Genomic DNA, 72,089 nt, shown 5'->3' with positions numbered 1-72,089 from the left:
TCCAGAGGATTTCCCTCTCAAGTCCGAAGCATGTGGGGACTGCCACGTGGAGGAGTGTTGTTTTCTCTAAGCCAGCTGACCCACCCCAAGACTGCCTGGACAGGGCCATGTGCCACCTGAGCTGGATGGCTTTGATGCCACGGAGCTGCACCCAGTCGGGAGCGGGCCGTGTCATCTCTGGAAAAACTTGCAAGTGATTTCTAGTGTTTCCAATGTACCGTGAAGCAGTGTCGGTCTTAGGCAGGTCAGCCTCGGTTTTCCAAGAGGGGTTCTCAGCCCTGCCTGTGCCAAGCTGTTCCATTCAGATAGCTCGTTGTCGCCTCCTGTGAGATTCATAGAATGGACCTCTGTCTCTTTCCCTGCTCTGTCAATCATATGAAGATGATCCTCTAATACTTGTAACGTCACCCACTGGGTGTCTAGAAGCTGAAACTCCCAAGTCCCTCCCCTCAGGTTTCACGGGAGAGATTTCTCATCTGGTCACTCAGGCTGGTGAAGCTTCCTCTCCAGCCACCTCAGGATTTATTCAAACTCAGAAGGGGAGTGAAGGGAATGGGTGTTTGTATTGCAGACCCCTGAGGAAAGGCATGTGTAGAAAGTGGACCATGGGCCAGCCTCTGACCCAGCGGGTGAGCTCACATTGTGTAAGATTTACAGTTTAAATAAGAGCCAGAGGTCTGAGAGCCCTTGAGGTTAGGTGTGATAAAGATGAGAACTCTGGTTTACAACTGATGGGGTAGAAACAATACCAAAGAACTCTGAATATCCACTCCCAAATCCTCAGCTCATTCAAATCGCTTCCCACCATCTGAGACATCTTTATTCATATTTCCTACTTCAAGTCCAATTAATCAGAGTAGCAGATCTGTCCATTTGATCCCAAACTGATTTAACACCAGACTACTGTTGTTTTCGTTTGTTTTATTTATTTCATTTTTAAGTGTAATATTTATACATAAAAATAAACAGATCATAGGTGGTCAGCTTTATACCCAGCCAGGTCCAGGAATGGAAGCCAGCCCGTACCCAGAAGCCTCGTCAAGTCCCTTTCAGCAGCTGCCTCCTCAGGATAACTCTGCTCCCAGCTGCCTTCTGACCCGAGAATCTGTTTCTCCTGTTTCTGAACCTAGAGTCATGCACTGCATCGTCTTCTGTGTCTTTTTTGTTGCTCAAATTTATGTTTGTGAGATTCGACCGCATTATGTGTAGCTCTAGTTTGTTGATTCTTGCGATGCTTGTTTAAGTATTTGGCTGCTTAAATGTACAGGATGTGTAAGCCCACGGACACTTGGCTTTGTCTGGTTTGCCATGATGTGCAGGGTGCCGCCATGAACGTCCTGCAAACGCCAGGTATTGTTCTAATAGTTTGATGCGGTGCTGCCTGTTGTTGCTCTGATCCGCTCTACCAGGAAGACAGTTCACTTGCAAGATTCACAACATTTTTGGAGTTATGATACCCTATTTTTATTTCATTAGGGCACCTACGACCTCTCTCGCCCAAAGGTATATTGCATAGACTTCTGGTTTTTTTTTTTTTTTTTTGCATAGTCTTTTTTAAAATAAAAATTAACCTAGTTTAAGGACATGGAAATACCATCAGCATTCACTCACTTCTGTGGGCCCAGTGCACCTTGTCCTGTGCAGAGCAAGTGATTAGAACATTTGTTCGATTGCACTGAATTGTTTGAGCACAATCTCCACACACACCAGCAGGAAGTCTCACCTCTCTTCATCTTCTCTAAATAAAATCTCATTGCTCCCTTAACAATTTTCTTCACCAATTGTATTCTCCTCTTTGGCTCTGATATCCCCAGGGTGAAATATTTTTGGAAAACTATACCCATTAACACATTTTTAAGCTGGCATCGAAAAATTTTATCATCAGTGTAAATAAATCCAAAGAGTGGAATTTCCACTGTGTTTTAAATCAACACAGTACTTTAATTTTTTTTAACTTGAAAACTACAAACTTGGCTCATACAATTTATAAAAAATGGTCCACCATGTTACATAATTGTCAAAACTGTTCTCACTGAAAATTAATCAGCAAAGTCAGACTTACTGTCATTCAGATATGGCTTTCTGTTTTCTTATTTTTATCACTTCAAATAAATATGTTAATACACATCCCTTGGCAAAAATTACATCTAAACTTTAATTCCAAGCTACATATATGGATGGACGGTAGAAGAGATGGAGAGAGGGTTGGAGGAAGGGATGGAGGCCTGGGTGGAGGCTTGGAAACTCACCATGACCTTTTCCCCTGAAGGAAACAAAGCGCCACACCTTCAGTGTTTCCTCCCAACGCTTCCTTTGCTTTGCTTTCATGTGACTCTCTCAGAAGGGATGCATTCCTGGACTGTTTATTTGTTTGGTGCTCAGAAGTCTTTTACACTCCAGGGTAATAAGGCTCCACAGGAAGACTGGGGTGGGGGTGGGGGGGTGGCAGGGATGAGAAGTCTATTTTTCTCCATTTTAAAGTGGGGCAAGGGAGAAAGGGGAAAGCTGTACTCTGAACCAGTTTATTTCATATTTTCTCTCTGTAACCATACAGAGGAGAAAGTGGTGTTTTAAACATGTTGGGTCACTTTACTTTCTCCTGTTATTAGGCCAATGTGATCTCTGTTTCCAGCTTTACCTAAAAGGTAAAAGACCCATGGGACTCCAGAAACTAGACAAAGAATAGGTTTCCCAGTCTCTTAAGAAAGTGGACTGTAAGAGATTTCCCGATTGGACATTGGCTTACTATGTTCAAGCATTTTCTAAATAGCATTAAAATCAGCACTATCATCAGTTTTTAATTATATAACAACATTTATTTTGTTCATCACCCCCTGAGGTCAATTTTTAATTCAGGTTGACTTTTTCCTGAAATTTAGCACAACAAACACCTTGGCTCATTTGCCCCCCACAGCTCAGCTAGTTTGAGCTGGTGGAATGCAAGCTAATTTTAAACTAAGCAAAAGACTCCAAAGGCAAGACTTTGCTGCTAATAATAATAATAACGCATTAAAAGTCAAGTGATATTCCTCGGACATCTGACACCCCTTTTCCTCTACAACAGCTGCAAACCTGAAAATATTCCCCAAGGCCTCTGGGAGTGAGGACTCTGGGCAGATTCAAACCCTGATGGTTACAGAAGACATAAGGCAATCAGTTCTTCCCTCAGATAAAAGAGCACATCTGGGAGAGCAGGATCTCTGAAAGTTATAGAAGTCAGCCATGGAGATGTCAAAAACTCAGAAGCCCTGGAGAATTAAGTGGGAGAAAAACAGAAGCAGCAGAAAAAAGTGATGAAAAATGAGAAGCAAGTGGCAAGAGACGCCAGAGCAAAGCTAAAAATGATGATTTGGGAAGAAAGAGAATCCTCAAGAGTGAGGAAAAGGGACTTCGGGAAACCCAGAAGATGACCTAGGAAAAATAGCAGCAGGCCAAAGTGCTGAGCAGACTGGAAGTCTTCAGGGTTGGCCCCCATGTCCTGGACATCTTAGACTTCTGATGGTCTATATGTGGTATTCAGGTAATGGGTCCTTGTTCCATTTCTGTCCTTTGAGCATTAAGGAACAGAGATCTACTCATGACCCCAGAAAAAAAGGGAAGTTACCAAAAGAATCCTTGTATATATCACAACAGAATTTAGAACTGGAAAGCTATCAGGATAAGATGGCTCAAGGAGTCAGCTATTCCCTCCTCTTGTGCATCAGAGTCCCCAGAGACCCTGCCTCTCTCTGCATACAGGCTCCTCCACCTTCCCTCAGTTAACTTTTCATCTGCTCCCTCAGAACTGAGCTTACTTACAGGCCTTCATGGAGTCTTCAGCTCCAACTTTTATGTCACTCAATTTGCCAAAAATCAGTTTGCCAAGCATATGTCTGTTCCCACATCTGCCTATACCAGGAGAGTTATTACTATAATTACATAATTTAATCAATTCATAGGTAAACTCAAAGCATGTAAATAGGAAAAAAGAGAACTGTTTCTACAAAAGCTCATTTGAATGCTTTGAAAAGACTCATAAAGTTGAATCTCACATACACAGAAACCTCGCTATCAAATTAGATGTGATAAAAACAACTCTAAAAGATTAGAGAGAAATAGCCCTCAAATCTAGAAGTATTCTGTACTCAGTTTACTTGAAAATTGTTTTTAGGTTGTTGATTCACTTGAAAGAAACCCGAATTGGAAATAATCGATAACTCACTACGGGTGTGATTTATTCCAGAAAGGCAATACAGAATTCCCATCAGCCAATCCATAATCAAAGCAAAAGGGTAGCCTTACATGAAAAGATGGCAAGTGAATTTACAGGTATTTGATGAATTCATGTGTGTACCTACTAATTTACAGGTATATATACAATTAAAATTAAAATTTATGTAGTATCATTTTGCAATTATTCTCCACAGTAACTGCCAACATCACCATAGTCAGAGGGAGTAGGAGGTTTTCTGCTGTAGTGTTTGACCCTTCTGATGCTCCCCACTCAGGGACTTGCTTTGCATCGAGTACAAGACAGGCACTAATGAACTCTGGTCCCTGGACAACCTCAGAGGCAGTAAACAGGCCAGACAGTGGTAACAGCAACCCTGCTCCCAAATTATCTTGAGGAGGCCCAATACTCCTCAAGCACTGAGCCAATGATAAGTAATAGTGAATTCAACCCAGTTCACTGTTTGTTCCAAGAAATAAAATAACATGGTCTCTTGCTTTGAATTCAATGTTAAAGGACTTGCATGCTTTTATTAGAGAGGCCCCTAGAGAGCAAGGAAACTGCCCTAAATATTTTCCTACCCCTGGAGGTGGGGCAAGCAGGACAGTGGAGGTGCTGCAACATAATGGAATACGCTTTCTTTCCTCCCAGCTCCTGTGACAGGCAAGGGCACAGCTCTGGAGTCCAAAGCTCCTTGGCATTAACTTGCCATAAGGTCCTGGCAACTACTAAACTTTTCTCGGTCTCAGTTTCCTCTTCTGTAAAATAGGTTGCTGTAAGCACTAAATGAGGTAATGGAGAAATGGTAAGATATGGTTTTTTCTCCCCCCATCCTCTCCTTTTATGACCAGGTGTGTTTGTCAGATGTGCAGCTTGCCAAACACTGAGAAGCTGAGGTTTTCAGCCAAGAAAGTGTTTACTCACAAGGCAGCCAAGTGAGAAAATATGGGAACAGTTCTCAGATCTGCCTTCCTGAGGTTGAGAGGGTTGGGGTATTTATGGGATAAGTTGGCGGCAGGCGGAGGGGCGGGGGGGGTGGGGGTGGGGAGGTGGTTCCTGGGCAATGAGAAAGGGTGGAGATTGCTAAAAAGTGTGGCAATTGGTGAACTGTGTAAGCTCATCCAAGTTACATACTCATAATGATCCAAGGGTGGAGTTTTCCAGCCCTCTGACGTCAAAAGGCCATTCACTGGACACCTGCACAGGCCTAGTTGTAGGGCGGGTGGTCCCAACCAGCCTTAACCAGCTCACACTGGGCAGGAGCTGACTCCAAATTCTTGTGAAACAACTGGGCTATTTGAAGCTGGGAGGGGATGCAGTTAGAGAAAGAAAAACAAAATAACTTGGGTGAGCTTAATCAGTGAAGCTGGCTACAAGCAGAAGGGTTTTTAACAAACTATTCTCTTCTCTGTTGCTCTGTAAGACAAGCTCAAGAATTCCTGCAAGCCATCAGTTTCTGTCTCTCTAGGGGGCATGGTTTCAGTTTCATCTTTTCCTCCTCTACCCACCCATCCACCATTGGGCAGGGGAAAGTGGTAACATTGTAAGGAGAAGAAAAAGCACTCTAAGAAGGCCTGGCGTCATTGGCAGAACAGTTAACCGTAAGAATAAAGAGGTATATCATTACATTTGCCACACTCTGAAGACTATAAAGGGCCTAAAACCTCCTCAACCTCTCACTGTAAGGCCTGCAGCAAGAGCACCAAGCAATCACTGATTCATGGATGGAGAGCACCAGTCATGTGCTGGGCACTGTTTCAGGCACAGCGGTGAACAGATCAAGTCCTCTCATGGAGCTTACCTGAAGCACCAGCAGAAGAAAAGCCAGAGTCTAAGAGGTTGATTAGGGGTGAAACCTGTGCACAGTGCCATAGGAAGCACACAATGAACACCAGCTATTTTAACTAGTGTTATTATTGGCCCTAATTTAGGGTTATTAAAGTATATCCTTTGATTTTAGGCCATATATAGCTGCTTTCTGCACTAAAGCTGGACCCACCTTGCACTCACTTTCTTAGAAGCAACCTCCATGTGCCCTTGTGCCCATCAGAACACAAGTTTCCTTGCATTTTATCATCTTTCCCCTCTCCTAGCTTCCTACCTGTTTTCAAGAATCATAACCCTTTCCCCAGTTCTCCAGAGGTTAGGAATGGAAGTAATGCTTTATTTGCTCTACTAAAATATGAATTATTGATGCTTCACTTCCCTTCCTATTCTAGAAGTGAAAGGCAGCCACCCTCTTCCAGGGTCTCTCTCTATGCAAATCTATGAACACAAAGAAGCATTCCTAAGGGACTTCCCTAGGGCAGGGGTAACTAATCTGCAGATGGTCTCATTCCTGCCTGGCACTTTCCATTGTGTGGTCCTACCCAGGTTTACCTAGGCCACTTGACTTTAAATAGGAACCCACCACACTCTTGATTCCCCCCTTACTGTGATTTATGGTTTTGTTGTAGCCACACATTCCAGGAAACAAACTCACTCAGAAGGACAATGCAGATAGTGGAGTGCAGTTTATTACACCGGAGGGCCCAAGGCAGAGTCTCCTCTTAGCCAAGGACCCCGACCAGCATTTGTGAAAATCTTTTATACCCCACGTGTACGTTTCTGAACCCACCACTCCAAATTCCTTGAGACTTACATAAATCAAGGAAAATACAATCCCAATAACCCTATCATTCACGTGCTATGTGCGCATGTGCTCAAACAGTCAAACAATAAGCCAATAATCAATAAACCCGAGGTTACACTCCGATAGATACAGAAAAATTTATGGCCTGTCTGGAGGAAGGGGTGATTAGTGTATGTTTTCTCTTAGGCGATGAGTAACCTAGATACGATCTTCAAGGCTCCCCTGTCTGCAGGGGGTCTTATCCTTCTGTTGTTTTCATAGGCACTAAACACAGAGTTTGGAGTCCATTGGAAAGGTGGCCAAGCATGATCAGCATGAACAGGCCTAAGATGAAGTCCAGGCCCTATGAATTCCTTCCTTCTTCAGTTTTAAATACCTTGTAACATGGGATTCATTTATTTATTAGGTATGCCCTTTGTTTTCCTTTTCTTCCCTGAGAATGTAAACTCTCTGGCTGGCAAAGATGTTAGGTTTTTTCATTGGAAGGATGCCTGGCCCATATTAGGCACTCAGTCAATATCTGTGGAATGAATGAATGAAAAAAGCTTTCTATCTATCCTGGAAGGACCATGCGGCCCTTAGCTAGTGCTTCAAAAGGCAAAATCAACCAAAACGTGGGCAACTGACTTAGACCCTATTTTTCTTACAAACTATAAAGTAAAGGCTGGGGTGGAGCAAGAGTGGTTTCCCCAGCTCCTCTCCCCTTCTCCCTTGCAGAGGAGGTGGAGGCACCAGCGAAGGAAGGGCAAGGTCCCTGCCACCTTCTGGAACAGTGGCTGTGTGACCTGCTCGTCTTGCTCCCATTCTTCAGACAGTCCTATTCCTGGATTTTACAGTGTGCGCCTGTTCTTTCCACATCATGGTTACTGTGAATAAATACATTGAAGAAGCATCCAGGTACATTTTTCTTTTCCCTCTGCACCATGACTAGCAGTTAGCTGGATTCAGCAGACAGGAAACACAAATACACTGAAACTGAGATTTGAAAGCTGCTTCTGGAGTTGCAGGATCTCATTTTTAAGAGGAGGGATCGCGGGGCGGAGGCGGTTGAGGAGGCGCGCAGGCCTGTGGGGCCAGGAGTGCAGGGGAGAAGAGGGGAGCGCCGGCTCCGCCCGTGTCCCCACCCCCAGCTAGCTGGAAAAAAGCTGGGTGTGCTGCGTCTTCCGCAGTGTCGTCACGGTTGAAGCGGCTGCAGGCGACCAAGGAAGCGAGGAGCCAGCCTCCAACAGCCTGGGGGACAAGGGCTGGCGAAACCGCTCCCTAACCGAGGGCTCACTCTGTAGAGCCGTCTCCACTGCTTTCCCGGGCGTTGCTCCGGGACCCAGAGCCTCAGGGGGCACAGGGGCTCCCCTTGCTGGGCTCTGCCGCAGAGGGCCCGCCGCGCTCCGGCTGGGCTCCGCGCCCCGGCCGGCTGCCCGGCGCCTCGGCGGCCTCTCCACTCCAGAAGCCTGTCTGCCCACCCCGCTCGTCGTGGCTCGCCCGCCCCTGAGTCCCTGCAGCGCGCTCACAGTTCACACGGTGGCTCTTCTCGGTGTGTTCTGTGTCTCCCCGGTTATAGATTACATAAAGATCCATGTGCTCTTTTTTCTTAAGCTTCTTTTTTTTTTCCTTCTGATTATAAACTGCTTCTGTAGTTCCTGTTGTGTTCAACTCAAAGCAATGAGCCTTACAGGCTGCTAATTACGCGACTTCAGGAAAATCCTTCTGGAACGGCTTTCTCACATGCAAAATGAGATTTTTAAGGTCCCTTCCAGTTTTAAATTCACGGCCTTCCCAAGGAGAACTAGAATTGGTTCGCTGGATAAAGCTGCTCTGGCTGCAGTGGTTCGTGGAATAAATGTTTTGTTTCTGGAGGTTATGGGTGGGTAGTCTCTGTGAGCGGCCACCCAGAAGGGGAGCCCACAGTGACCCCTGGTTTCTTCTCTCCTGGACCCTCACTGCCTACCCAGCTCTTCTAAAACCAGGTCTCCAGGCCACAGACATGTGACCACTTTGATACTGACTGACGGGTAGGGGGAAATCCCTTCTCCTTCAAGTTCTGTGTTGAAAAGGAAGAAATTTTTCAGAAAGACTTTATTGCTAGGAAATTATGAAGTACAAAAACACAAAACCATGGAAACATCCAGTCAGAGCCCACATTCTTTGAATAACTTGAAAAGAAAGCACACATTTGTTAGCAAATTTTAGGCAAACTTGAGCCCCAAGTCGTTGCCCTCAGCCGAACCATGAAGGAGAAGGATGCCAAATCAAAGATATTCAAACTTCCCCCACACAGCCTCTGCGGCCCCTTTCCAGGCTCTGTACAGAGGAATTGGCATGGGCTCTGCGATCAGTCACATGGGAACTTGACTTCAGTTTTGCCCCTTTTTTGGCTATCTGGCTTTGGTGAAACTTCTTAACTTCTCTAATTCTTTTTTTTTTCTATTCAGTAGGAATAATATTTTCTGTCTTGTTGACTTGAATGAATCTTAAATAAGAATGTTTTTGTATCATTCAGAGTTCTTCTTTGAAACTGGACTTATTCCAATTGGCTTAATCACAACAGCAGTTTATATGGTGGCTCAGCAGTAGAGTCTGCCTGCAATGTGGGAGACCTAGGCTCGATCCCTGAGTCTGGAAGATTCCCTGGAGAAGGAAATGGCAACCCACTCCAGTGTTCTTGCCTGGAAAATTGCACAGATGGAGAAACCTGGAGGGCTACAGTCCATGGGGTCGCAAAGAGTTGGACATGACTGAGCAACTAACACTTTCAAGAGGTGCAGAGGGGCCACAGTCCCTAAGAAGGCCAGGGAAATCAGACCTGGAGGCAGTGAAACCAGGAAGTCTTCCCTAATAACATTACCAGTGCTCCAGGAGATTCCCTAACTGACCCCCGCCACCCTGCAAGCAGCTGCACAGGCCCAGTGGCCCCATAGGGCTTCTGCCATTGCTGCTTCTGAGAGCTGCACTTCTCAGGATACCGTCCTCGCTTGCAGCCATGCCTTCCAAACCCAAGTCTCTGGTTCCCTCTGTTATCATCCCTGAGGATCTCTCTCTTTAGCCCTGACAAGACACACCCTTTCCAACCCATTTTCCTACATCTTGTTTGATTTACTTGAGTTAGTCATCTGCCCATTTTTAAGGCTGATTCTACCCTTGGGTGGAATTCAGCTTTTTAACTCTTCAGGAATACAACAGTGTGACCTTGGCAGAAGGCACCAGTTTTCCCTACAGGCTCACCTCTTTACCTTCTCACAGCCCTGTGTTAATATTTACCTCTTCCTGCTGTAAAGCCTACGCTATCTTTAGACTACTTGATACTTCGCCTTGTCTCATCTGAGTCAAGTTTAGCTACCAGCTGAGCCACCACCTGGATGTTCTTTGATTTCAATATCCAAATGCTTCCAAGGCCTAGACCAGTGGTTTTCAGCCTCTGGCTGCAAAATGAAGGAGGGTGGGGGGCTGAGCCTTGGAAAGTCTGACTTAATTGGTTGTGGGTGAGCCCAGAGGTAAGCATTTTTAACAGCTCCCCAGTTTATTTCAGCAGGGGAACTATCTTCTAAAATCTCATCCAGGTTTTGCTTGATGTGAGAGTGAAGAGGGTAATATACTCGCAATCTCTAATAAGTGTTTGCAAATATTAACTTTTGAGTTAACAATTATGCAAGTAGGGTCAATGAATTAGCTTTTTTAGGCCATTTCAGCATATAGGTCTGAAAGTCATGTGAATTCCTCTTGGCCGTTGTGTACCTATTAATATTGAATTTAAATAGAAAGTGGGTGCGGGGAGAGAAGAAATCTTTACAGGATGTAACATAATGGCTGGTTGTCTAGTCTCTCTAAGATAAGTGAGAAATGGCAGATGGTAAATTCTGTTTATCTCGGATGTTTGGTTCATTCAATAATGAGTCATCTTTTGACAAAGTGCTTGAGGTAAATATATTGACAGCTATGAGGATACCAGGGTGTTCATTATTCATCCCTGACTTCACATGTCAGTTTTCAATGTCTTTCCCTGTATATTCTCCATTCTGAACTGTCAATTATAGTGATAAGAAAGGAGCAGGAGGAGGGAATCAATATTCCTTCAATGATGGGATGGGGAAAATGGCATAGAACAATGGAAATAACATCTCACCATGGCTCACATTAGGTACCTGCATCACCAGTGTTGTGAAGGTGAGGTGTAGGTAACTAGTGTGGGTAATTATGAGAACAGTTGTATTCAACTGCTGCTGCCATTGTGGAAAAACCATGAGAAGACTTAGCCCAAACTGCTATTTGCTACACAACGAGGCAGAAGTGCAAGAGCTAAAGAACAGGAGAACCCACCAGCTGGGGATACTTGTCATTCTTTTACAGCCAATTAACGTTTATCCATGTCCTATGGTTGGGAGTCGCCCATCTCTCACTATAGAAATTGAGCATGTCAGGCACTTACTTTGCTTGTTTCCACTGTAACTAGAAGAGGTGTCAGGAATACAGAGGAAACTGTACAAAAAAGGTCCTAATGATCTCGATAACCAAGATGATGTGATCACTTACCTAGAGCTAGACTTCCTAAAATGTGAAGTCAAGTGGGCCTTAGAAGCATTACTACCAATGAAGCTAGTGGAGGTGATGGAATTCCAGCTGAGCTATCTAAAACCTTTAAAGATGATGCTGTTAAAGTGCTGCACTCAATATGCCAGCAAATTTGGAAAACTCAGCAGTGGCCACAGGACTGGAAAAGGTCAGTTTTCATTACAATCCCAAATAACGGTAATGCCAAAGTATGTTCAAACTACCACAAATTGCACTCATTTCACATGCTATTAAGGTAAAGCTCAAAATCCTTCAAGATAGGCTTTAACAGTATGTGAACTGAGAACTTCCAGATGTGCAAGTTGGCTTAGAAAAGGCAGGGGAACCAAAGATCAAATTGCCAACATCTGTTGGATCACAGAAAAAGTAAGGGAATTCCAGAAACCATCTACTTCTCCCTCATTGACTATGCTAAAGTCTTTGACTGTGTGGATAACAACAAACTGTGGAAAATTCTTCAAGACATGAAAATACCAGACCACCTTTCATGCCTCTTGAGAAGCCTGTATGCAAATCAAGAAGCAACACTTAGAACCAGATGTCGAAAAATGGACTAGTTCAAAATTTGGAAAGGGGTACGTCAATGCTGTATATTCTCACACTGCTTATTTAACTTGTATGCAGAGTGCATCATGTGAAATGCCAGGCTGGATGAAGCATAAGCTGGAATCAAGATTGCCAGGAGAACTATCAATAATCTCAGATATGCAGATGACACCACCCTAATGGTGGAATGTTGGGCTTGCCTTGTGGCTCAACTGGTCTTTACCAGCTCCTGCAGTGCAGGAGACCTGGAGTCAATCCCTGGGTTGGGAAGATCCCCTGGAGAAGGGAAAGGCTATCCACTCCAGTATTAACATGGAAAAAAAATGTTCCAAACATGATCTGGGACAAAACTGTTTGGGGCTTCCCTTGTAGCTCAATTGGTAAAGAATCTGCCTACAATGCAGGAGACTCCGGTTTGATTCCTGGATTGGGAAGATCCCCTGGAGAAGGAAATGGGAACCCACTCCAGTGTTCTTGCCTGGAGAACCCCAGGGACAGAGGAACCTGGCAGGCTACAGTCCATGGGGTCATAAGAATCAGACACGACTTAGTGACTAAACTATCACCACCAATGGCAGAAAGCGAAGAGGAACTTAAGAGCCTCCTGATGAAGGTGAAAGAAGAGAGTGAAAAAGCTGGCTTACAATTCAACATTCAAAATACTAAGATCGTTGGCATTCGATCCCATACTTCATAGCAAATAGTTGGCATAAAAATGGAAACAGTACAGACTTTATTTTCTTGGGCTCCAAAATCATTGCAGACAGTGACTGCAGCCATGAAATTAAAAGGCACTTGCTCCTTGGAAGAAAACCTATGACAAACCTAGACAGCATATTACCAACAAAGGTCCATCTGGTGAAAACTATGGTTTTTCCAGTAGTCATGTATGGATGTGAGAATTGGACCATAAAGAAAGCTGAGTGCCAAAGAATTGATGCTTTCAGATTGTAGTGTTGGAGAAGACCCTTGAGGGTCCCTTGGACAGCAAGGAGATCAAACCAGGCTTAACAAATAAAAGGCTAAACAATTTGCCAAAGGCCAGATGTCTAGAAAGATTTCATTTAAATATCTGGCTATGCTTTGAGATGAGACAAGAAAAAAAATATCAAGGTTGATCTGGCTACCCAGAATTGAAAAATGACCCTGCAGAATGACAGATACCAAGTATGATGTTGTGGAACATGAAAAGACGATGGAGTTTGAATGTCAGTTCTGCAACTCACTGTCCACATGGCTTTAGACAAGTTACTTTTCTCTCTGCATTGATTTCCTCATTTGTAAAATGTAAAATCATATGCTCCTTGCAGAATTATCAAGATTAAATAAAATCACACATCAAAACATCTAATATAATGTCAAAAACGACAGAATGAACTGTGTTCATTTCCAAGGAATACCATTCAATATTACAGTAACCCAAGTCTATACCCTAGCCATTAATGCTGAAGAAGTTGAAATTGAATGGTTCCATGAAGACCTACAAAACCTAAAACTAGCCCCCCAAAAGATGTCCTTTTCATCATGGGGGACTGGAATGAAAAAGTAGGAAGTCAAGAGATACCTGGAGTAACAGGCAAATTTGGCCTTGGAGTACAAAATGAAGCAGGGCAAAGGCTAACAGAGTTTTGTCAAGAAAACACACTGGTCATAGCAAAAACCCTCTTTCAACAACAAAAGAGACAACTCTACACATGGACATCACCAGATGGTCAATACCAAAATCAGATTGATTATGTTCTCTGCAGCCAGAAATGGAGAAGCTCTATATAGTCAGCAAAAACAAGACCAGGAGTTGACTGTGGCTCAGATCATGAACTTCTTATTGCCCAATTCAGACTTAAATTGAAGAAAGTAGGGATTTAGGTCAGATATGACCTAAATTAAATCCCATATGATTATACAGTGGAAGTGACAAATAGATTCAAGGGATTAGATCTGATAGAGTGCCTTAATAACTATGGACAGAGGTTCGTAACTTTGTACAGGAGACAGTGATCAAGACTATCCCCAAGAAAAAGAAATGCAAAATGTCAAAATGGTTGTCTGACGAGGCTTACACATAGCCGAGAAAAGAAGAGAAGCTAAAGGCAACAGAGAAAAGGAAAGATATACCCATTTGAATGCAGAGTTCCAAAGAATAGCAAGGGGAGATAAGAAAGACTTCTTCAGTGATCAGTGCAAAGAAATAGAGGGAAAAAAATACAATGGGAAAGACTAGAGATCTCTTCAAGAAAATTAGAGATACCAAGGGAATATTTCATGCAAAGATGGCCACAATAAAGGGCAGAAATGGTATGGACCTAATAGAAGCAGAAGATATTAAGAAAAGGTACAAGAATACACAGAAGAACTATACAAAGAAGATCTTAATGACCCAGATAACCACAATGGCGTGATTACTCACCTAGAGTCAGACATCCTGGAGTATAAAGTCAAGAGGGCCTTAAGAAGCATCACTATGAACAAAGCTAGTGGAGGTGATGGAATTCCAGTTGAGCTATTTCAAATCCTCAAAGATGATGCTATGAAAGTGCTGCACTCAATGTGCCAGCAAATCTGGAAAACTCAGCAGTGGCCACAGGACTGGAAAAGGTCAGTTCTCATTCTAATCCCAAAGAAAGGCAATGCTGAAGAATGTTCAAACTACCACACAATTGCACTCATCTCATGGTTTTTCCAGTAGTCATGTATGCATGTGAGAGTTACACCATAAAGAAAGCTGAGTACCAAAAAATTGATGCTTTTGAACTGTGATGTTGGAGAAGACTCTTGAGAGTCCCTTGGACAGCAAGGAGATCCAACCAGTCCATCCTAAAGGAAATCAGTCCTGAATATTCATTGGAAGGACTGATGCTGAAGCTGAAGCTCCAATACTTTGGCCACCTGATGGGAAGAGCCAACTCATTGGAAGACACCTTGATGCTAGGAAAGATTGAAGGCAGGAGAAGAAGGGGACAACAGAATATGAGATGGTTGGATGGCATCACTGACTCGATGGACATGAGTTTGAGCAAGTTCCGGGAGTTTGTGAAGGACAAGGAAGCCTGGTGTGCTGCAGTCCATGGGGTCACAACGAGTCAGACAAAACTGACCGACTGAACTGAACAGAATATAATGTCTGACCCAGAAAAGGCACTCAAGAAATGATATTGCTACTATTATCACTACTACTGTTATTATAGAAGGAATTCAGCATCCATCCAGCCTCTTTGCTCCATACTTGTGAATGCCCTCTGTGTGCTTTTCAAACATTAGCCAATAGCATTTAGAATCAACTAGACAACAATCTAAAAATGCAAATTCCTGAGTTCCACCAATCTCACCCATGGATGGAATCTTGACATTCTCTTAAAGAAGTCTAGAAACAGAGAAACTTCACTGCTGCTAACTGTTAAGTCGTTTCAGTCATGTCTGACTCAGTTGTATAAGCTGACTTCCTTATGGGAAACTGATGCCTCAAGCAGTGTGACCTAATGGTTAAGTGAACAGGGTCTGGGGTCCTACGGCCTTGGGGTCTTAGCAGATGGACTTCTTTGTAGTTGCTTTTATGTGTAAAACTGGCATAATGATAACTCTTACCTCATAAAGATGAAGTTTAAAATAAACATGTAAAACAATTTCTAAGAGCTTGGCAAAGATTAGGTTCGATAAGGGTTAACTTATCATTCCAGTGCATTTTCCATTATTTGGGCTTCCAATGATGGAATGATTTTTTTTTTAACAGGAGATTTTTCCATTCCCAAACTTTGCGAACAAATATCCCTGTGGGTCTTCACGTGGAAAGTGACAACCCAGCAAGCTCATTTCTGACAGGTCCTGTACTGAAGAAGGGCAGGCCTGTGAGTGGTTCCAGCTCATCTTAAGAGCCTTTGCCAATGTTTCATACTAATATTGTAGACTTAGGAAGGTTTTCTTGATAGAACTGTGGTGTTGGAGAAGACTCTTGAGAGTCCCTTGGACTGCAAGGAGATCCAACTAGCCCATTCTGAAGGAGATCAGCCCTGGGATTTCTTTGGAGGGAATGATGCTAAAGCTGAAACTCCAGTACTTTGGCCAACTCATGCGAAGAGTTGACTCATTGGAAAAGACTCTGATGCTGGGAGGGATTGGGGGCAGGAGGAGAAGGGGACGACAGAGGATGAGATGGCTGGATGGCATCACTGACTCGATGGACATGAGTCAATGAACTCCGGGAGTTGGATGGGAGAGGCCTGGCGTGCTGCGATTCATGGGGTTGCAAAGAGTCGGACACGACTGAGTGAGTGAACTGAACTGAACTGAACTGAAACTAAATCTTACAAATTAAAATCCCACATAGAAAAGAGCACATGCATTTATCTTTCCAGTTCTCTGAGGATCCATCAGCTCCTTTCACTGGTCACTCTTACCTGTCAGATGCCACAGTAGTTTTGTTCTGCATAGAGTCAGGGCTGCACTCTTGACATAGCTGCTTTGCCTTGCAAGTTTTAGAGGAAATGTGACTACTGCAAAGACACCTCCACCCACACACAAGAGTTCCCCTCACCTCTGCCCCACACCCAGAAGGCTTCACCTTCACCCAATCATTTCCCCTCTCTCAGCTCTTTGTCCACTTCACAGCTCTCATCACAGTACATAATTTCGTAACTTCTTTTCTGCTTTGTTTTGAGGCTGTGCCCCTCCGTGTGCACATCTGTCCGTAGCTACCAAGAAGACAGAGATCTCATCTGTCTTGTTTCCCCCTTTGTCACCAGCATGTCTCAGTGCTAGATCTCAACACACAGCAGCTCTTAACAAATATTGGATAAATAGTGAATGACTCTAAAGAGGCATTCCCTTGGGACTCTTCTATCTGGAAGAAAAGGTGAGGGTTGGATCTGAATAAACAATAAAGGAACAAAAACATTAGACACAACCTCCGTAATTTCCAAGAGTGTGGCCATGGGCCGGCTTCATACCACCACTTTTAAGATCATTAAATGAAAATCTTCCACCTTAAATGTGAAAACCAGCAGCTACACTGAGGCTGGTGAAGTACTGAAGTCATTGGAAGTGATTATGAGTAAAATACAGTATAATCTTTTTTTGAGAGAGAGAGAGAAAAAAGAAAAAACTTTGATGAAATCAGATCTAAAATCTTCTGCTATTTCTGAGAGGAGAGAAACTGGGTCCTTTCTTCTCTTTACCATTTTTGCCATTTTGATGTTTAAAGTGAAATTGTCCCCTTAGCATCCAGTTGAGCTGGTCTCCATGCCCTGGGTGCCCCCATCCCTCTACCCAACCTGTATGAATGAGTATTAGACTTGGAGGGACTTTGAAAATAATTTTGTCCTCATTTTTTCTTGAAGAGGAAAGGAAAGACCAAGCCACGCTGTGAGAGGGTCTCAGGGCCCAGAAAACATCTCAGGTCCCTCGACTCCCCTGCTCACCCTCCCCTCCTCCATGGCAGTTTCACCTCACTTTGGACTTCTCCCCCTCTGACTCTCCAGGGCCTGATCTACTTTTCAGCCCCAGTGCAATCATTCAATATCCTGTCTGTTCTGAGGACAAGAACAACCCTGCATATGTCATCCAGGCCTTTCTTTTCTGGCAGCACTAAATGAGCCTTCCTTTCTCCAATCAGCAAGTCCAGCCACAACACTTCCAACCAGGAAGAATCCTGTCGCTGAAAGCAGTTCTTTCACTCTTTAATCAATCTGGGCTCACTCTGTAAGTCTGAAAGGCAGTAGAAAGCCCCACTTTCCACTACATCCTAATAATCAGGAAGCTTTGATTTTCTCTCCCTCAGATGCCAAGGCCAGAATATTCTCAGTCCTCCTTTGCCATATCCCCAACCCAGAGGGTGAGAGGACTCTCCCAAATACTTTGGTGAAGAAAACACCAAAAGATGTTTAGGTGTAAGTCCTGACAGACCACTGAGGGACTGAGGGAAGACAGTCCTCATCCACAACCAGTCTGGGGAGGTGCTCAGGACCCATACAAACCCTGGAGTCTGGGGGACAGAGTTGAGTTGCTTTGTTCTGCCTTCCCCTCCTTTCCATCCACCTCTGCGGCAGAAACTGAGATGGGCTGAAAAATCCTCTGCCATGATCCTTACTCCCTAGAAACTCTGTTCACTCAACAGTTAACCCCGTGGGCAGTTCACTTTTTTCATATGGTTTCGTATATTGCCTAGTCCCAGTCTCTTCATGATTTTTTATTGGTTGGTTTGGGATTTGGGGCCAGTGTGTTGGAAGGAGGCAAGGAGGAGTTGATGATTTTCAAGACAAAGTGTCTTACCCTCATCTGTCTCCACAATTGTCTTTGAGCTCATGTTCCCTGCATCACTTCAGTCATCCATTCACCAATATCAGAATTTTGGTTGTTTTTTGATTTTATTGTTGTTGTTTATGGGGGTTTTTTTTGCTCTGTTAATATAAGAGAGTTATTGATTTTAAGATAAGGACATCTTGGTCACCAGAACTGTCTATGCCTGAAGTTATAGTCTTCACAATACTCTTTATATACCTTCTCTGGCATCAATGTCATGTCCCTTCAAAGTGTGAGTTAAGGTTACCTTTATCTCATTCTTCTTTTCTCTATTTGGTCACCTGTTATTCTTAAAAGAGTTTCTCATATGAACTTAATTTTGATAACTTTAAACTTTGTATTAGACATAAATTTTAGAAATTAGTGGCATGAACTCTAGTTGAGATGGTGTGGTGAATTAAAATTTGAGGATTTGCTTTATTCTAAAAGCACTACTGTGATATACAAAAAAGAAAATTTAAAAAATGACCATGTTCAAACAAGATAAATATCCATAAGTACTATAATCAGAAAAGAAAAAGTGGAAAGAGAGACCATAGAGGTCTGACCCATAAGTGGGCAGAAGTGGCCAGGAGTTCTAGCTCCTGTTGAATTATGGGAACCAAAATACCCCGGAGAGCACAGGGACACGGGGGCAGAAGTGAGACCCCTGCTGGTCGCCCAGTCACAGCCCTCCTGGAGGAAGAGCCCTAGAAGTCATGCATACGTACACGCTAAGTTGCTTCAGTTGTGTCCAGCTTTTTGCAACCCTATCGACTGTAGCCTGCCAGGCTTCTCCGTTTATGGGATTCTCCAAGCAAGAAGACTGGAGTGGTTTGCCATGCCCTACTCCAAGGGATCTTCCTGACCCAGTGATCGAATCTGTGTCTCTTATAACTCCGGCATTAGAAACATTCTTTACCGCTGACCTACCAGTGAAGCCCCTGCTGCTGCTGCTGCTGCGGCTGCTGCTGCTGCTGCTAAGTCACTTCAGTCGTGTCCTACTCTGTGCGACCCCATAGACGGCAGCCCACCAGGCTCCCCCGTCCCCCTAGGAAGCCATATTTTGGACCATATCATCCTGCCCTACTCCTTCCAAAACTGCTGACTGGACCAAGGGTGAGCTCCTTACTCAAAAGAATCCAAGCCATAGGGCTCCTATGAGAGGCCACAGGGCTCCTAGGAGGGCCCTGGAATAAAGACCTTCACCAAACAAAAAAGAACTGATCTCATAAGATTCTTGTTCCAATGAAATTAGATTGGGAAACATGTGAAGAAGTAAACAATTTTCAGTGTGAACTAAAGCTGAAAGATCCTCAGATGGAGAGGAGGCAAAAGGGATGGATCACAATGTCTCCCGTTCAGCTTTTCATCTTTCTTTCCACTTGTAATTAGTTTTCTTTATTAAGTTTCATCTAGTAACTGACATGGCTCTGTTTTTATGAAGGGAACCTGACTGATACAGCAGTCACTGAGTGGCTGAGTGAAGACTTGAGGTTTAATCCATTTGATTTCAGAACCTGCACTCTGAAGAACACATTATCTTGAAAGTTAAATGACAGATTTCTCAGAACTTCAACTATGACCTAGTGAGGTTTCCTCCAGAGCAAGCTCTCATAGAGAGGGCTTCTCACCTTGTGTTTTCACTATTCACAGTCATGTGCTAACTTTACAATGCCACCAACCCAAAGATCAGAATGTGGCCAGACCAGTTCACTTCTAAGGGCTGCCTCTGGCACTGCAACTCTTGACCCTGTTCTGTTCCGACTCTGTTCCCTAAACCCTCAGGGCCAATCTAAGAGCGCTGGATTTGCTGCCAGAACAGGAGTTCTCACAACATCAAGTGCACATCTTTGGGGCAGGCTGAAATCTCATGATGTTCTATAGGTCTGCGCTGCTTCAAAGCAATACAGTCTCTTTCTAACACTCTTGGTTTCTTGCCCCTCCCCTAAGCTTCAGCCCTTGGAGACCCTATCCTTTCTTGATAATCCATCTTACTTGCACTCCTAGGACTAAGTATTTTGTTTCTTTTCATTCTCTCTTTCTTTCTCTCTATTGCTCTCTGCTAGAATTCTGGATTTCTGGCCATCTAATCTCCCAGGCCAGAACATGCCTGTTAAGGTAAATCATGTATCAAAAGTCCTCCGTTGGTCTGTCATCAAGAGCCATGTTACTCCAGATAAGCCACCACCGTCTGTTTAATGTTGCAGTAAGGTCTGCCTTACTGCACTGTGTTGCATTTAGGGGACCCTTGAAGGAGGAGAATATCAAATTTCTAAAAACTAGATGCTCTGCCAGAGGGAGCAGAATGTTCAGATCATTTTCTCTGAAAATTGCAAAAAAAAGAAAAAAAAATCAAAGAAAGAATCCTCAACATTATGATCTTCAAATAAACTCACAATTGCTTCCCTAATTGTGAATGCCTTCTGCATCTGGTTTCAATCCTTTAAACACTAAATTTAGTCCCTTCATTGGTGAAGGTGAATAATTTCAGCATTCAAGTGACAAGTGTATGATGGAAAATATGCTAAACTCCTGAGGTTTGTACTACACAATATCCTCTGACTACTGATGAGTGATGAGAAGTGACAGTCTATGTTTCCCAGACCACAGTTGAACAGTCTGTACGATCATTTGTAAAAATAACTAAGTCTTGTAAAAATGGGTGTTATCTTTGGCATCTCCCTCTTTTCTCTCTGCAGCTACCACCTCCCACATCCCAGCTGTCTCCTAATCCTATGAGGCTTTTTGTTTCCCCAAAAAGCTTCAGTGGTACTTCTCTGTTCTTTCTTTCTCCCTCTCTAAGGAAATCACAGTATTACCAGGGATGAAAATGGATGGCCATATGTCACAGAGAATGAAATATATTTTCCCAGTCCATGTCTTCTAAGCTAACCTATAAGCCTGGGAGCCATTTCATGGAGACAAGAATGGACCACATGACCTAAGGAAGGCTCCCTATGCCACCCCACCCCTAACAGCAGGCAGCTAACTCCTACTCACTAATCAGGCCTTGAGCAAAAAAGTGACAGCCTTGATAAAAATATTCTCTGACTTCCAGCCCAAGTCAGGGTCTTAAGAGTAATTATCCCAGTTTGTAAATATATCTTCATCTATATCATCTGGATAATGACTATCTACCCTAGTGATCTGTAAGAACCGTGAATATTTATGTCCCAAATCATCTTTCATTAAATTGGTATTAGTGGGAGAGTCTGTGGCAAGTAAAATTGGAAAAAGTCAAACTAAGCAAATTTCTTTACTGAATGACTTCTTGGAGTCTTTAAAATGTTAATGTGTGTAATAATGACCAGTCTTTCACAAACCATTATTAACCATGGAACCTTTGTTCATAGCACATGTTAACACCTGGATGAACTAGTGTTTGGTGGAATATAGTTTGAGAAAAGCCAATAGAAAATGAATTATAATTTCTACCTTTGCTCTAACATTACGGTAGATGCTAATTGTTATGGCACACAGGTTTCAAATGACCTTGGAAGCTGCAGTGGCAAACTGTGACAAAACTTCAGAGTGAAATAATCACAGAGAAAAAGATTGTTGGGCTAAAGACAAATTTGAGGAAGATACCCACAAAAGGAAATAATGAAGTTTCAGTTGAAGAAAAAGTCATGCCAACTAGCTGAGTAAAAAAGAGAACTGACAAGATTCTCCTCTTACTTGATGCTGATGAGTGAGAACCAGAAGGGCAGCTGCTGCTGGTACACGCAATAGGGAAAGGTGTAGGGACCTTGGGTTTTCTGGCTGGTCTTCATATGACAACTGAACTGTATGGTCAACTTGTTCATGATAATGTAAATTTCAGGTTCCGTGGGGTTACATCATTCAGGAACACAGAAATATATTAAGTTGAAGTTGATTGTTTTGTGTGCGTGCTTGCATGCAAAGTTGCTTCAGTCATGTCTAACGACTGTAGCCCACCAGGCTTCTCTGTCCATGCAATTCTCCAGGCAAGAATACTGGAAGGGTTGCCATTTCCTTCTCGACCCAGGGATTGAACCTGCATCTCCTGCATTGGCAGGCGGGTTCTTTACCTCTAGATAATATAAAATATATAAAAACATTTCATGGTTAAGCTTTTGACAAAATCATTTAAACACATTGAAAAGGAAAATATATAAGTACTACTGTGAATTATTCTAAGTGTGAGCTGGAGATAGATGTTTATTGATATTCCAAAGGGTTACTTCAGATCCTTTATGGAAAGAGAAGTATAGACCAAATAAGCAAATGCAGAAACAATTATTCCAAGTTTTGTGGCTAGTAAAGTGATTTCTAGGAAGCTACTATGGCTCCACATTATCTTTTAGAGTTAATTCAGTGAGTAGTGATTTTCTTTTTGAATACAAGTTTATAGCAATGCACACAAACACATGTGAACCAAGGGGACTCAAAATCTTGTTTTGAAAATCAGCTAACATTTACTTTTACACTTAAGCCAATCAACTGAGATGACAGTTCTTAGGATGAGGACTCAAAACAGTATCAAGTTAAATTTACTTTTTTATGTATAGATAGCACAAAGAAAGTAGAAGTTAGTTGTTGGAGAGTCTGAAGACTTTCAAACATTTGCATTATTGCTGAAAACAAACTTAATCTGTAATTTAACATAGACTATTTCTGTATATGTAAACACACATATATAGCGCAAAGGCAAAAATGGGAAGCAGACTTTGGAAAATGATAAACAATGGGGATTAAGCTTTTCTTTGCCTGTCTTTTATGTTGACCCTGGAATCTATCTTCAGTTTAAAAGATTACTATTAAGAGATGTCTAATTCCAAAGGATGGCTACCTTTTAAAAGGGTTCTTAGGTCTTGACACTGGGAAGCAAAAGCAGAATTTGCAATCAGGACAAAACAATGGTTAAAAAAGATTTTTAAAACCTCCTGTGTTCCTGAGATCATGGCCATTTCATTAAGTTCTGAAACAAGGAGACAGAATGCTGGCTAAGAGGTCAGAGAAAGGCTGTTGATGATGTGGCCAAGTCTGTATGGGGAGGAGGGATGGTTGGCTAGTAATCACGTGCAAATTCACTCCACTTTGTCATGCTGCAGTCCCCTCTCTGCTTATTGTCCATCTTCTCAGGCTCAGGGAGTCCCCTCAGCAATCCCTTTTGGGTCCAGCCACTTTTGGGGGTTGGCCAAAATGTTCATTTGGGTTTTTCCATAACATCTTATAGGAAAACCCGAGCAAACATTTTGCTTACGGACTCAAGATCTATACTCCATCAACCATAACCCCTCCAGAGGGCCTGCCCAGTTTAAATTTCCTCAAGGGGCTTGAAAACATGAAAGCTCTTTGCTTCCTATCCCAGAGGTACCTGTGCGTGTACCCGTGTATGTCGGATGCGGTGGAGCCGGATGCGGTGGAGCCGGGGGAGCTTTCAGCACAGACTGTTGTGTGAGGGCGTTTCACACTTTCCAGACATGGTACTGGCCTCTGTTTCCTGAGGGGTGGGTAAAGAGACATGAGACTGCTAAGGCTTCTCCTCAACACCTCACTTTACTGTATGAGGAATAACAGCTTGCTGTTTGTTTGGTCCCTAGTTTTTAACCAGACTGCCTGTCCACTGAGCTGGACTCTTGGGAACTTGCCAAGCCAGCCTGCTGTCCCAGTGCCTGCTCCAGTGCAGACAGCTCATACTTTTTCCTCTTGCCGCCTCTGTCTGTCGGACATTGCCAGTCTGCTCCCTGTATACCCTAAACTTGCTCTGAATTTGTCCACATGTACTTCTCTAGCCCTAGAACCAGAATTCCAACCCTAACACAGTGCCAGAGGTCTTTGAAGCACCAGGAACAAACAGCCACCCTGGCAGATTCTGCTTCTTTTTACTGAGGTATCTTTTCCCTGCATCTTCAGGGAAAAGAAATCTCTCCATGAGGGTGACAGACGCATGAATAATTTGATTTGTAGCCCTAGTATCAGTTCCAGAGCATTCTGAGGACTTACTGTGGTCACCAAACTTAGGCCTCCTAATACACTGCAGCCTGCTTTGGAGAAAGTTAAGCTTCTCTCTTCCCTGTTAGGCTCAGCCTGACTCACTTCAGTTGAGTTCAGTTCAGTCACTCAGTCATGTCTGACTCTTTGTGACCCCATAGACTGCAGCATGCCAGGCTTCCCTGTCCAGCCTGTCCCTCCTTGTCCCTCCCAGTGTTTACTCAAACTCATGTCCATTGAGTCGGTGATGCCATCCAACCGTCTCATCCTCTGTTGTCCCTTTCTCCTGCCTTCAATCTTTCCCAATATCGGTCTTTTCAAATGAGTCAGTTCTTCGAATCAGGTGGCCAAAGTATGGAAGTTTCAGCTTCAGCATCAGTCCTTCCAATGAATATTCAGGACTGATTTCCTTTAGGATGGACTGGTTGGATCTCCTCGCTGTCCTAGGGACTCTCAAGAGTCTTCTCCAACACCCCAGTTCAAAAGCATCAATTCTTCGGCACTCTGCTTTCTTTATAGTCCAACTCTCACACCCATACAGGACTACTGGAAAAACCATAGCTTTGACTAGACAGACCTTTGTTGGCAAAGTAATGTCTCTGCTTTTTAATATGCTGTGTAGGTTGGTCATAGCTTTCCTTCCAATGAGTAAGCATCTTTTAATTTCATGGCTGCAATCAACATCTGCAGTGATTTTGGAGCCCCCAAAAATAAAGTCAGCCACTGTTTCCCCATCTATTTGCCGTGAAGTGATGGGACCAGATGCCATGATCTCAGTTTTCTGAATGTTGAGTTTTAAGCCAACGTTTTCACTCTCCTCTTTCACTTTCATCAAGAGGCTCTTTAGTTCTTCTTCGCTTTCTGCCATAAGGGTGGTGTCATCTGCATATCTGAGGTTATTGATATTTCTCCCGGCAATCTTGATTCCAGCTTGTGCTTCTTCCAGCCCAGCGTTTCTCATGATGTACTCTGCATAGAAGTTAAATAAGCAGGGTGACAATACACAGCCTTGATGTACTCCTTTCCCGATTTAGAACTAGTCTGTTGTTTCATATCCAGTTCTAACTGTTGCTTCTTGACCTGCATACAGATTTCTCAGGAGGCAGATCAGGTGGTCTGGTGTTCCCATCTCTTTAAGAATTTTCCACAGTTTGTTGTGATCCACACATCAAAAGGTATTCACCCCAAAATGGGAAACAGAGGTTGAGGCCAGAGGGCTTGAATGCAGGTAAGAGTTCTCCCTCTCATTTTCTCTTTCTCACGCAAACCAGAAGGCACCCACCAGTTGTAAACACTGCCCCAGTGGTCTCCAATATGCCTTCCATAGTCATAGCTTAGGTTCAGCATTTCTTTGTGTAGGACACATCACCATTGCAGAGTCCCTTCATCTCAGCTGACAGTCATTTTACACACTCTGGACACAAGCTGTCACTGAGGATGAAACTGGTATCTCCACCAGCCTCCATCTAGGTCAGAGATGGGCCTGAGCACCTTCCCTGCCACGGACAGATGCCCAAGACAGGCAGGTAACCTTATGTCCCATGTCAGCTCCAGGGCATTGTGAATTTCCTTCCTCATCTTCTGGGCCTTTTTATTCCTCCCAGGCTGAGCAATAGTTTTATTTGTTTGAAGTTCAGGTCAGGAAAGTTATATTAAGTATAACTTTACAACCTACATTCTATTTCATTCAAAGTGAGCATGACTTCATTGATTCCTGTGGGAGTGTGTACTCTTTCAACTTAGTTTATGTTAATAAATAGGATAAAGCCAAAAAAAATTGGCATGGCCTGTTAGACACCAAAGGTTCATATTCACAAGCTTGAGAAGCAGTGGTATGGAGGCAACCTTCAGATCTTACATTCTGAAAGGGACTGTGGGCACCATGGGAAAAACAACGGGGCACTTTCTCCCTGTGTGCTGCCCAACTCTGGCCTGGCTCAGGGATGATAAAGCTAGATCTAACCTGGCTTCCAACCCCCTACTCTGGCCATGTTTTCCTTCTCTAAATCTCCAAACTCTGAGGCATGTTGAGGGTGATTTTGAGAGTCAGATGCAGGCTCCCCAGGACACCTGGATTTGGGGCCAGGCCTGGTTGCTTCCATTCTTTATGGGCCTGGAACAGAAGCAGCATAGTTGCTGTTGAAGACCAGAAAGAAATCTGTTACCAGGGAGAACTTCATCCTCCCTCTGTCCCTAGAGGGCCTACTGTGCACAGGAGGAGGTGGCCCAATGAGCAGAGGGAATGAGTCCTCCAAAGTGAGATTGCTACTGCTGCTGCTAAGCTGCTTCAGTTGTGTCCGACTCTGTGCGACCCCATAGATGGCAGCCCACCAGGCTGCCCCGTCCCTGGGATTCTCCAGGCAAGAACACTGGAGTGGGTTGCCATTTCCTTCTCCAATGCATGAAAGTGAAAAGTGAAAATGAAGTCGCTCAGTCGTGTCCAACTCCTAGTGACCCCATGGACTGCAGCCTACCAGGCTCCTCCGTCCATGGGATTTTCTAGGCAAGAGTACCAGAGCGGGTTGCCATTTCCTTCTCTACAAAGTGAGATTGCTGGAGGTAATTTGACTTTTCCACTTAGTGCTAAGTGTGAAGTCACTTCAGTCATGTCCAACTCTGTACGACCCTATGGACTGTAGCCCACCAGGCTCCATTGTCCATGAGATTCTCCAGGCAAGAGTATTGGAGTGGGGTGCCATTTCCTACATAATCTTCAAACTATCTTAATAAGTTTTCCAATGTTTCAATTCATTTCATTTATCTTCTTAAGATAAGATGGAAAAAAGTTTTAAAATTACCTAAAGGCTGTATGCATCAACTAGATAAATCGTGGGGTCTGCAAGAGGTTAATACCTTGTAGCATAATCTCACTCTGGAACCCCATCAGGGCAATTTCGACCTGTTTAACATCAACAGGATGACTACAGGTCTCCTGGAAGGAGTTATCAACTAATTTCAGAATAGAGATAAATGCCTGTGAAATATGCAAAGGCTCCTTTCTAATTAAATGATTCACTGAACAAATTTTGTTAAAATTTAGTTTCCCCATTTAGAACAAGTGCCACTCAACACCCCAAGGAGATAGGAAGGGGGGTGACAATGGAGGATTTGGTGACCAAATTTGGTGATTATCTGCTCACAGATGGTGTGGCAGTCATCTGCAGGATTATTGAAAGAGGACTTAATCATTTTCGATCAGTGTTTTGGTCTCTGCCCTATCCATTCCATAAGCCCTTTAAAAAGAATTGACCCTCAACCATACCAGGGTAGAAAGAGGCTCTGGCTGCTTCCACTGTGATCCAAGCTACCAGATAACCTTCCCAGATTACTGGAATAACCTTTTAAAGGGATTCCCTTCTTCTTTTCTTGTCTCCCTTCACTCTGTTCTCAACACAACAGTCAAAGTAATCTTGTTAAAATAGGAGTCAGAACAGAGAATTCCTTTGCTCAAAATTCTGCATCTCATCCAAAGCAAAAGCCAAAACCTTCATGGCCCTCAGGGCCTTCCTAAACTGAATTCTGTGTGGACTCTCCATTCTCCTTCTGATGTCTATGTCAGAAGCTTTCTCTGCCCTTTTTCATTGTAATAAAACTTCTGCCACACAAAAGCTCTGAGCGATCAAGCCCGGTCCCTGATCCTGAAGCTAAATCTTCTTCAGAGATTACGAATCTGACATTTTGGGGGCTAGTCCAGGATCTTCAAGACAAGTAGGTCATCCAGAGGACCCATGACATGGTGGCTACTAATACACTCTTCCCACAGTGCTTCCTCATACCATGTGGACTCCTGCAAGGACAATAAGCGTCACAACTTCCCTTGAACTTGATCTGATGGGCCTGATAATCTATGTGAGCCTGCTTCTGCCGACTCCAAAAATCCTGAGTCTGCCGTTTGGTCCTCAGGAAAATGCCTTCCTATCCTGGGTTCACCCGTATGCTGCATTCCACAGGCGGTCTAACTGCTGGGACTGTGGAGTGCCCCTCTGTTCACTGTGGAAGGCTTCCCATGGTGGGCATCTCCACTTCAAGGAAAGGACTTTCTCCAAGTCTGCAAATACCTTCGACAACAACAATCATATATGATGCCTCTTCTTAGTCTGATGACATCTAACAATCCTAAAAATGGACTGGTGCAACACTTTGTACCTTAACTGTGAACATAATATGACTTTTAACTTCACTGGTTGTTCCGTTTTGCTGTTTGCTCCTTGCATCTGTAACTGTGTGACTGAATTTGTTTCTAGCCACATGAAGGCTTTTAAGTTACAAATGGTTGCTCAAACTCCCACCACTGTGGCAGCTTCCTCCAACTACTACTTGGGGACCCTGGATCAGAGACCCTCAATATGAGGGTTAGGAGAATATGTTACCTTACCAATTTAGGGACGATGCCCCTTATCAGCTCAGAAAGCAGTTACAAAATGAAAATGACACCTCTTTCCCTAGGCAACATAATTCTCCTAAAAGAAAAGGGGGGAATGAGAGGGTAACAGGCAGGAAGGCTAGAGGTCTCCAAATGTAGGAAATAGGCTGCAATTGTCAGACATTTTTTATCTGTCTCTTAATTAAGTGGCAGGAGGAAACAAACTGCAAGTTCAGCTTTTGGGCTTCCCTGAGAGCTCAGTAGGTAAAGAATCCCCCTGCAGTGCAGGAGACCCTGGTTCAAATCCTAGGTCAGGAAGATCCCCTGGAAAAGGGATAGGCTGCCCACCCCAATATTCTCAGGCTTCCCTTATGGCTCACCTGGTAAAGAATCCACCTGCCATGCGGGAGACCTGGGTTCGATCCCAGGGTTGGGAAGATCCTCTGGAGAAGGGAAAAGCTACCCACTCCAGTATTCTGGCCTGGAGAATTCCATGGACTGTATAGTCCATGGGGCTGCAAAGAGTCGGACATGACTGAGCGACTTTAAATGTAAAAAAATGAATGTGTGGGTTAAGTGGCTTTAGTCATGTCGATTCTGTGTGACGCTATGGACTGTAGCCTGGCAGGCTCCTCTGTCCATGGGATTCTTCAGGCAATAATACTGGAGTGGGTTGCCACACCCTCCTCCAGGGGATCTTCTTGACCTCAGGGAGCAAACCCACATCTCAGGTCTCCTTCATTGGCAGGTGCGTTCTTTACCAGCAGTGCTGCCCAGGAAGCCCAGTCTGCGTCCTGCCCTGCAGCAATCTGACCTCAGCCCTACCCTTCCCAGCCTTCTCTCTTTGCCCAGTTCCTCCTTCGTTCTGATTTTTCTGTCATCTCAATGAGCCCCTCCTCTACCCTCTGTTCAGTATCATGTCTCTCCATTCTTCTTCCCTGTTGTAGTTCCTCTGAAACACTTTTAGCCCTGTGATGTAATATATACTTTGTATATAAAGCTTATTTTATATTTTTCCCCTATCCCTTACCCCACACCCCCACTAGATCATAAGCTCTAGAAAGACAATCCCTTGTGTTGGTTTCTTTACTGCTTTATCCAAAGGGCCTAGATCTGTGCCTGCCAACGTGTTAGGCACTGAGGGCTACTGAATGGCTGGATGGCTTGCACCATCTAGACTGGCACTGGATGAAATGCCTGGGCACAAGGGCCTAGTCAAGTGGACAAAGAAAATTATCACAGAGGCCACAGGCCCTGTACAAGTAAGGAAATAGAATTGACTCCCTGGATAAAGCTGGAAGTTGAGAAAACCTTTGTCTGCAGTTCAAGGATTTGGCTTGGAAGCAAGTTCTAATCCCTGTTACGGGCAGAAGAGTCAGCCCCAGATGGTTGTGCACCCAGCTGTTCAGCCAGACCCTTGCTCTGGGTACACACAGAGAGACGGACATAGACGGGAGAGACGCACTCAGTTGGGAAACTGGCAAAGGTCCAAGGACCCTGCCGGAGGTGATAGCAGACTGGAGCTGAAAGGCTGTCTCTGTGACCCAGGTGTGCACGCACATATGCCTGCATGCATAGAACACTGAAGATGATTTCCTCCGTACATGAGCTGAAGCAAATAAGGAAATGCAGCTTGCTCAGAGAAAATCAACAGTGCAAAAAGAGGAGAAATTAGACCCAGAGAACTACAAATATTAGATTACTCTGAAAGTGATCTTAAAACAAATACATTTAAAATATTCATCAAGAGGAGAAAAGAAATAGAATTCATGAAGCAAAATGGGGCATTTTGAAGAAAAGCACACAGAGATTTGAAAGGGAACCAAATAGAAAGGCAAATAATGAAAAAATATTTTTTGAAAGAGAATCTTCCCAGGCTGGCACTCTGTGATGACCTAGAAGGGGAGGAGGGAGTAGGGAAGGAGGGAAGAAATATATTATACAATTATGACTGATTCATGTCATTGTACAGCAGAAACCAACATGAAATTGTAAAGCCATTTTCCACCAATTTAAAAATAAATTTTAAAAAGTTTTAGGAAGTAACAACAACAACAGAAAGAGAATCTCTCTGATGGAGAAAGCAACAGCAGCTAAAAAGGCTCTAAGTGCCACCAAAACAATAAACTACCAATTATTGATATAACTGGACTACTGAGGAGAAAACTCAGCTCACTCAGGTATAAACATTAATTTTTTTTAGTTTTCCTAATTACTCCTAAATAGGCTCTCTTGATACCCTCCTTTCCTGTTTATAGTAACTAGTCCATAAACATTCCATTGCCAGCTTCTTTCTATGAATAGGCTTAACCACCTAAGGTGTTTGGAACCATCTCAGTTTAAGTCTCAGTCTCATTTTAAAACTTGATTCCAGGCTCAACTCCTCCCCTTCCCTTAGCTCTGGGATGAGAGTAAGTGAAATCTGCTCTTCACACTGTTTTCCCTTTTTTCTACCTTTGAAACTTGTCCTTCTCCACACATCCGACTCTGAGCCAAACTCTTGTTCACTGCTGGTGGCCTCTACTAATGGGTATTCTACGCATGGATGGCACTCCAAGTTTTCCTAGGGTGGGGTTCAGCTGCACTCCAGCCCCTCCACTATTGAGCCCCTCTCCCCAAAGAGGCATCTGTATCTCCCTTGGGCCCCACACACTGTATTTTTCTGCTGAGTTGGGCATCCCATCCTGTAACTCTGAGGCCACTGGGCAGCCCCACACCACCCACCTCTCCACTGCCCTCTGAGCTCCTCATGGGCACCAGGATCCACTTCCACATCCTCTGAGGCCCATAGAGGAGGTGGAAGCACCTTCTCTTTTCTTTCCAAGCATACTAGCTCTTCATGGAACTTCAAATGCAGAGTGCTTGTGCTGACTGTGCTCTCTTTTGCTTTCTCCACAATCCTGGGACGACTGGAGAAGCCCCATGCAGCCTCCCCAGCTCCCACACTGTGCCATATCCTGCACTGGCAGAAAACCAGGGTTCAGGGAGGTTAAATAACTTGCCAGACTAGTCACCTGGGGAACATGGATCTTTCTGACCCTAACGCCAACCCTTTCCAGTATGTTTTGCTGTAAACGAGAATATTCTAAGTCTAGGGAAAAAACTGGGGGAAATTAAACAACTTCCTACCCTGGGAGAGTTACCACAAGACTGCAAGAGGAGCAAAGCATCAGTGGAAAAAGCAGAGGGCATTCAAGCCTTGGTCCACTGTGGTACCCAAGCTTCACACAGGAAGTCCTCTGTTCTGAGGGGTTTGGAGCAGTGAGATGACGTTAAGGTAGAGGCACCGGGGGCTCCTGGGAGAACAGGAACAGGGAGGAAGAGGAGAGGGCTGTCTTTTGTGCTTTTGAGGAGAGGAGGCATGGAACCCTGTCCTCTTGCTGTCTCTCAGAAACCTCTTGTTTCTTCCAGACTGTCTGCATAGCTCAGAGTACCAAGATTGGGAGGAGGGGGCAGCCAGGACAGTCACTCTGCCCAGGAGTAAATACTGGACCTCCGACTGGCATTTCCTCTAAACGTTCATTAGAAAGCTGAGCATGGCAAACTGGTTGCAGGAAGGCAAGGAATGACAGAGCCCTTAGCCCATGGGTAGAATGGGTGTTCGTATCCACAATTTTCAATGGAGGGAATCCAGGCTCAGAGAGTGAGTGTGACCTGCCCAGAAACACACGGAGTGAGGACTGAATCCCGGTCTCCAGGACAGGAGTTTCACCCACTTTTCCAGGCTGGCTGCTTTCACTGCTTTGCCTTCCTTCCTGAGTCCCTCTTAGGTTTTTTTTTTCTAAGCAAAGGAGATGGGGGGATAAGGAAAAAACTGATATTCTATGGAAATAAAATATGTAAAAGCACCCTGAAGACTGTGATGCAAGGAAGCAACGTAGATGCAAGGAAGAAGCATTGCTATTAAGTATGGGAACGGTTTATAACATTTTTCCTTCCCTGCGTTGACTAATAATTTTAATTCCCTATCTTCCCTGAGAACTGAACATTAAGGATAGGACAAATGTGTCTTGGGCTGGACAGAGGAAGGTTGAAATTGGAACATGATAAAGAAAGATTACAGAGACCTTCTGGCAAAGAAACTGGGGAAGGAGCCCATCCTTCTAGGTGACTTCTCCTGAAAGCAAAATAGGTCACAAAAACAGGTTGGGGAAGAAATTCAGATCATTCAACAACCATGCAATGCAGCTCTCAAAAACAACTTTCCATGAAGGCAACTCTGATTTTTTAAAAGAGACCTACTTGGGGGTACCACTCACCAAGCCAAGAAAGAGTAAGGATAAGGAAAAATATGAAAGCTTCAGGAAGAATTTATCTGCCCCATGGATGAACAATAGCCCTGATTTGGGGTCTTGTGTGAAAGAGAGAAAGTAGCATGAACCCAAAGGGAAAGGCCTGAATCAGAGAAAGTTCCTCACTTTCCCCCAGAATCCTCAGCCCACCAGAAAGGGAAACAGCACAATCCCAACTGAGAACACTCTAAGTGATAAACGAGACCAATCATCACCTAGCAGTGGAGAGCCACCTATTGAGGGAAAACGGCATGTTTACCAGACCCAGACAGATGTGTTTGAGTGGTTATCTAAATGTGACCCCTAGTGTCCAACTTTCATGGCACTCACAGAGGAAAATAGAGGGGATGTGATAGGCTGGATGTCATAGATGAAATGAAACATTAGAGCTAGAAGAATTAGAGAGCATCCAATCCAGTTTCCTATTTTAAAACAGTGATTAAGGCCCAGCAGTGATTGAGTGACTTGCCCAGAGTCAGACAGATTGTGGCAGAGCTGGACTGGAACCCAGGTCTTCTAAGTCCTGGCTCAACACTATTTCCTGTACCTTTGAGAATATTTTCCAAAAAGTGCTGCTGGCTTTAAGTATTTCATTATAGGATCTATGGAAGATTATAAAAAAACTTAGTGTTTATTTCCTATGAGCTGAATTATAAAGAGGATATTGACATTATTTACTTGATCTGAAGCAGTGCTAATCAGTGACTGAATCTTAACTTGTTCATGTTAAGAATTGTTAAAAAGATTTAAACCCTTCTCCAATTTTTTTCCCATTGTACGCCACACATTTAAGTGACTGATTATGTCATTCCTTCTCAGCCTAAAGGTTTATAGTGATTTTCAAAGGAAAGAAAACAACACACCATGTAAAAGGAACCATCAGTCAGGGTGGAAATCAGATGGACCTGTTCTCCCGAGATTCCCCGTCACGGCCATTTGTATCAACGGCTGTTATTTTCTATCCACGTTCTGTCCTTCTGCTCACAGCCTGCCGAGTGAAGCCAGAGGGCGTCATACCACTGTGCACGTTGGTTCTCCTAGAGACCCACCTGACCCAACCTCAGCTGGCTACTCACTACCATCCAGGAGTATGGGGGTCGCTCCCTCTCAAACTCCGGCCAACAGCTCTTCCCCTTTCCAGTGTCTTTATGCTTCTATCCCTTCGCCATCCCCTCAGTTTACAGAATGATCTCATCTCAGCTTCACTGGAAAACACTGAAGGCCATTCCACACGACCTGACAAAACTTCCCTCTCTGTCAGCTTATAACGCCTGTTTATCTTCCACCCTTTCTCAAAGGAAGAAATATCCCTTTTCTTTTCCAAGTCTAGTCCTCTGTTTGTGCTGTGAATCCTCCCTAGGACAACATTCCAAACGGTCAAAGTTCCTGTCTTTATCCATTTTCCCTTCTCTACCTTCTGACTCCTCTCTTCCCTAGAAAATTGCCCAGATTTCCTTTAAACATAGAATGCAACATTTTGGCCAACTCTTCTTAAACTCAACCCCACCTCTACCCTTATTTTACTGATAAATTCGATCAACTCTCATCACCTCCTTAACCCCTTATAATCTCAATTTTATTCCAGTAGCCTCTTGAGATCACTTTTCTAAATAATTAAAACAATAGCGATTTAATCATTAGGATCCAATGGCCTATTTTTAGTTTTTAGTTTTCCTTGACCTTGCTACAGGGTTTTGTTCCCTCAAGAAATATTTACTAAACATCTATTTGGCAAGGCCCTGAGCTGAGCCCTGTGGGGAATCAAGATGAGTGAGGCCCTGCCAGGAACTTAAAAGCTAGTAGAAGAAATAAATACAGAAATGCATTAAGTAAATAATTTTTTCTTACAGACCTAGCAATTTGATTACAAAAGTCAATGATATTTTTTCACATTATTTTGTGTATATGTCTAATCAACTGAGTTAGAATAAAAATTCCTTGAGGAAAGAGATCTTTTTCTGCTGTCTCCAGTTGAGTCCTTCATAGAACCTTGGTCCTGAAAAGTGTTTGTGGTGGTCAGCTTTTCCAACGGCCCCAAAGATCCTCACCTTCTGGTAGCCATGCCAACGTGTAGCCTCTTCCCATGTTGAAGAGAGCTGACCTACGCCACCAAAAGGATACTGAAGAAATTATGGTTTGTGACTTTTGAGACTTGGTCATGAAAGGCAGTATGGCTTTGCCCTGCTTTCTCTTGCAAGATCATTCACTCTAGGAGGAGCCTGCTGCCGTGTCATAAGAATACTCAAACAGCCCTATGACTGAATAGCCAAGTGTCCTGTCTTAGAAATGGATCCTCCAGCTCCAGTCAAGGTGTCGATGACTGCAGCCCTAGCTGACCTCCTGACTGCAATATTGTGAGAGAACCTGAGTCATAACCTCTCAACTGTTACCAAATGCCCACCCACAGAAACTGTGGGCAATGATCCATGGTTTTTGTTTTAAGATGTTAAGTTTTTGAGTAATTGTTATACAACAATAGATAGTTAATTCAGATTTTAGTACCCATAAGTATAATAGTGCTGCTATAATAAAAGTCTGAAACATGGGAATGGCTTTGAAACTGGGAAGCAGGCAGAAGTTGAACAGATTTAGAACAAACTATTAGAAAATCTTGCAGGTGCTGACAGTAGAAGCTTGATAGCCTTTGAGGAGGCTGCAGGTAAGGCTTAAAAGGAAGGAAGGAAACAGCTATTGGAAATTAAGAAGCAAGTTGATCCTTCTTATGAAGTAACAAAATGTTCGGCAACATAGTATTTATTAGAAAATATACCTGATGAACTGACTGATCAAAGGAGATTTCCAGTCAGTGTTGAAGAAGCCACTTGGTTTCTTCTTATTGCTTATGGTAAGATTTAAGAGGAGAGAGAGAAGCTGCAGGAAGATAAACCCAGAGAGCCCAGGAAGTGTTATATTTAAAGTTCCCCAGTTTGCCTTTCTAGCAGATGTTTTTGAGGGTACTCTCAGAAAAATATGGTCTAAAGATGAAGCCAAGGAATTGACTATTAAATCCTTTAGGGTCTCAGACATATCCCAGGTTGTGCTTAGAGAACTATTAAATCGACAGGGCAGCTAAGAAGTTTAAAGATGTCGGCCCTTTGCAGTCTAAGAGAAACTCAAGAAGAGAAGAGCTTATCTTAAAGCAATCTGTGGATGTTGCTAATGGAGTGAACCCCAATAGAACTGCAAACCTACAAAGTTTTATCTGACCCACAGACTATATTTTCAAAAATATAGCCAGCTAGTGTTAAAAGGGACAGAGATACTACAAAAAAGCAAAAGCAACCTCTTGACTCAAACTCCTACAGGAAGACACAAGCTGAGAAAACAATACAGCTGCCTTTGTTGAGCTGCCTTTGAAGGAAAGGAAAGATGACTCAGAGAGTGAAGCTAAGAGTCGCTGAGGATCATTCTGGGGAGGAACGGCACTGCGTGGTGAGGTCTCCTGTGAACAGTCTGCGATGAACCGAGGCCTCCTGCCAGCAGTCATGTGGAGTGCTCAATCTTGGAAGTGGACCCTTCAGCCTCTGTCAAGCCTTGGATGACTGCAGTCATCCCACTGATGTCTTGACACTCAAACACTGTGTGAGATAATAAGTACTTATTTTTTTCTCAAGTTTTGAGGGTATTGTGCAATGGAGTGATAGGTAACAAATTTATGTTCAATAAATATTTGTTGAGGAAATTAAATAAATAATATCTCAAGAAGGAATATAATCAAATCACCAGTATGTTTCATAATAAAGTATTGAAAAATTTCCTAAAATGTATATGACTAGGCCATTGGCAGGGAGAGAAATTGACTCTTAACCCTGTTTCTTCTGTGTAGACACCTAGTACAAAGCAGGAGCACACAGAGGCATCACAATTCACTTTACCAGTTGGCCACTGTTGTCCTGCCACTTGGCTGCTCAAGGAGTGTCCCATGTGTCTGTGGAGGGGCGTGACAAAGGGATTGTGGCCTAGGAGATCATAGCATACAGGAGCGAATGCTCACCACCCTCCCATTCTCCCTCTGTGTCCTCTCTTCGTGCTCTGAATTTGTGTTTTTCCTCATTGCTCTGTTTTCTGAGATAACATGAAAGAATCCAAGTGCGGCAAGTAAAAGTGATACAACCAGGAAACCCCATCTTATCTTTATACCTTTAGAAGTATTCCTTAGAGCAGGAAGGGTTTAAATACTTGATCCCAAGAGAGCAAACATAGAAGCATCATTACAAGAAGTCAGTAAAGAGGAAATAATCCCACTTCTCAAATCAGTTCACTGGAATTGATGGAACATTATCTCAGAAGGAGAGAATTATCATCAGATTGAGAGGTTGAAGGACTCAATGAGAACAGTGCTTTCACTGGGCCTGCATTCATGTGCCTAGCCTGAGTTCTCCAGAATTCATGCCACTGTCTGAAAATTCCTGATGTAAATTGGTACCTTGAAGAATACGATATTGTTGTTGTTTTTTACTTCTACTAAACCCAACAGTACTGATGTGGAATTATCCTCTGAGCTGAAAGATCCTCAAATTAGGCTTGTGTTTTGACTGAAAACAACAAAAGCTTTGCAGAAAATGGCTTAAACAGGTGGGAGTTCTCTTGAGTGAGAGAGCACCAGGCCTGAGCAACCCGGGCTCCTTTTGGCCTCCTGTTCCGCCATTCTTCAAACACGGCCGCTCCAGGTGGGCGCCCTGGTCACCTTCCAAGCAGGAGAAAGGGCGCAAAAGACGGAACGGGCAAGTTAGTCACACCTGCCCCTTCTGAAAAGCTTCCACAGAACCCATATCCACAATGCCATCCACTTCTCAGTGGCCAAACTAGGTCACATGATCATTCCTACCCGTAAAGGAGTCTAAAAGGTGAAGTTTTCATTTTCTTGCCCCTTCAACAGAGAACAGGAAGAAGGGAGTTGTGGGTCTGCCACACCTCAGGTTAAAAGTGCTCTTGGGTAATTCGGTGACTCTGTCCTGCCTCACATGAGATTATTCCCTAAACCCAGTTCTCTCCGTTATAGTCTTCAGTGAATGTTGAAATACAGAAAAGTGTCTCTTGCCCTTCACAGCAGAGCAAAGCACCAAGAGCTGTCTTTTAGAAAACAGATGCCTTGGGAGTTACCTCACTGGGGGTCAAAGCTGTCCTCTCGGCAGCAAAGGTGATTATTTTTCTTAATTACCATTGCTTCACATCTTGTTATGTGAGCTGTCGGCATCTTAATTTAGCTGATGACTTTCCACAATCATTTTAGATTTATTTGGGACCTAATTTACTTAACATAGCTTTTGCTGTGAAAGTTAATCAGGGGCCCCAAAACTCTTAATTAGCTCAATATTTTACAGTGAACACTACCCTGAGGAATGCTTTGCAAAAATGATGACAAGGCACAGGGTCTGTAGCTTTCAGAATCAATAAGTTCCCAACTAATGAATTAAGAAGGTCTTGAACTTACACTTCACTACTGGGTTCACGCAGCAGATACACAAATAAGCATTTGTAAAGATAGCTGGTTCTTCATAGAAAATTTCCATCAGCCCAGCAGCTGGGTGTAGCAGAACCTCTGTAGTCTTATAAATAACGATTAGAGAATGTGCTGCTGCTGCTGCTAAGTCGCTTCAGTCGTGTCCGACTCTGTGCGACCCCATAGACGGCAGCCCACCAGGCTCCCCCGTCCCCGGGATTCTCCAGGCAAGAACACTGGAGTGGGTTGCCATTTCCTTCTCCAATGCATGAAAGTGAAAAGTGAAAGTGAAGTCGCTCAGTCGTGTCCGACTCCTAGCGACCCCATGGACCACAGCCCACCAGGCTCCTCTGTCCACGGGACTTGCCAGGCAAGAGGACTGGAGTGGGCACCACTCAATAATTAAATTGATCTTGTTTTTGCCACCATTTCTTTAACTATTTCTTTTGAGACAAACTGTTTTGCTTTGTTTTCCTATTTCTACCAGCTTGATATTAGTAGAAATCATTGAAGTAAACAAAAACTCTCTGTTGAAATATCTCTCTATATACATCAACTAGAGATAAATTCAAAATGGATCAATGGAACAGAAGAGGGCCTAGAAATAAACCCATACACCTATGGTCAATTAATCTTCAACAAAGCAGGCAAGAATATACAATGGGGAAAAGAAAATCTCTTCAGCAAGTGGCGTGGGGAAAGTTGAATCAGTTCAGTTCAGTCACTCAGTCATGTTAGACTCTTTGCGACCCCATGAATTGCGGCACACCAGGCCTCCCTGTCCATCACCAACTCCTGGAGTTCACTCAAACTCACATCCATAGAGTCGGTGACTCCATCCAGCCATCTCATCCTCCGTCATCCCCTTCTTCTCCTACCCTCAATCCCTCCCAGCATCAGAGTCTTTTCCAATGAGTCAACTCTTCACATGAGGTGGCCAAGTACTGGAGTTTCAGCTTCAGCATCATTCCTTCCAAAGAACACCCAGGACTGATCTTCTTTAGAATGGACTGGTTGGATTTCCTTGCAGTCCAAGGGACTCTCAAGAGTCTTCTCCAACACCACAGTTCAAAAGCATCAATTCTTCAGTGCTCCATACAAATCAATGACGTTAGAACACTCCCTCATACCATACACAAAAATAAATTTTAAATGGCTTAAAGACTTAAGTATAAGACATAACACCATAAAACTCCGGGAAGAGAACATAGGCAAAACATTCTCTGATATAAACTGTACCAATGTCTTCTTCGATCAGTCTTTCAAGGCAATAGAAATAAAAGCAAAAATAAACAAATGGGACCTAATCAAACTGATAAGCTTTTGCACAGCAAAAGAAACAATAAACACAAGGAAAAGACAACCTGCAGACTGGAAGAAAATATTTGCAAATGTTGAGACAGACAAGGCTCAGGGCTTAATTTCCAAAATATACAAGCAATTCTGACAATCCAATACAACAAAAAACCCAATTGAAAAATGAATAGAAGACCTAAATAGACTTTTCTCCAAAGAAGATATGCAGATAGCCAATAGGCATATGAAAAGATGCTCATAATCACTAATTATTGAGATGTGCAAATCAAAACTGCAATGAAGTACCATCTCACGTCAGTCAGAATGGCCATGACTAAAAAGTCTACAAATAATAAATATTGGAGACGGTGTGAAGAAAAGGGTACTCTCTTACACTGTTAGTAGGAATGCAATTGGGGCAGCCACTCTGGAATTCAGCATGGAAATTCCTCAAAAACTAAAAATGGAACCACCATAAAGACCCAGCAATCCCACTCCTGGTCATATACCCTGAGAAAACCATAACTCAAAAAGATACATGCACCCCAAAGGTCATTGCAGCACTATTTACAATAGCCAGAGCATGAAAGCAACCTAAATGTCCATCAACAGAGGTATGGATAGAGAAGATGTGGTGCACATACACAGTGGAATATTGCTCAGTCGTAAAAAGGGATGAAATAGCACCACCTGCGGCAAAATGAATGGACCTAGAGACTGTCATACTGAGTCAAGTAAGTCATACATAGAAAAACAAATATCATATGCTATCACTTATATGTGGTATCTGAAAAGGGGGTGTACAATGAATTTACAAAACAGAAGGAGAGTCACAGATGTAGAAAACAACTTTATTACCAGGTGATGGGAGAGGGGAGGATAAACTGGGAGACTGGGATTGAGGTATACACACTGCTGCTGCTGCTTCTAAGTCGCTTCAGTCGTGTCCGACTCTGTGCGACCCCATAGACGGCAGCCCACCAGGCTCCCCCGTCCCTGGGATTCTCCAGGCAAGAACACTGGAGTGGGTTGCCATTTCCTTCTCCAATGCATGAAAGTGAAAAGTGAAAGTGAAGTCACTCAGTTGTGTCCAACTCTGTGCAACCCCATGGACTGCAGCCTACCAGGCTCCTCCGTCCATGGAATTTTCCAGGCAAGAGTGCTGGAGTGGGTTGCCATTGCCTTCTCCGATACACACTGCTATATATATAAAATAGATAACTAATAAGAATCTGCCATATAGCACAGGGAACTCTATTGGAATGATATCACTTATACCTAGAACCTAAAACACAACACAAGTGAACATATGTACAAAATAGAAACAGACCCACAAACATAGAGAACATGGTTGCCATGGGGAAAGAGGGGGTGGGGGAGGAAAGGATTGGGAGTTTGGGATTAGCAAAGACAGACTATTATATATAGGATATATATACAAGCTATATAGGATGGTTAAACACCAAAGTCCTATTAGACAGCACAGAGAACTATATTCAATGTGCTGTGATAAACCTTAATGGAAAAGAATATGAAGAGTTTATATATATATATAACTAAGTCACTTTGCTGTTCAGCAGAAATTGACACAACATTGTAAGTCAACTATACTTCAATAAAAACTTTTTTAAATGCAAGGACCCATCCTCATGTAATTTATAATCTAAGACTGAAAATACAAATGTAGAGGAACAAGGTGAAGTCATAAAATAGACAAAATACTTAAAAATGCAAATATAGTTGCCCCACCAACTATGAGCATCTTGCATGTACCTGCTACCTTCACTACTACATATTTAAATAGTGCCCTGAAAAAAGTAGAAACTCAAGGAATATTTGCTCACTAAATGATTTTCATTGGAAAAGACTTTGATGCTGGGAGGGACTGGGGGCAGGAGAAGAAGGGGACGACCGAGGATGAGATGGCTGGATGGCATCACTGACTCAATGGACACAAGTCTGAGTGAACTCTGGTAGTTGGTGATGGACAGGGAGTCCTGGCGTGCTGCGATTCGTGGGGTCACAAAGAGTCGGACACGACTGAGCGACTGAACTGAACTGAACTGAACTGAACTGAAATGAGTTTCATAGTGATACAGAGTACAAAGGAAGGTGGAGGGATGAGAATATGCAGAATATTTGGCCTAGGGTAGGCAGGAAATATAAGCTTGCAGAAAGACTGAGATTTTTCTTTTTCTCCCAGATAGAGAACTGCAGAAAATCTGAGACTTAAAGGAGCAAGAGAGAACACATGTCTTGGGGAGGGGACGGTGTTTGAGAGGTGAGGAAGACCAATCCAGGCTTCCAGGTTTTAACCTGGAAGGCACAGGGGATGACGTGTGGACTTCAGGAGAAGCAAAGAAAGAAGTTAGGGAGCAGGGATAGGTCAAAAGAAGGGAAACATTCTTGGACTCTGATCTCAGTTCCCTTACCCCTAAAATAAGAATCATACTTTTTCTGCCTGTTTCAAAGTGGTATTATAAGGATTAAATGAAATGTTGTGTGAAAAGTGTTTTCAAAACTTAAAAACACTCTATCAATATAACGAGTCCTTTTAAAGCTATCTTTGGCACTGGAACAAGTAAGCAGGTGCCACCACAAGGGGAAATGCAGCGAGTGGAATTACAGAGGGATTGCGGCCCTCGGGAATAAATGAAATGGCTCACGGGCACTTTAAAGGGTCACAGTAGGAATCTCAGATAGCCTATATTTTTAGGGCCCCAAACTTCCTGTAATGTTTTCACATAAACTGTGTTTATCACTGGTGAGAACTTACAGGGAATAAGGAGCCTGAGACTCCAGAAATTAATGGGCTTATCAAGTACAGACAACTGGTTAACAGCAAGGTTAGGACTAAGCTCAAGCTTCCTGGATCATCCTTTAAAGCTCAGGCCACTTCAGGAAAACCCTCCAATATGATTTAAAAAACCATCAGCATCAGTTTCCTTTGTTTCAAGGTACAATTTAATGAGCAAGAACAAGAAGAGATGATATTACTTCCCTGGACTTCTGATATCTCATCTAAGAACAATTTTCACAGGGAAAGTAATGGGCACCATGATTTATCTAAATTGGTTTCCATTTTGCAGGGCCAAATCTATTTTCTGGGGAGGAAACTAGCTGCTTATGGCAGCTAGAACTATGAAGTTCTGCACATGGATTTGACAAGATGACAGCATCCTAATGGGCAGCCTGTCCAGGCTTCATAATGAAACAGCTAGACCTGCATTAGACTATAGAGGGAATTGTTCAAGAGTTTCTCTGCTTGGAGCTTCATTTCTTTATCTTGCAACTGGGCAAAACAATGACTTAGGTTGTCAGGCTAAAGAGTTTGTCTTAATCAGCTCAGACTGCTATAAGAAAAATATCACAGACTGGGTGGCTTAAACAACAAACATTCATTTCTCTCAGCTCTGGAGGCTGGGAAGTCCAAGATCAAGACACCAAATGGCCTGATATATTTTGAGGGTCTGCTTCCTGGCTTCTAGGTAACTTCTCCTGGATCCTGCTGTGGCTGAGAGAGGTCTTCTCTCTCCTGTCTCTTCCTACAAGAACACTAATCTCTTTCACGAGAGCTTCACTCTTATGACCTATTAATAATTACCTCCCTAAGGTCCAACTTTCAAATACCAACACACTGGAGACCAGTCTTCAAGATACGAGATGGGGGTGTGTTTAGCACTAGCATGCAGTTCATAATACAGTTATGAGTGGTTTTTCTTCCTTACCTTGCCTATTTGACCTGACACTGACTTTGTCTGATTTATACCCCTCCAAGAAGTATAGGCAATGGCCCGTTTTTTATTTCTATTACAGAGATCATTTTCCTTCCTACTGAGATAAGAGTAGGATGAATATGCAATAAAACAAGTAGCTTTGTGAAGTAAGCACTCAAACTAATGAAGGCTTGTTGCCTGATAGAGGTGACCTTCTTCCTGCTTCACTGTATAAATAACTAATTTTACCCTGGCAAAACCATATTATAAACTTTTTATCAAGGAATTACGCATGCATAATTAAATTGTACACATATTTGTGGATTTTTGTGAACCTTAGAAAACCAACTTGGAAAGATATTTCATATTGCTTTTATGATCTGCATCACATAATTAAGGCCTTAATTATGCACCAATTCTTTTCATGTCTAAGGGACCCTTAGAAGTTGACGACCATAAACAGCCAATGAGGTAAGGAGAGCCCAGTTGATGAAGAGCTATAAATGTCAGGTCAAAGTAGATGACACCTGCAGTTTAGGAAGATGACTCTGAAGGTCACGTGGAGGCCTAGAGCTAAAAGGAGAAAAGAGATGGAGAGCTGATGATAGCAGGGAAATATTCTGGAAGCTGCTGAAATGGTCCAGGTGGAAAAATGTCTGAATAATGGCAAAGACAGGGATCAAGGGAAAGACAAGAATCTAGAGATATGTTAAAAAAAAAAAAAAACCATCAGTGGGAATCTCACTGAAATGGAGAAAAGAAAATGCAATGACTCCTAGGTTTCAGGCGTGAATAGTTGTGTCATTATCCAAAATAAGAAATGCAGCATGATAGAGATTTGATGTGGGAAGAAGTAAAGAATTTCATGTTGGATATTTTGAGTTTGGGGGAATCTAGATAAAGTGTCCAGTTAGAAGTTACAAATGTATGGGCCAGTCCACAAGAGAAGAGGGAAGTTTGGAGTAGGGGTTTAGACTTTGGGGTTGTAAGAGCACGGCTGGTAGTTGAAGGCACAGATGTCATTGATAATACCCAAGAAAGGATATAGAGGGAATGAATAGAGGAGGATGTCAAGATCTAAGGCAGGCCCATGAAAGAACTTGAGAAAAAGCTACCATAAGCTTAACAGGTAAACCAGGGTGATACTCTGAGGCCTGTGGAGGTGGAACACAAGATGGTGACTGTAGTCAGTAAAATCAATTTGCCCAAAGCCTCAAAGAGATCAAAAAGTTGGGGGAGAAAAGGACATCAAAAGGATGACTGGTGATTCGGACTCAAGGAAAGCTAATGTCAGATGGGTGACAGTGTCCAGGATGCAGCCACAGGAGATGCTTGTCCCAGTTGAATCCTGAAACCTCATTTCTGTAACATTACTTTTCACCTGAGTCTCAGCTTCCTCTTTTTAAAATTCCTACCTTCTTCCGCTCCCATAATCTCATCATTCAACCATAGTTAAACTCACTGTTACATACTCTCTGTTTATCAGTTCCTAACATAGGTTCTGTTGTTTATTTCGACTGGGGCTGATGAAGCAGTCTTTGTTGGACCAAAGGAAAAAAAAATGAGGCTATCTGACCAAAATATAAAGCTGGTTTTCTGCAGACCAAGCAGAAACTGTAGGGTATAGCCTTATTTTCCAGTCTTTTTGTGTTTTTAATTTGATGCCATTTACAGATGATAATTGCTGTGTGAGTGATTGCAAAGAAAGTTAAAAGGATACACTTCGTGGAACAGCAACAACCAAGCTGCACATCACTGTAGGGAGGACAGGATGCTGGTCACACCACATTTGCACAGGTCAGATGATAGATGGGGATGGAAACTTTACCATGCATGCTGGGAGGAAGGGATATTTAGCTGGAAAAGAAAGGAAGCCAGAGGCACAAATAATTGACAAAGTACTTTAATATTGCTGCAGTTAAAAAATAGTAATAATGACTGATATTGATGGAGCCTGCATCAGGCACTGAACTCTACATAAGCGTTACATGTATTATCTTGTTTAATACCTAAACACATTTAAGAGATAAATCCTTCAAGCTAGGTTTTAATAGCATATGAACTGAGAACTTCCACATGTTCAAGCTAGATTTAGAAAAGGCAGAGGAACCAAAGATCAAATTGCAACATCCGATGGATCATCAAAAAAGCAAGATAATTCCAGAAAAACATCTACTTCTGCATCATTAACTAACTACAGCCGTTGCCTGTGTGGATCACAGCAAACTGTGGAAAATTCTTAGAGAGATGGAAATACCAGACCACTTTGCTTGTCTCCTGAGAAACCTGTATGCAGGTCAAGAAGCAACAGTTAGACCTGGACATGGAACAACAGACTGGTTCAAAATTGGGAAAGGAGTACATCAAAGCTGTATATTGTCACCCTGCTTATTTAACATATTATGTGAAATGCTGGGCTAGATGAATCACAAGCTGGAATCAAGATTGTGGGGAGAAATATCAACAACCTCAGATATGCAGATGATACTACTCAAATGTCAGAAAGCAAAGAGGAACTAAAGAGCTTGTTGATAAGAGTGAGAGAGGAAAGTGAAAAAGCTGGCTTAAAATTCAACATTCAAAAAACTAAGATCATGGTCCCATCTGGTCCCACACTTCATGGCAAATAGACGAGGAAAAAGTAGAAATGGTGACAGATTTTCTTTTCTTGGTCTCCAAACTCACTGTGAACACTGTGAAAAAAATCACTGCAGCCATGAAATTAAAAGACGCTTGCTCCCTGGAAGAAAAGCTAGACAGCATATTAAAATGCAGAGACATTGCTGCTGCTGCTAAGTTGCTTCAGTCGTGTCCGACTGTGTGCAACCCCATAGACGGCAGCCCACTGGGCTCCCCTGTTCCTGGGATTCACCAGGCAAGAATACTGAAGTGGGTTGCCATTTCCTTCTCCAATGCATGAAAGTGAAAAGTGAAAGTGAAGTCATTCATTCGTGTCTGACTCTTAGTGACCCCATGGACTGCAGCCTACCAGGTTCCTCCGTCCATGGGATTTTCCAGGCAAGAGTACTGGAGTGGGATGCCATTGCCTTCTCCACGCAGAGACATTACTTCCTGACTAAGGTCCATATAGTCAAAGCTATGGTTTTTCCAGTAGTCATGTACTGGTTGTGAGAGTTGGACTATAAAGAAGGCTGAGCACCAAAGAACTGATGCTTTCAAATTGTAGTGCTGGAGAAGACTCTTGAGAGTCCTCTGGACTGCAAGGAGATAAAAACGGTCCATCCTAAAGGAAATCAGTCCTGAATATTCATTGGAAGGACTGATGCTGACACTGAAGCTCCAATACTTTGGCTAAGAGCTGACTCATTGGGAAAGACCCTGATGCTGGGAAAGACTGAGGGCAGGAGGAGAAGAGGTGATAGAGGATGAGATGGTTGGATGGCATCACCGACTCGATAGACGTGAGTTTAAGCAACCTCCAGGAGATGGTGAAGGACAGGGAAGCCTTTCATGCTGCAGTCCGTGGGGTCACAAAGAGTCGGAAATGAATAAGCAACTGAAAACAACAACAAAGGGATAAAATAATAACTAACACAAAAATCACTTATTAAGTGCTTCACAACAACGTTATGAGTTAGGTACTGTTATTATCCTCATTATGCAGATCAGAAAGCAGAGGTATGAGAGGAACCCATTCCAAGTTAAGCTCGTAAATGGCAGAGCCTGAATTTGAACGATGCCGTTGGCAGGCAGAGTCCAGCTCTTCTGCAGTGTTTACATAGGCTCTTTACAGGTGAGGACGATACGCACAGAAACTGCGAGCCACCGAACCACAGTTAACAGAGATGAAGTGTCACTTGAAGCCACTGGAGACTAGCGAGCAGTTAGGAAGCAAACCGGGATTCAGTATAATAGCTACAACTTGTCTAACCACCGAAGTTCCATAACAACAGGCACCTCAGTTGGGCTCTGAATCCCCTGTTCCCAGAAACACCCAGGAAAAGAAGGAATAAAACAATAAGATCTTTGGTTTACATCCACTTTATGATTTCCAAGGTGCTTTATAGGGAGCCTCCCTTTCTTTTGGATTTGATGGCCCTGCTGGTTGTTTCCCACCTACTCTGGTCAAGGCTTCAAACTGCAAGCAGATTATCTTGCCCTGCCCACTAATATCCACTGTCACTGACACTTGAGCTGGTTTCAAATGGTCCCAAAAGGTTTTTGACAGCTGAGCAGCATCTGATGAACCATTAAGCTGTATTTGTGCATATGCACTCTTCATTTATCCATCTGCTCATTCAGCTAGTGGTTGTTGAACATCCATGATGTGCCAAGCACTGTCTGGGTGCTAAGGATACAGCAAGGAAGAAGGCACAGTCTATGTAGCCACAGTTGTCCACAGCCCGCTCATAGTCTACCCATCCTGGAGGTCACCTCCAGGCAGGTCACCTCCAGGCCAATGGCTTTCAGCCACTCTGTGCCTCAGGGTATTCTCCGGCCCTGGCATCCTTGGCCACTGCAGAGGAGCATCCCTCAGCCCAGGGGAGGAGGAAGCTAGTGGATATGTGCCCCAGCTTCCTTGCCCTTAGGTGGGACAAGGTGATGTATGCCCTTTATAGACTATTCACGCCTCGCCCCCAACAGAACTGAACCCTAGTTCTAGAACCCAAATCTGAAATGTCGTTAATACTCCATCCATTGTCTCTCCTTCATTTCCTGTCTCACTTCCTCACTTGCTCACTGTGCTTCTTAGGGTCATTTCCTAAATAAGCTAATTCCACCCAAATCTTGTCTCAGAATATCTTTGGGGGGGAACCTGCCCCCCGGGGACTTTTGACTTAGTGGTTAGGACATGTGTATTATTATAAGGATGCAGATTCACTTGAGTGACCACAATGAGAAAATCAGAGGTGCCTTCATTAGGAAGGACAGATGCTGAGTAGCTGTCCCTTTCAGTACTTCTAGGTCAGAATTTAACGTGGAAATTAATGCCCAAGGACACCTGCAGGGCAAAGCCATGCTAGAGCACCCTACTGAGAAGCCATGCCCTGGCACATGGAGATGGCATGTCCAAGTGCCCAGCAGGCACCATCATCCATCACCTGCACAAGAGGAGAGAGGGAAGGGCACAGGAGCAAAAAGAGAGGTCATGGTACATGATCTATAAAGGCCTGATTTAGCCACCGACTGTCCATGTCTTCAGTGGGAAGCACACTCTGACACAGCTGGACACGCTGCCCCTGGACACAAGGTCACTCCTGCAGCAGCTTTGGTTGTTGGCTGCTTAAATCACTCAACCCACGGGAAAGTTAAGAAATCTGGGACTTCATGTCCCCAAAAGAGAAGCATCAAGAGAAAAGAGAAATAGCATCTGACAAGCAGCCTAGTGTCCTTTTGTACCGATGTCCTTGAAATATAGATTTAAGCAGATTGAGATCACAAGCATAGCCTTCTCTAAGACCAACTGGTGTCCCCTTGTCAGTTGTGATTTATACTGAGATATTGCAGGGTAAGCTGGAGGGGCTACTCCCTACTGAATTTCTGTTAAGTTTAAGCATGTCTAGCAAACTGTTGGAGAAGGTTCAAGGCCAGTCCATACCATAAGCTGATTTACATGAAAGTTTTTATTGCTATAGGGAGGAAGCTTTGAGCTCTGCTCTCCAGGTAAAAGAAAGCAGACGTGGGTTGTCAGGCCCCCATTTAAGTACTATGGAGAGGGCTTCCGAAAGAGGCAGAAGGCACCACGGCCTGAAGCCTGCAGTGGCTTGTGGAGGGCCCTGTGTTAGCAGTGGGGCAGAGTGCATGAAGGATGATCCTCTCCATTCACCCCTGGAGCATGGCAAGGTGGTGAAGCTGGAGGAAATGTGGGACCATGAAGTCATCTCCTGGGACTTCGGGTACAGGGAACCAGCAGCCAGACCCACTTTGCTCGCAGACTGTGTTGTAGCAGCTGAGTCTCCTCACATGGGTGATGGCTGAGGATCACTATGTGAGGATGGAAGAGGAGGCCCAATACAATTCTGAAGCTCTTCTAAAACACCTTCAGAGATCCCAGAAGTAACTAGCAGATGTTTTTTACAGAGGCAGAGAAAGAATTTGACCTCTTTTACATGGAATGAGAACTAAATTTGCAATTTTCTAAATCAAAGTTTGGGAAACCTGGCCCAAACTTGTACTGGTACATCAAGGAGAGGCTGACCCAATCGAGAGCTGCCCAGCAGCTCCTGGGAAATGATAGGCAGGTCCACGTGGTCTTCAAGGGCCCCAGACTTCAGGCAGACCCTGGCTCAGTGGAACCTGCTGCCTCCGGAGTGGACAGTGAACTTCTTTCCAAGGCCAGTTATTCAAAATTTGACTTTAAAGATTTCCAGCTCATTTTAGGGGATCTTAACTCTTATGCAGAGTACATCATGAGAAACGCTGGGCTGGAAGAAGCACAAGCTGGAATCAAGATTGCCAGGAAAAATATCAATAACCTCAGATATGTAGATGACACCACCCTTATGGTGGAAAGTGAAGAGGAACTTTTTAAAAAACCTCTTGATGAAAGTGAAAGAGGAGAGTGAAAAAGTTGGCTTAAAGCTCAACATTCAGAAAGCTAAGATCATGGCATCTGGTCCCATCATTTCATGGGAAATAGATGGGGAAACAGTGCAAACAGTGTCAGACTTTATTTTTGGGGGCTCCAAAATCACTGCAGATGGTGATTGCAGCCATGAAATTAAAAGATGCTTACTCCTTGGAAGGAAAGTTATGACCAACCTAGATAGCATATTCAAAAGCAGAGACATTACTTTGCCAACAAAGGTCCATCTAGTCAAGGCTATGGTTTTTCCTGTGGTCATGTATGGATGTGAGAGTTGGACTGTGAAGAAAGCTGAGCGCCGAAGAATTGATGCTTTTGAACTGTGGTGTTGGAGAAGACTCTTGAGAGTCCCCTGGACTGCAAGGAGATCCAACCAGTTCATCCTAAAGGAGACCAGTCCTGGTTGTTCATTGGAAGGACTGATGCTGAGGCTGAAACTCCAATACTTTGGCCACCTCATGGGAAGAGTTGACTCACTGGAAAAGACTCTGATGCTGGGAGGGATTGGGGACAGGCGGAGAATGGGACGACAGAGGATGAGATGGCTGGATGGCATCACCGACTCGATGGACATGAGTTTGGGTAAACTCTGGGAGTTGGTGATGGACAGGGAGGCCTGGCGTGCTGCGATTCATGGGGTCGCAAAGAGTCGGACACGACCGAGTGACTGAAACTGAACTGAACTGAACTCATATACTTGCTTTGAATTTTGCACCTTTATGATTACCTATTCTATAACTAGCATAGGTGCAAAAATAAGGATCTTTGTTGCTCTAAACTTGAGTTTCTAGACTTAGAAGATAAAATACAGGACATCTAGTTAAATTTGAATTTCATATACAATAAATAACATTAAGTATAAAAATTAGTATGCAATATACTAAAAATTATTCATTATTTATAAAAAAATTTAAGCTTCGCTGAGTGCCCTGTGTTTTATCTGGCAACCTTATTCTGAAAAGATCTTTCCCTAGAGAGCAGAGCAGCAAAACATCTGGAATAAAGGAAAAGTTCTGTGGTCCTGTTTCCTACTAAGTAAAACTGTAGTGGCCGACTAATCAGTCTTTCTTGAAATGTACTTCCCCTTTACTTCCCAAAAGGATTAAAATGATATAAAGTAAAAAGCACAGGCAAGCAGCCCATTAAAATAGAAATAGAAATTCGAAAGAAATAGAAAGGGATGAGGAAGTTTGAACTCCAAAAGCCATATGGTTGTGGTTGATCTTTACTTTGCTTCGTAACTTCTTGGGGGCCCAAAGCCAAAAGAAAACTTGGTCTGATACAAGGACCCAAGCAACCAGGGCTTTTGTTTGGTCCCAATTCTTGGAGGCCTTTATCATAAGGATCATTATACATAAGACAGCATGCTAGCCAGTGTGGTCCCAAGGGAAGGCAGCTTAGGAAGGCCAAACCCCCGGAACACCTGGCCTGAGGCTCAGCTTGGCCTCACCCTGTCACTTCCGCTCTTTCACCTCATTTATTCATCTGGAATGTGACTTGCCACACTAAACACCTTGCAAATATCAGATATTATCACTAGAGCTAGGACTAAGGACACCAAGACCAGTAATAATAATAGCGCATTCTGCGAGGGTTTTATGAAACACACATAAGCACTCTTCAAATGACTGTTATTACATTCACTCTTGGTTTAAAAGACTAGGACACAACATTAAAAACCAATACAATATTGTAAAGTAATTAACCTCCAATTAAAATAAATAAATGTGCATTAAAAAAATAAATAAATAAAATGTAATTCAACAAAGGCCTTTTTGGCAAGGTAGGTCAAAAAACGAAAGCCATTCCTGGCTGACCACCTGTCTCTTGAACTTCTCAAACAAGTGATGCTCATGGCTGTGGCATCACAGAGTACAGGGATGTCAATGAGTCTTTCCTTTACCATTGCTAATAATCTCTGCAGCCTGGCACCTGAGAGTAAGTTATCTTGACCTAAAAGCAAGCCACAAGCAAATGGGAGTGCCCATCCAAACCCAAGGCAGAACTGCAGGCCGAACTTCTTTTCTTTTCTTTTTTAAAATTTTGATCTTAGTTCCCTGACCAGGGATTGGACCCACACTCGCTGCAGTGGAAGCTCAGAGTCTTAACCACTGGACCTCAGGGAAGTCCCTAAACTTCTTTCAAGGAATTGGCAGTGTTTGGCCGGAGTGGTAAGAGAAGGAAAGATATGTGCCTGTGGATACCACTGGATTTGCAGATAGGCTATGGAATGCAAACGCTTAGTCACTACAAATTGGCTGCCAGGAGCCTAGTGTATCAATGTGACTATCACTAGGTCCTTTCTGCATCAGCCACGTTTATATGGGGCCCTCTTCTCTTTCGAAGCAGAAGGTCAGAGGGCTGGTTCTCCTTTTGCTCACAGAGTTCCTAGAAAAAATGTTTTCCTTTTAGAAATAACTATTAATAATAATTATTATTACAGATGTAATCATTACATACTGTGCTGTTTTTATATGCCTATTTCATTAAACCCTTGTAAAAAATATGTTCTATTATTACTTCCATTTTACTGTGAGAAAATCAGTTGAAGATGATCCTTTCTACCTGGCGAGCAGGGGAAAAAAGACCCTGGGACTCTGGAAAAGAACACTGTTCAATTTTCTATTCTTATTGATTTACAAATCTGATTTATTTTAACTAGAAGAGGTACGAGGCCTGAGGACTGACTGATTATTCACAAATATAAATAGTGATTGAGTACCTGCTAAGAGTTTTAAGCTAATCACACAAGGAATGTGCTGATGGCTGCTGTCCACACTGGTTTGCAATCTAGTGTGGTCTACAAATGAACCAAGATAGCATATCCATGCCCTCAGAAAGGTGTGACCTTGAGTCACCTCCCTCTGACCAACAGCCTTTGTGGTGGTGAATTTAAATATCAAAGGCGCCCTAGGTGCCTGATGGAGGAGCTTGCTTTGTACCCGATTGAGTCCCCCAGGTCCATCTAGGTCCCCAGGCCAACAAAGGTCCATCTAGTCAAAGCTATGGTCTTTCCAGTAGTCATGTATGGATGTGAGAGTTGGACTATAAAGAAAGCTGAGCTCTGAAGAATTGGTGCTTTTGAATTGTGGTGTTGGAGAAGACTCTTGAGATCAAACTAGTCCATCCTAAAGGAAATTAGTCCTGAATATTCATTGGAAGGACTGATGCTAAAGTTGAAACTCCTATACTTTGGCCATCTGATGTGAAGAACTGACTCATTGGAAAAGATCCCGAGGCTGGGAAAGATTGAATGAGGGAGGAGTAGGGGATGACAGAGAATGAGTTGGTTGGATGGCATCACCAACTCAATGGACGTGAGTCTGAGTAAACTCCAGGAGTTGGTGATGGACAGGGAAGCCTGGCGTGCTGTAGTCCGTGGGGTCACAAAGAGTCAGACAAGACTGAGCGACTGAACTGAACTGAACTGGGTCTCCCAGCAAAAGGAGGGTTTAGAGACCAAATGTAACTCTCAGGGCCTCAGACACTTTGGTCCAGCGGGCAGGCTGTTTGGAGGGCACTTTCGAATGAGGTTCTTGATCCTTCTGGATACATGCAGGCCGTTCAGACTTCAGAAGTTCTGAGTGATCCCGTCACTGAAGGCTGGCCCTGTTTTGGCTGGCCCTATTTTGCATCAAAAATAGTGACTGTCACCCCTTGGGCAGAGAACAGAGGAGCAAGTGTGAGGGTGGGCTCTGTAGCTCATTCTGAAAATGGGCAGCCTCAGTCAGTGGAGTGAGGGTGGAAGCCGCAATGTGCGGCGGCACTTCTCTCTCAACAGAGGGCATCCCTTGGTCAGACCTCGGAGCCAGGGGTCACCAGCAGGAGCCCTCTGGGGGGAAGACCAGTAGGCTTTCCCTGGGACCACAGAGCTCTCCTACTGGGATTCGGGGCAACCTGAAACTTCCTCAGAGGGGACACCCTGGTTCTCCCTGTTTCCCCCGCCAGTGGCCTGCCCTCCAGAGCCTTCTGCCTTTGCTTTGCATGTGTCTCACATTTTTAAACAGCACTTTCTCAGAACAGATGCTTCTTCCCTCCTTCCTGGTGGCCTTTCTGCACAAACAGCAGATTGCCTGCTTCTGTCATCTTAATGGAGGGAAGGAGAGAAACATGCTAATCATGTTATTTTTCTCTTCCTTCTGCCTGCAAGAGCTACGGGAGCCAAGGGTCCTCTCTCCTCTTCAGTCTCTCTCTGTGCTTAACTCCCCAAGCAGGAGATGTCCCTTGGGACATCTCACCAAGCCTGCTTCCACTTTGGCCAGTGGGGTTCTTTTTAACAGATACCCTTTGACCCTAGATCTCTGCTTCCTTTGACCTGCTAAGAGTCAGGTTGCCTTGCAGTCATTGATAATGTCTTTATTTCAGAGTCCCCTGTAGATTAAAGGCTGACTTGAAATTTATGGAGGCCACCAGCACCGGAGAAGAGTGAATCACCATAAGACGGCGTCTAAAGTTATGCTAGCGCCTCCTTCTCCCGGGGCTGCTGCGGCACACAGCTCCAGGGGCATCTTTCAGAGGGATGTGTACCTATCTGGTAGTCTTACAATGTTATGCACAGACATCATATAAAACAAGCACAATGCTCAGTCATAAAACAAACATTGTATTGTATTGTAGTAGTTTGTTGCTCAGTCGTGTCCGACTCTTTGCGACCCCATGGACTGTAGCCTACCAGGCTCCTCCCTACATGGGATTCTCCAGGCAAGAGTACTGGAATGGGTTGCCATTTCAATTCTGGGGCTTTTTGCTCATTATGACTACTGTAGCAGTTTTGAAATATCATATAGATTGCCCTCCATTGCTCTCTGTTTGGTGCCATAAACTCACGGGTAGCCCACCCACTGAGGGGTCCAGCACTGAGCAAACCTGCCAGAAGGTTAGGTGCCCCCGTGAGAATGAGAGCGGGCACAACCCTGAGAAGCAGAAGGGTGAGAAGAGCTTCAGGATCTCCCTTCTAGAAGAGTGACTCACATCTGAGAGGACCGCACCTGAGAGGATCTGAAATGGAAACAGGATAGACTCCAAGACTTCTACCAGCCTTGCCCAGTTGTTAAGTGATGTCACACACCATGGTCATGGGGATTCTCTGCCTCTTCAATACAGAATTTGCCCCCCAGACCTACCTTTGTGGTGGCAGTGCTGAGTAACATTGGCCAAGCAGGTCTCCTCCCACTTCCCAGCAAAGCAGAAAGGTGGGCTACAGCAGGGGTCCTGTGTCAGAGCACAGGTGTGTCACTTGGTGCCTAGCCAAGGAAACCAAACCTCACAAGTACTTAAAGCAGAGAGGATTTAATACAGGAAATAAGTTACACAGGTTTCTTGGCTGCGGTCCCAGGAGAGTCAGAGACAAGGATTCCAGTGCAAGCAGTTTCACAAAGAGGCGACCCCAGGGAATACAAATAGAGAAGTAATGGGATGGGCAAGAGAAGGAAACCAGTTTGAAGGGCCCATTAGCAAACATATTCCCAGTGTGGAGAGAGAGCGCAATCCCATGGAACCCTGGAAACCAGTGGAGCCTCAGGGTTAGCCCAGCCCCCATGGAGAAGGGGAGATGGGGTGTTTCTGTATCAACACTCCTGAATGAGTGTTGACTTGAGGCTACTTCTGGGAACATTCATTCTCCAGCTCGCGCTAGACATAGGTTGAGCATGTTAAAGTGTTTAGTGAGTCTCAGATGTTCCAGTAAGTAGCCTTGGGTTACTTAGAAGATAAGTGTGGGGCGCCTTAGTGTCTGCTTTGGCAGGTGATGGAAGAGTTGAGAAGCCCAACGAAAGACAGTGAGCAAGAGCTGAAAGGGTCTACTACTTCTAGGCTGGAAAGACGACAGGGGGGAGCCAGGTTCCTGGATCCAGGGGTTGGGATCATGGCTAGAAAGTGGAACCAAGAAGAGGGAGATGGCCTTGCAGGAGCAGGAAAATGGAGAAGATGCAGCAACTGCCAGAGAGACACTGCCCAAGACGGAAGTAGGAGGAAAATAACCTTGGCTCTTCTCTTCCTCCCTTTCGATTCTCACCAGAGATCAAACCTAGCAGGGAGCCAGCTAACAGGGGAGCTGGAAAGTGGAGTCTGCAAGGGCTGGTGCCCACCCCCTCACCCTTCACCTTCTAAAGCCCCTCACCTCCACCTGTGTTACAGAGCAAAGCAGGGGGAGAGCAAGGGAAAGATTTACATGTAAACTGGCCTAGGATGGCCCTGGAGGGCATGAAACCAGTTTCCCTCACCACCTCCTCTCTGCATGCGCTCCTGCACTAGCTGATGAAGAGCTCCAGATGAGGATCTCTCAGCCCCCAGGGAGCACAGACGCCTTGGAACGTGAGTGATCAGGCCTCCCTCCCAAGTGGGCAACAAGGTAGTAACTCCAGGGTTCATGAACCGCAGGATCCATTCGGGTTGACCCCAAATCCCTAAGAGTGGGGCGGAGGACCACATGGGATCTGGAGGAGGGCAGCTTCGATTTCCACTGTAGGGATTGGGGGCCTCAGAAGCTCTGAGGGACCAGTACGAAGACTGCTGTGGTAAAGATGTGGTGTTACCACAAGTCCATCCATGGTTCGGCTGCATTTTCTAAACTATATCCTGCTGCTGCTGCTACTGCTAAGTCACTTCAGTTGTGTCCGACTCTGTGCGACCCCAGAGACGGCAGCCCCCAGGCTCCCCCGTCCCTGGGATTCTCCAGACAAGAACGCTGGAGTAGGTCGCCATTTCCTTCTCCAATGTATGAAAGTGAAAAGTGAAAGTGAAGTCACTCAGTCGTGTCTGACCCTCAGCGACCCCATGGACTGCAGCCCACCAGGCTCCTCCGTCTATGGGATTTTCCAGGCAGGAGTACTGGAGTGGGGTGCCGTAAATATAATAACTGAATATCTCTTCTGATAGATTCAAAATGCGTGCTGGCATATTACAAACTCTGAGAAGCCCTAAAACATTTCTCAAAACTTCCTTCAGTCTGGAATGCCACCCCTTCCCATTTTTCCCAATGTGGAGTACCTTTTACAGTCTCAAGGGAAAAATATTCCATAGCACAAAGCTTAAGAAATACTAAAGAATCTTCAGTAAGAAGAGTGTTGATATGTCTAGGACAAGGACTTTATACAGTTTCTGGTAGGGTCATGAACTAAAAAAAAAGTATGAAAAGCAACTAAATATCAGAAAAACCGCCAGAGTGCTGAGGCCAGCTTGCACTGGCTTGTGAGAACCAGTGTTAAATTTCCTAGAATTTTAAAAGCTGGTTGATAAAACAGCCATTATTAAAAACAAAATCATATGTGCTTATAATTAAATATGTTTTGTTAAAAACAGAGGTAGTAAGTACTCAAAACTCATTACTGTGTAATTATTTTATGATTATCTGGTCCGTGGATGATTTAGATCCATTGTGGTACAGTGGAAACGCTGTATAGTGTGAAATATTGTGCTTCTCTCCCCAACTTCCTGTTCAGTGAAGTCCCCCTTGGTAGCTTAAAATCAGTCAGGAGTACTTTACTACAGAAATCAGAAAATGCTATAGTTCAAGGTTTGACTTATCAATTTATCATTTGTCTAGACTTACAAAAAGATTAAATGTTAATGTAGATTAAACTTAAAAGCTGCTGTTCTATAGACAACGCTCTGTGAATAACACAAACACATAAAATGAGGAAATATTCTTCCAATATGCAAAAACTATAAACTGATTCAGCAAAGGAACTGCTAACATCACTGATGAATAAGTGAGGTTCTGACATGCACAGTACCAAAGCTGAAAGAGGTTTCAGTTTAGTGGATATAATCTGTACAAGGGAAAGAAATCATTGAACAATAGATTACATATCAGAGAAATGATGATAAATTGATCAGGGAAAGAGAAGACTGGATGCAGCTCCATTTGTTAAATCATGGTTCAGTTGCAACCATAGCTTGGCTGCAGATACAAGAGCTCAGCAAAAATTGACTAAAGCATTTCATGAGAATCAATTGGTTATATGGAATTTACAGTAAGGAGTATTGTATATTTTATTATTATTTGTAAATTGTGTGCTGCACATCCTTTACATCAGTAACATTTGTAATAAACTTACACACATATTGAATAGTTCCTTTTTCCCTAGAGAGCTGGTTGTTAAACCTTTAACAGGACACTGCAGATGAAGTACATTCATTTAAAGGAGATTCTGCCCCATAGATTATACTGTATTGAGACACTGAAGATGTCATCTGATACAGATATCTCTGGGCTTCCCAGTGGTGCTAGTGGTAAAGAATCATCTGTCAGTGCAGGAGACGTAAGAAATATGGGTTTGATCCCTGGGTTAGGAAGATCCCCAGGATGAAGGCATGGAAACCCATTCCAGTATTCATGCCTGACAGACTACGGGTCCACAGGGTTGCAAGCACATGATTCAAGTAAACTAGCATGCACGGGCTGAAAGCTCTACATGGCAGAGTACTGTCTCTCAGCCAAAGAATCACACGCCAGTGTTTCTTTCAATTTAATCCATTAAGTATTTCTTGAGCACCTATTGTGTGCTAGAGAGGTTTCAGTAAATTATGAAGTCTTAGAATTTAAGAAATATTTGAGCTTAACGTTCTCATTTTTCAATTTGAGCTAAAACAGAATAGAAAATTCATCATTTAAAGTATACAATTCAGTGGGGTTTCTTTTACTATATTCACAATGTTATGCAACTGTCACTACCATCTAGTTTCAGAACATTTTTATCATCCTCCCAAAAGAATCCACCTGCACAGCAGAAGACGCAGGAGACATGGGTTCTATCCCTGGATTGGGGAGATCCCCTGGAGATGAAAATGGCTCCCCACTCCAGTATTCTTACTGGAGAACCCCATGGACAGAGGAGCCTGGTGGGCTACAGTCCATGGGGTTGCAAAGAGTCCAATACGACTGGGCACGCACTCAACTCAACTCAAAGAAATCCTGTACCAATTAAGTAGTTACTCCACAGTTCTCCCTCCCCCTAGCCCCTGTCAAGCACTCATCTACCTTGTCCCTCCACAGACTTGCCAGCTCTAGACATTTCATGTAAATGAAAAATGTCGTTTACGTTGAAATACTACAACACATGGCTTTTGTCTCTGGCTTCCGTCACTAGCATGTTTGCAAGGTTCACCCACGTCCTGTGTCCTTTGGACAGCTTTATTCCTTCTTATGGCTGAATACATCTGTGGGGTGGATATGCCACATTTTAAAATTCATTTTTATTCACTCATCCGTTGATGTACATTGAGTTTCAACTTCTTTGGCTATTGGGAAGAGTGTCGCTAAGGATGTTCACGTACAAGTTTTTGTTTGAACATGTTTTCAGTTCTCTTAGGTATGGAATTGCTAGGGAATACAGTAATGCAGCTGAACTTTTCAAGGAACTGTTGGACTATTTTCCACCGCAGCTCACCATTTGACGTTCTCACCAGCCATGTATGAGGCAAACGCTTCAACTTGAAATGGAGGATTCTGCAGGCCAGGAAGATTAAGTGACTTGCATAAAGTCATGAGAGAACCAGAGCTACAAAAATCACCTGTGTACACTTGGTGCTCCTTTTACCAATGGCCCACTCAAAGGCCAATACAAGATGCTCCTTCTTCTGTATAACTTAGGACAGGAAAGTAGGCATTGTAGGAAAAACTTTTCAATATCGATGAAAACAAAAAAGATGAATTTTCAGGTAAGCTGAGCTCACCATAAAATTAAATTAATCAGAATCCCCACCTCGTTCCCTTACTAACACCTGCCCTCTCGCTTCACCCTCACTGACCCAACTTCTCAAAGTTCTGCTCTATAAATGTCGACTCGCCAATAACACACCAATAACTTTCCAATAACACTCAGGATTAATACCCCAAACAGTAAGATCACTGTTAGTGCCCACATTTAAGGTACTTTTCTGAGAGCTAAGCCCTAAGTCTTTATGCTTCTTTCAGTCCTTGTTTTGTCATTCTTTTCCCAGGCTCTTAGGAAAGCAGCTTCTCTGGTCTCAGGGCTTCCTCACTGGGGATATCTATATCCTATCAGTCCCCAGACAACTACTCAAACAAAGACTAGTCACATGGTTCTCCAGTTGTAAATAACACCAAGCGTTTCTCAGGGTTCAAACCCTTCCTGACTTAGGCTCCTCCTCCCTTTCCAGTTAATATCTACACTCAGTCACTCAGTTAGCACTCAAGCCGGACCAAAAGAACTGAGATCTTGCAACATGTCCAGCATCTTCATGCTTTCAAGATTTTTTAAAATCATAGTTAATCCAAAAAAACAAGTATCAGTTCTGGTATTCAAATTAACACATTTTCTGCTTTCAAAGATCAAACTCACAGCTCTCATTGTAGGTGAAACTCTCATTAAGCAGATAATAACAATAGAAGCTGATAAAGAAAATAATAGATTTGCAAAGTGCAGAAGTAGAGCAAAATGGGAAATTACTAACTCTCTCTAGGAGCAGTGCACAAAAAGCTTCACAGAGGATGTAATAAAGGCTTTGAAGGATGAAGAGAAGTCAACTGAGTAAGCACGGAGGAAAAACAGTCCAGGCAGAAGGAAACTGAAAAGGCAGAGCGGCAACAACAGAAAGACACGTGAGAGCAGTTCTGGAGAGCTGGGCAGGAAGAGACAGGCTGGAGAATAACAGGAATTGGCCCTGGTCCGTGGGTGAGGGATAAAGGCCTTGTGTGCTAGCTAAAGAGTATGCACTTAGCTTTAAGCAGAGGATGTGTGTTTAGCTAGCTAATTTGGGGATCACGTTAGAAGTGGATCTGAAGGGCCCCAAAGAATGGAGTTTTCCAAATTTGCTGGCATATTGAGTGCAGCACTTTCACAGCATCATCTTTCAGGATTTGAAATAGCTCAACTGGGATTCCATCACCTCCACTAGCTTTGTCCGTAGTGATGCTTTCTAAGGCTCACTTGACTTCACATTCCAGGATGTCTGGCTCTAGGTGAGTGATCACACCATCGTGATTATCTGGGTCGTGAAGATCTTTTTTTGTACAGTTCTTCTGTGTATTCTTGCCACCTCTTCTTAATATCTTCTGCTTCTGTTAGGTCCAGACCATTTCTGTCCTTTATTGAGCCCATCTTTGAATGAAATGTTCCCTTGGTATCTCTAATTTTCTTAAAGAGATCTCTAGTCTTTCCCTTTCGGTTGTTTTCCTCTATTTCTTTGCACTGATCGCGGAGGAAGGCTTTCTTATCTCTCCTTGCTATTCTTTGGAATTCTACATTCAAATGGGTATATCTTTCCTTTTGTCCTTTGCTTTTCACCTCTCTTCTTTTCACAGCTATTTGTAAGGCCTCCTCAGACAGCCATTTTGCTTTTTTGCATTTCTTTTCCATGGGGATGGTCTTGATCCCTGTCTCCTGTACAATGTCACGAACCTCCATCCATAGTTCATCAGGCACTCTGTCTATCAGATCTAGTCCCTTAAATCTATTTCTCACTTCCACTGTATAATCATAAGGGATTTGATTTAGGTCATACCTGAATGGTCTAGTGGATTTCCCTGCTGCTGCTGCTGCTGCTGCTGCTGCTAAGTCGCTTCAGTCATGTCCGACTTTGTGCAACCCCATAGACAGCAGCCCACCAGGCTCCCCTGTCCCTGGGATTCGCCAGGCAAGAACACTGGAGTGGATTGTCATTTCCTTCTCCAATGCATGAGAATGAAAAGTGAAAGTGAAGTCGCTCAGCCGCGTCCTACCCTCAGCGACCCCATGGACTGCAGCCTTCCAGGCTCCTCCATCCATGGGATTTTTCAGGCAAGAGTACTGGAGTGGGATGCCATTGCCTTCTCCGGTGGATTTCCCTACTTTCTTCAATTTAAGTCTGAATTTGGCAATAAGGAGTTCATGATCTGACCCACGGTCAGCTCCTGGTCTTGTTTTTGTTGACTATATAGAGCTTCTCCATCTTTGGCTGCAAAGAATATAATCAGTCTGATTTCGGTGTTGACCATCTGGTGATGTCCATGTGTAGAGTCTTCTCCTATGTTGTTGGAAGAGGTGTTTGCTATGACCAGTGCGTTCTCTTGGCAAAACTCTATTAGCCTTTGCCCTGCTTCATTCTGTACTCCAAGGCTAAATTTGCCTGTTACTCCAGGTGTTTCTTGACTCCTACTTTTGCATTCCAGTCCCCTGTAATGAAAAGGACATCTTTTTTGGGTGTTAGTTCTAGAAGGTCTTGTAGGTCTTCATAGAACCGTTCTACTTCAGCTTTTTCAGCAGAGTACATCATGAGAAACGCTGGGCTAGAAGAAGCACAAGCTGGAATCAAGATTGTCAGGAGAAATATCAATAACCTCAGATATACAGATGACATCACCCTTATGGCAGAAAGTGAAGAGGAACTAAAAAGCCTCTTGATGAAAGTGAAAGAGGAGAGTGAAAAGGTTGGCTTAAAGCTCAACATTCAGAAAACGAAGATCATGGCATGTAGTCCCATCACTTCATGGGAAATAGATGGAGAAACAGTGGAAACAGTAGCTGACTTTATTTTGGGGGGCTTCAAAATCACTGCAGATGGTGATTACAGCCATGAAATTAAAAGACACTTACTCCCTGGAAGGAAAGTTATGACCAACCTAGATAGCATATTCAAAAGCAGAGACATTACTTTGCCAACAAAGGTCCATCTAGTCAAGACTATGGTTTTTCCAGTGGTCATGTATGGATGTGAGAGTTGGACTGTGAAGAAAGCTGAGCGCCGAAGACTTGATGCTTTTGAACTGTGGTGTTGGAGAAGACTCTTGAGAGTCTCTTGGACTGCAAGGAGATCCAACCAGTGTTGGAAGGACTGATGCTGAAGCTGAAACTCCAATACTTTGGCCACCTCATGGGAAGAGTTGACTCATTGGAAAAAACCCTGATGCTGGGAGGGGTTGGGGGCAGGAGAAGGGGATGACAGGGGATGAGATGGCTGGATGGCATCACCGACTCAATGGACGTGAGTTTGAGTAAACTCTGGGAGTTGGTAATGGACAGGGAGGCCTGGCGTGCTGCGATTCATGGGGTCGCAAGAAGTCGGACACGACTGAGCGACTGAACTAAACTGAAAGAATGGAGGCAAGAAGATTCATACTGCAGTCCAAGTAAGAGATGTTAGGTTAGGTTAGTGAAGTCGCTCAGTCGTGTCTGACTCTTTGCAACCTCATGGACTGTAGCCTACGAGGCTACTCTGCCTATGGCATTTTCCAGGCAAGAGTACTGGAGTGTGTTGCCATTTCCTTCCTTCTCCAGAGGATCTTCCCAACCCAGGGATTGAAGCCAGGTCTCCCAGATTGTAAGCAGACGCTCTACCATCTGAGCCCCTAGGGAAGTCTAAGTCAGAGATGATGATGGCTAACTAAGGCAGTGGGAAATCTACTACAACTTGTCCACCTGACAAGCACCTGGTGGAATGAACCACTGCCTCTCCTGTTACCCAGGCTTTGTACAGACCTCTCCCACAACACTCCCCTTATGGAAGGAGTTCTCTGTAATGCATCATCTTCAGTCCACCTCCACACCGCAGCTCTGAGAAGGCAGTACCCAGACACCCCGTATCCCCAGCATTCACTATCCTCTCACTTCCTACAGCGCTTCTCAAACTTTTATTAGGGTGCAGAATTGGGTCAGTAGGTTCTTGCATGGAGCTGAGTATTTGCATATCTAGTGAGCTCCCAGCTGCGTGCCAGCAAGGGCTTAGCACACAGACTTGTTGACTGAACAAGAACTGTTCCTGGAACCTAGGCTTGCAGAGCACATCCCTGCCCTGCTTCCTGGCCTTCGAAAAAGGGCTTCACGCCACATGCCACTGGATCCTCAGACAAGGGAGAAATATTCTGGGGAAAATTCTCTGTAACCAAACCCCTTATCCTTACTAGAAATGCACTCCATTGTTGAGCCAGAATGGTGGGCAAGCCCAGATCCTTTGGATGGACACAAGTAACAGGGGAAAGAACCAATCGGCCCTCAATATACTAATGAACATCCTTGGTCGGCAGAGGGCTCTTGAATAATTGATGAAGGGGACTGTTCGGTGTTTGCTGCGGCTCTGGCTGACATTGCTTATTATGGGCGATGATTCACTCTCTTCTACGGAACAAATTGTTCCAAGGTCTCACTTCATTTCCCTTCTCTTTTTTAAAAAAATATAAAGCATGCACCTGCGGAATTCAAATGCATGCAATTGTGTCTAGAATATAAATAAGAGAATTAATTTATGTCCTACAGCCCATGATAGATGAGCTCAGAGGACTCTGCTAGGGGCCTGAACTTTAGGAAAGACTTCTTTTCTCAGAGAAGAGGAGAGATATAGTTGTGTCAAATTTCTGCTGGCTGCAAAGATTTCAAGAGCAGCATGAATTGAAATGAGACCATTTTTTCCCAAGAACTCTTGTTATTTACTAGGTTTGGCAAGGGGACAATTGGTATTCAAATTGTATGCCTATATTTTAGATCGTGCATCTGGAAGCTAATTCAGCGTGTCCAGTTCTTATTAGCCAAGTGTCTCTTAATGCTTAGGCTTGCCTTGTAAATTGGGACAGGAACAGTTCAATATTGCTCTCAAAGTCTGATGGTTTAGCAAGCAGATATCAAGGTGCTATGTCTCCCCTATATCCCTTCTCTGTCTCCCAAGTTTAGAAATTTCTGTTTTATCTTTCCAATTTATCATTTTGATGAAAATATGCCCATCTGTTTTATAAAATTAAGTAAAACCAACAATTTCACCAGACACACTTCTGTGGTGGTTCACATGTATGCAGATTCAGCCCTGGTGAAACCCTTAACCAGAGAAGAAGGTAATGGCCTGGTACCCTGGGGTACATGGTTTTTTCTTTATACAACCAGAGAAACTCCAAAACTGAGAGGGTCAGGCATTTCAGCAAAGCCTGACTCTGCTGTGGTCCAAACATTAGCCCTGGAAAACATCATCCACCCCTCTCTCGTCCCAAATCCGCTCAAATGTGCAGATGTTAATATGGCTCGACCCAGTCCCCAGAGTGTAATCTGAACCGGGTTGGGCTCAAAAGCTGGACCCAGCTGTGGCTCTCTCCTGATTGTCATGGCCTTGAACTGACCCGGGCTCTGGGACACTGTACAAGAGACAGATGTCCCTGCCAAACTGGAACAAACCAACCCCAAGAATCCCAGAGACCCAGAATAACCAACACTTGGTGGAGCTGGATCGCCAGAAAAAAAAAAAAAGCAGTCTTCTTTACTTTGATTCTGGCCACAATCTTAGGATATAATGAGTCAGTGTCCCTTTGAGGGTAGAAGATCTTTGCTTTAGAATCTTTGTCCCACTACTTTCCTATGAGATTTACAGTAGTTGACTACATGTAGAATCTAGAAACATAGTGGAAAGGCAGAGATCCTCAGCCTGTTCTCTCTCATTCTTTGGCCTCGCCATCATTTACTGTCTATTGCTGAAATCTGGACTGGCTGGAAAGCTCCATGAAGTTCATTTGGAAGAAGCAGTGTCTGCACAGCATTCCTTTGTCTTATGACTGATTCTAAAGCAACTGAGGATGTTGGTCCAGATTCTCACACCCTCAGTTTATCTGGCGAGCTCCTGTATTCAGCCTCCAGGGCATCTGCTAGGACATTGCAGGCCTCATCCCTAACCTAGCCTCTGGCTTCTAATTCCTTTTTGATGAGACCTTAAGGGGTGGTCTGCTCTTCTTTCATTCCCACCTCCATCATGGTTTTCAAGCCCAGGTTCCCGTTAGCATCCGGAGGTATCCTGTGTACCACAGAGATGGTGTGGACAAGAACAAGACGAGAGCACATTCTGGGGAAGGAGGCCATGCCAGACAAGGCTGCCGGCTGCTCCTCCACAGTCCGCTCTCAGCAGCAAGGCCTGCTGCTGCTGAGGAGCCTTCCTCAGACTGAGCAATTCTGGGGACTTAGAAAAGTGAATTCCAGATGCCAGTGTTGGGGTAGAACCTACAACCTACAGGTCAGGAAGTCGCCATCTGCCTGATACTTGACTCCCACTTTCACTATCCTTCCCTATAGCCATGTAGGAGGTTCCTGAATAGCTTGTATTAGACTGGATATTCTGAGAAGCGAATGTCAAGCAAGGATTAAAGCCATAAGGATTTCATTAGTGGAGGTGCCTGAATGAAAAAAATACAACGGGAACCAGAGAAAGCTAGGAAAGCACCATCAAAATGCAATTCTGACCCTAAATAACAGACAGAAGGAGCAGATTGGGTGAAAGCATCCTAGACTGCCATGCAAAACCTTTGGGAGGTTCTTGGCCCCAAAGTCAGCTGGCAAAGTAGTCCCATATTTCCCTGGACTGAGTCTGCGTCAGCACCCTCGCCACAGGTGGTCACCGGCAGGGAGCAGCCTATGGGAGGCACCCCCTCTGTGCAGACACAATGGTGGCGTTTCTTCTTCCCACCTCTGTGAGCTCAGCAATTTAAACTACCCTGTCTCAGCCTAGCACACCAAGAACAGGAGAGAAAGGACAACCAGACCTCTCAGCGGAGCCAGGCCAGAACAGAAAGAACCCGCACTCGGAAAGCAGGAAGCTGCAGAAACTCAAGCCTGCCTCCTGGGGGCACCTGGGACAGCCATTCGACCAGTGCTCAAGGTCCAGGGGTCACAAGGCTCCAGCTAGTCCTGGTTGAAAGGAGAGGGCTATGTGCTGTGTCTGTAGCATTTTATTTTAACCTAAAACTTTAGCTCTATTGATATGAAAAACCCAATCAATATAAGCACTCAGAAATTCTTCCCCAACAGCAAGGAGATCAAACTAGTCAATCATCTACTTCTACTTCATTGACTACATTAAAGCCTTTGACTTTGTGGGTCACAACAAACTGTGGAAAATTCTTTGAGAGATAGGAATACCAGACCACCTTACCTGCCTCCTGAGAAATTTGTATGCAGGTCAAGAAGCAACAATTAGAACCGGACATGGAACAACGGGCTGGCTCCAAATCGGGAAAGGATGTCAAGGCTGTATACTGTCATCTTGCTTATTTAATTTATATGCAGAGTACATCATGAGACATGCCGGGCTGGATGAAGCACAAGCTAGAATCAAGATTGCAGGGAGAAATATCAATAAACTTGAATATGCAGATGACACCACCTTCATGGCAGAAAGTGAAGAGGAACTAAAGAGCCTCTTGATGGAGGAGAAAGAGTGAAAAAGATGGAGGAGAGTGAAAAAGCTGGCTTAAAACTCAACATTCAAAAAACTAAGACCATGACATCCGGTCCCATCACTTCATGGCAAATAGATGGGGAAACAATGGAAACAATGACAGACTTTATTTTCTTGGGCCTTAAAATCACTGCAGATGGTGACTGCAGCCATGAAATTAAAAGACGCTTGCTCCCTGGAAGTAAAACTATGTCTAGGACAGCATATTAAAAAGCAGAGACATTACTTTGCTGACAAAGTCTGTCTAGTCAAAGCTATGGTTTTCCCAGTAGTCATGTATGGATGTGACAGTTGGACCATAAAGAAGGCTGAGCACCAAAGAATTGATGCTTTTGAACTGTGGTGTTGGGGAAGACTCTTGAGAATCCTTTGGACTGCAAGGAGATCAAAGCAGTCAGTCCTAAAGGAAATCAGTCCTGAATGTTCATGGGAAAGACTGATGCTGAAGCTGAAGTTCCAATACTTTGGCCATCTGATGCGAAGAACTGACTCATTAGAAAAGACTCTGATGCAGGGAAAGATGCAAGGCAGGAGGAGAAGGGGATGACAGAGGAGGAGATGGTTGGATGGCATCACCAACTCAATGGCTATGAGTTTGAGCAAACTCCAGGAGATAGTGAAGGCCAGGGTAGCCTGGCGTGCTGCAGTCCATGGGATCACAAAGTCAGACATGACTTAGCAACTGAACAGCAACAACAATCTTCCCGGAAATCTATTCCCAATTTTAACTAACTCCCAGTAATACATTTAAATAAATGTTGATCAAAATTTAGGGAGGTGGGTTCCCACTAGGAACAGATGATTTCAAGTGCCCACTGGTTCAAGGTCCCATGTTTCCCTTTTTATTGGTAAAAACAGGAACAGTTCTAAGACAGTTGGAAATGACTGTTTTGGAAAGCCCCAAGGAAATGACTTAAAAATACCATATAAATGGTATAAAAGTGTCATAGAAGTTCTTAGTGACAATGTACAGCATCATGGCCACCAAACTCCTCAGTTTATCTGGGAAGTGCCTGCATTCAGCCCTGGGGCCTCTGCTTGGATAGTACAGGCCTTCATCCCTACCCTCTGGCATCTGACATCTTTATGGTGAGACTAGGGTGTTGCCACGGAGAAGGCGATGACACCCCACTCCAGTACTCTTGCCTGGAGAATCCCAGGGACGGAGGAGCCTGGTGGGCTGCCGTCTATGGGGTCACGCAGAGTCGGACACGACTAAAGTGACTTACCAGGGTGTTGCCATGGAAAACACTCCCAGCTGGTGGATCAAATTCAGGCTGCTTTGAGGTTTGAGTCTGGCTGGTATATATGACCTTACAGCCAGGCTTTGTTGTGGCCATATTCTGAGATTCACAACACACGCACACACACACGTCAAGAAGGGAGAAATCAAATGGGGGAACACGGTCCAATGATATTCCGTGATTTTTTTCCCACCCAATTCTCATTTTGGAAAATGTGAGATCTGAAATTTAGAAATATTTAAGAATCATAGAATCTTCTGCTTCTCTTACGTCCTATGTGCAGTGCGTCCTTCTTTACATTGAGCAACTAGAGGAAGAAAATAAGAAAGAGGAGTTTTAAAGAAGGAAAACTGTTCTATTCCAGTAATGGATCAAAAATCTGTACAAGGACATAGAAAACAGGTTTATAAGAAAACAATGATTTTTAAATAGTGTCTTTTGCAACAACATGGATAAAGTTCAAAATATTAAGTTGAGCAAAAGAAGCCCCAAAGAAACAAAAGAATATTCTGTATAGCTTCATTTATATGAAGTTAAAAACTAATTTTTGGCAATAAAAGCCAGAATTGTGGGTTTTCTAGGGAAAAGCGAGTAATCGATTAACTGGAAGGGACTATGAGGGAATCTTCTGGATTAAAGAAAAGTTCTGCATTTTGATTTGGGTGGTGGTTACACTGTTGAATACATTCAGCAGTAGGCTAAGTCCCCTGGTGGCTCAGATGGTAAAGAATTTGCCTGCAATGCTAGAGACCTGGGATCAATCTCTGAGTCTGGAATATCCCCTGGAGAAGGAAACAGCAACCCACTCCAGTATTCTTGCCTGGAGAATTCCATGGGCAGAGGACCCTGGAAGTCCATGGGGTCTCAAAGAGTCAGACATGACTGAGCTACTAACACGCACACAAGTCTGTTTCTCACACTCCTGAGAGACAATTCTTAAATAATCAGGATGATTTTGAGAGCTGGTTGTTAAACCATTGCTAGCTTGAAATCAGTCATGATGGGATTATTTAAACCAGGAAAGTCAACAAATCTTACAAATTGGGTTTTGGCTTTTTTTCTAGAGAGCCAGTTTACCAGCTCATCTCTGAATACATTTGTCAAACTTCATCAACAGAAGATTCAGGAAGTTTCCTATAGTTCTAGCAGTGATAAAGGTGGAGGATAAAATAGTGTCTTCAATTACTGATCTAGCTCAGTGATTCATCCTTGACTTCATGCCCTCATATGTCTTTGCAACTCCTCATGAGTTCTGTTTCCTAAAACTGAGGGTCACCATAATTATAGCAAATAGTTGATTTGGCATTGGGTACTCTTGAAGCTGATGAGCTTATTTAGTCCGCATATCACCACTTTCAATATATTTATCCTGTCTCACCTCAGCTCATAAAATGCATGACATATCGGTGCACCCCACTTTTAAAAACATTTAATATGAAAAAATCTCAGCATGCAAAACAGAGCAAATATTATACAACTGAACATTAACTTAGTTCACAAAGTGTTCTCATTAATTGAGTAAATCAATGATTTTCATGTCTTATTTTCCTTATCTTTTGTTTTGCGGGGGATTTTTTAGCCATAGAAAGGGCATGATTATTGTGTTGAATCCAAAGAGTACGAAAAGTTGAAAGGAGATGCCTTCCCCACACTCCATCCTGACTGCCGCTCTCTAAACGTAGTCATGGTTAAATGTTAGGACTTAACTATCCAATTTAGTCAGGTCAGAGCTATGGTTTTTCCAGTGCTCATGTATGGATGTGACAGCTGGACCATAAAAAAAGCTGAGCGCTGAAGAATTGATGCTTTTGAACTGTGGTGTTGGAGAAGACCCTTGAGAGTCTCTTAGACTGTAAGGAGATCCAACCAGTCCATCCTAAAGGAAATCAGTCCTGAATATTCATTGGAAGGATTGATGCTGAGGCTGAAACTCCAATACTTTGGCCACCTGATGCAAAGAACTGACTCACTGGAAAAGACCCTGATGCTGGGAAAGATTGAAGGTGGGAGGAGAAGGGGACGACAGAGGATGAGATAGTTGGATGACATCACCAGATCAATGGACATGAGTTTGAGTAAGTTCTGGGAGTTGGTGAAGGACAGGGAAGCCTGGCATGCTGCAGTCCATGGGGTCACAAAGAATCAAACATGACTGAGCAAGTGAATATCCAATATTTTTCTATACCTACATTATACACAAATCAAAATTTGTAAATATATATACACACATACTTTTTAAGAGCAGAAAATGGGATTATCCATAATGTCACGCAACTTGGTCTGTTACTAATATTCCATGGTCCGTTTTCCATCTCAGTGTTTCAGATTAGCTCTGCCTCATGCTTTTAAAAGCTTCATAAGATATGCATCCTATTGCTAAGCATTTAGACTTTTTCCAAACTGTAAACATTACAAGATGCTACAGTGAACATCCTTGTGTTAGATTGACTCATTTAAATTGCTGTTTTTGTATATCAAAATTGTTGATCACAGTAATTTCATATGATTCACGTTATACATTTATGTTTTTATAAGATTCACTTCTTGAAGTGGGATTGATGAGTCAGAGTATATGTGCATTTTAAAATTTTGCAGCTACTACCACACTGCTCACCTAAAAGGTTATGCCAATTTATATGCTCATTTTCTCATGCCCTTGACAACAATAAAAGTTTTTCATCTTTTTCATTTTTGCTGGAAAATTACACCTCAGTATTTTGATTTGCTTTCTTCCATGATTATTGAGGAGGCTGAACATCTTTTTGTAGGCATCTTGCTCCCACAGTATTTAAATATCATTGGATTCTCCTATGACTCTCCAGACACACTTCTATTTAAAAAAAAGAAAATCAAACCTGTTTATAAAAGAATTTAAAAGCATGTGCCTCATTAAAATGACTTCTTTTAGGAAGCCAGAATGGATTATTTTTCTGCCTTCAATTTTCCATTTGTCTCTGTTGCGGACACACAAACACGCATTGTTTTTACTCAGAGTGGACTGCCGTGACCTCAGTCTTTGTCTTCTGAATCTGAATCACTTGGAAAGTCCAATGGGCTTTGGCTCTGAGAAGCAGACTGTAGGCTCTCAGCAAGGTGGGGTTGGCTCTGTAGCCATGCGGCCTGCCAGCCAGCAGGGGGCCTCTACAGCTCTGAAAGACCTCCTGGCCAGAGCTCCATTTTCTCACTCCTAAATAAACTTCATCTCTCTACAATGCTAGGCAATCTCTGGCTTCTGCTTAAGCAGACTAATTTACTGAATTAAAGTCGTTTGGCTTCCACCATGGCAATTAGTATGCAAATTACCGGTATATTACCTGCTGAGTCATAAATTACATTGACAAACTTAATATTCACAGATTCAGCTTACCAGTGTGGGTAATTTTTCTATTTTTTTCAGTAGTTATAGACCAAGGCGATTCACCACCTTATTGAACCGTTACACATTAAATCAACAGTTGAAAAATTAAGCATTTTTCAAAGCATTTTGTTATGCATTTATTTCTTGCATCAAGCGGTAAAGTAGAACATTAAATATGCAATGTGTCTAAGAGTACTAAATGGTTGGTGAATACATTTAAGCCTAAAACTGTTCTTTTTAACTTTAAAAAAAGAGACACAACAAAGGAAAATCTATACCATAATATAACCTATTGACTCTCCTTCACCATCTTTAGAAGCAAATATTTCCCAGTTCGGGGTCCTGTAATTGTAAAGAACCATTAATCCTCAGTATGTGGTTCAAGCTAATGCTGCTCACAACCGGAAAAGGGCTGGTCACTAGGATTCAAGCTTTATAAATTGTCACCAATGTATTTAGCTATGGCATAGCATCAGAACTTTGGTCATTAACGCATTAAATTTATT

The sequence above is a fragment of the Budorcas taxicolor genome, chromosome 20 (assembly GCF_023091745.1).
Source record: "Budorcas taxicolor isolate Tak-1 chromosome 20, Takin1.1, whole genome shotgun sequence".
Classification (NCBI taxonomy): Eukaryota; Metazoa; Chordata; class Mammalia; order Artiodactyla; family Bovidae; genus Budorcas; species Budorcas taxicolor.
Note: the sequence above shows the minus strand (reverse complement) of the source record.